The 57,537-nt window shown below is 41.9% G+C and overlaps 5 protein-coding genes across 6 annotated transcripts; 3 read left to right on the top strand and 2 right to left on the bottom strand.

The window, feature by feature from the left end:
* Nucleotides 1-872: 872 nt before the first annotated feature.
* LOC134226283 (uncharacterized) lies at nt 873-3,220 on the bottom strand. Its single transcript, XM_062706957.1, has 2 exons — nt 2,835-3,220; nt 873-1,080 (listed from the first exon to the last, which is right to left on the bottom strand). Exons 1-2 carry the CDS (start codon nt 3,058-3,060, stop codon nt 941-943), a joined length of 366 nt encoding a protein of 121 aa, XP_062562941.1. The 5' UTR covers nt 3,061-3,220; the 3' UTR covers nt 873-940.
* A 135-nt stretch (nt 3,221-3,355) lies between these two features.
* On the top strand, nt 3,356-5,306 carry LOC134226277 (G patch domain-containing protein 4). Its single transcript, XM_062706944.1, has 2 exons — nt 3,356-3,548; nt 3,799-5,306. The coding sequence occupies exons 1-2, from the start codon at nt 3,503-3,505 to the stop codon at nt 5,118-5,120; spliced, it is 1,368 nt and encodes a 455-aa protein (XP_062562928.1). The 5' UTR covers nt 3,356-3,502; the 3' UTR covers nt 5,121-5,306.
* A 2,533-nt stretch (nt 5,307-7,839) lies between these two features.
* On the bottom strand, nt 7,840-9,019 carry LOC134226269 (ER membrane protein complex subunit 7 homolog). Its single transcript, XM_062706931.1, has 3 exons — nt 8,366-9,019; nt 8,124-8,304; nt 7,840-7,971 (listed from the first exon to the last, which is right to left on the bottom strand). The coding sequence occupies exons 1-2, from the start codon at nt 8,939-8,941 to the stop codon at nt 8,167-8,169; spliced, it is 714 nt and encodes a 237-aa protein (XP_062562915.1). The 5' UTR covers nt 8,942-9,019; the 3' UTR covers nt 7,840-7,971; nt 8,124-8,166.
* Nucleotides 9,020-9,152: 133 nt separating this feature from the next.
* On the top strand, nt 9,153-41,297 carry LOC134226257 (src substrate cortactin). 2 transcript variants are annotated; one of them, XM_062706913.1, is made up of 7 exons: nt 9,153-9,367; nt 9,437-10,137; nt 39,432-39,542; nt 39,695-39,952; nt 40,012-40,146; nt 40,205-40,606; nt 40,669-41,297. In XM_062706913.1, exons 2-7 carry the CDS (start codon nt 9,454-9,456, stop codon nt 40,747-40,749), a joined length of 1,671 nt encoding a protein of 556 aa, XP_062562897.1. In that variant the 5' UTR covers nt 9,153-9,367; nt 9,437-9,453; the 3' UTR covers nt 40,750-41,297. The 2 variants fall into 2 exon arrangements, with proteins under 2 accessions (XP_062562897.1, XP_062562906.1); XM_062706922.1 differs by lacking the exon at nt 39,432-39,542.
* A 10,194-nt stretch (nt 41,298-51,491) lies between these two features.
* On the top strand, nt 51,492-52,548 carry LOC134206206 (uncharacterized protein K02A2.6-like). The gene has a single exon (XM_062681895.1). It carries the CDS (start codon nt 51,496-51,498, stop codon nt 52,546-52,548), a length of 1,053 nt encoding a protein of 350 aa, XP_062537879.1. The 5' UTR covers nt 51,492-51,495.
* The last annotated feature ends 4,989 nt before the right edge of the window (nt 52,549-57,537 follow it).

Genomic DNA, 57,537 nt, shown 5'->3' with positions numbered 1-57,537 from the left:
CCAGCCCCGTTTAAATTGCACGGGGACCAAAAACCTGGCGGAAAAATTTTCCTGAGGTGTAAGGCAGCCTAAGGTTGCCTCACACCTCGGGAATTTGATCCGCGGTTTTTTTTTCCCATGCATTTTTGCATATGCGATGTATTCGAGATTTGGACACGGAAAATCAAAATCCCGACCCCTTTAAAATACACGGGGACCAAATTCCGGCGGAAAATTGTCCCGAGGTGTAAGGTAGTCTTTAAGGCCACCTTACACCTCGGGAATTTGGTCCGCGGAATTTTTCCCCATGTATTTTTGCATATGCGATGTTTTCGGGATTTGGGCACGGAAAATCAAAATCCCGGCCCCATTTAAAATGCACGGGGACCAAAATCCGGCGGAAAATTTTCCCGAGGTGTAAGGTGGCCTTTAAGGTAGCCTTAAAATCAGAGGTATAGCAAAAGTCAAAATCACCGTAGCAAACATAAAATACATACCTAAATATGTTTACTCTTTTATTCTTTGACTTACACAGATTTATGACTTAAAAATGATTTATTAAAGGTAATGTATGGGTTCTTTGGAAAAGATTACCTTAAACATGCCAAAGAATCGATTGAGTAAAGCAAATATTTTTTTTTACGCGAAAGGTTATTTTTTTCGAGCTGTACAATACACTACTGCAAAGTCCATAGTTCAACATGGTTGCTTCCTTGACCTCACCTAAGCATTTAATGTAAAAGGTTCACGTGATTATTCTCAATAAACTAAACTAAACTAAAAAAAAACTAGGCCCGCAACGAAAATTATGTTGAGCTCAAAGAGCCTTTTAGTAGTCCCCCGAAATTCTTTGATATAGGGTCTTTTCGAATGATCAATAACATGAACTAGTGTACAATACTAAAACATTAATATTATTAACCTTGGTATTTAAATCATCTACCTATAACTTTCCTAGTATTCAGTCCGAAACATCTTTTGGTTGATCTCCGGCTCGAATGACTTCATTGTCCTTTAGCTCGTATTCATCCTTTTTTGTGATACCACTAAACTTCATCACCTGGGCGTTAGGTATGTTTAGCTGCTTAGCGAATCTTATGGCTGTACAAAAATTGTAAAAATAAAAACAAATCAATTTATTTACTTATAACATTATGTTCAGAATCTTTTTAACATTTATAAAGAACATGTTTATTGGAAACTTCAGTCACCTTCAGTTTTGTACGAGTTAGTTTAAATTACAATCTTAATTATAGATACTGATTCACGTCCCTTGTCATAATGTTAGTGCAGTAGTTTGTGCCAGAGTCTATTATATAGAGTTGCGCAAAGAGGATCTTCTTACTCTTATTCTGAATGATGCTCTTGTTATTATGTTGAAAACTTTCATTTTTGTTCAACCCTTCAAGTGACTTCACGGGAGTGATCACTTCTAAAGCTTTTTAATTCGATAACCAAAGTCATCTACAGAGTGCAAACACGTGAGTTTCTTGTTGCAACTTTATTGGGGGGTGTTTTGATGTTTTTTGAAGCTGTTTCTAGAACAAATCTAATACATTTCAATTCATGAGTTTTAATTCGCCATAATAATCATCAGGCGATAACAATACTTCCGCCTTACCAACAATCATTTGTTTACTTTGCTCGATAGGTAGACGATTTGACAGTTCAATAGGTAGATTTGGCTTCACTCTTTGCGTAACTCTATATAATAGACTCTGGTTTGTGCAACCAGGGGGAGAAGGCGGAGCACTGAATCCCTACCCCAACATGTGGGACATCTGTATTTGGTTCTAAACTGAGACGAGACCTGCAAAGACGCTGCTTCTTTTCTCTTGTTTTGACACTTGTTCTTCTTTTCATCACAGTTGACCATCGAGTTTCAACTGTTTACTTGACTGTTTCACCTAAGCCCCAGGTGAACCCTTCTGAGCACAATAAAAGTGTATTCAATTCACGAAATAGTTAATTCATTTTCATAAGGATTTTTATACCGGAAACAAAACACAGATTTATTACTGATTATTAACAAGCTAAACGGAAGGTTTGGAATACTCGTTAAAGTAAAAAAGTCTTGGTAAAACAAAAATGATGTGGAATATTTTATTTGGGATACCAATACTTTCACTCAAAAAGCTGCTGGTTGCACCTGACAGTTCGTGACAGCAGTTGACTGGCAGCAGCTGAAGTTACATTTTTTCCTCTTTGCAGGTCTCGTCTCAGGTTCTAAACTGTAAACAACAGTGTTAACTCTCTACCACTATTTTGTTATGGCGAGGCAATTTTTATGCACACTTTTGTTTTCGATATTTTATCAAAATTAAACACTCAATCATGCAGCAATATAACGATGAAATATGCTTGAGATACCTGCTTGATTATAGGGACTCGAAAAAGAATTTATTTGCAGTAACTAACCGAATATAAAAATGTTCACATTAACGATTGCGCCCTAACACCGGTTCTAAGCTTCGATGCAGAGTCACGGATAAAATGGAAAAAGCGTATTAGCTTATTATTCAAACCTTTTTGAGCTTTTTTAACTTTTAATCATTTAAACACTATTTAAACACAAAACGCTAAATGTGATCATAAAACTACTATTCTAATGCTGGTTTACCATTATAGCACTCAAATAAGTGCTGGAATATATTTTATGCAACCCATTCGAGTTGCATAATGTTCATTAAAGCACCCATTTCACTAGTATGCAAAAGTAGGCCGTTTTATTACTCAAACGCCAACTGTAAACTAGGCATTATGATCAGGAATTGCAAAAAATATTTTAGGCGACATTTTCCGTGGCAAAATGTTTAAAGTGTTACGTCTGTTTGTTTATGGTCAAAGTCTTTTACCTTGCGGCATCTTTGCTTCCTCTTCCGACTTAACGCCGTAATACAAGGCCCAGTCGTTCCGGCCGGTGAACACCATATAGCCAACCCATCCGATAGCGTTCCACGCCAGTACGGCGTACAGTACACTTAACCGACCCTTCCACTGGGCAGCCCGATCCACCGGTATGGGATTCATCCGCCGACGGATCCACCGCCTGAGCCATCGTGGCTGCTGGAACAGCGACATCACTCGGGAGGCTTTGCTAGATTCGGGGTGTATTTGATCAAATCGGTTACCCTGGTTTCAGATTATTTTTCGGGCTTGTCGAGTTATAATCCGCGGTGCTGTTGGTGCTGTTTGAGGATCCGGAGGATTCGGGACCAAACTACGACATCAAAACATTGCACTGCACTCGTATTTCGTACACGGAAACGCAAAAAATGAAAAAAATCTTGCATAATCAAAGATGTAAACCGATATTATTTCTTATTTGACATTTTTCTTTTGTTTCGAGACTCGTCACAATCGAGCAATCAAAACAATGGCTACGGACTGACAAAAACCACGCGTTCCTCAGAATTATCGCAAAATCTTTTTGTTCATTTCAAATTCCTATGAATATTCCTCCTTATATACAATCGTGGTACTACAGCAGAAGCAATAGCGGTGCCATTTCTGTTTTATCAAAATGGATTTTGCCAAAAATATACTGCACAAGTACGGCTGGAGGGAAGGTAAGTTTATGACTTTTTTTTTACATTTTTTTGCTTTTCTCGTACAACAAAGTTGTAGTTGTAGTTTTTATTTTTGAAATAATTTATTGGTTCATCCAGTACAAGTTAGTCACTTTTCAACAATGTAAGAATAAAATTTAATTTGGTGTTTGCGCCACTGCCAATTTGCATTGCTTTTGTATCTCAAAACCTGATCACTCGGCAAAAATAGAGTTAAGTGACTTACTAACATGAACCCTTTTTTGCACAGGCGACGGATTGGGCAAAAACTCCGATGGTATTGTGAAACCGATCAAGGCCAGTTTCAAATTCAATAGTTCCGGCCTTGGTTCGGACCAGGCCAAAGACCTCACCAACAACTGGTGGGATCGAGTGTTCAACGAGGCAGCCAACAATATCGAGGTCGGTCCGTCGGGCAAAATCTCCCAAAAAGAGAAAGATGCCGTGGAGATCTCCAACAAAAGCTACTCGGTCAAGAAGCTGAAACAGAAAACGGTCGATGGGAAGGCCAACTACGGTGGTTTCCTCAAGGCGTCCACTTTGTTGACGAATGTCGGCCGAGAGGAAGACATCGAAGGCCATGTGCATACCGAAGACATCGAGTTTAAGCCGGCAAGGGTTCTAACGGACGAGGAACTGTTTGCGGCTTGTGGAGGCCGGACTGCGCACAAAGGAGCGCGCCATGGATTAAACCTAACCGGGAAGTTGGCTCGCATCGAAGCACAGAACACCAAACTCCTGCAAGAGCTGGAGTCCAAATCGTTCGAGAAAGTCATCAAAAGCAACGACTGGCAGCAGGTGCAAAAACGTAAAAAATCTAAGAAGAAAAAGCGCAACGAGGAACGGTGGATAGAAACACATCAAGAAGAGGAGGAAGATAATCTGAAAGATATGATCCACAATGCCAATTACGTGGTGAAAAAGAACAAAAAGAAGGCTAAAGAGGAGCATCGGATGGAAAGCGAGCTGGTGGATGAGCTAAGCGAGTCGATGGGATTGTTTGATGCTTTGCCAGAGGACGATGGCCATGAACCAGATCCCGGGCCAAGCATTGAAGAAGAGTTGGATGTTCTGAGCGAAAAGATTCGAAAACTTGATCACAATTCGGTGGTCATAAAACGGAAAGATAAGAAAAAGAAGAAGAAAAGGGGAAAAGCCCATGAAGACGATGAGCAAGACCAATCGATGGATCCGTCGGCGAAGTACAGGAAGGACTACAAAAAGGAACAAAAACTCAACAATGAGCTGCTGCGCCAAATGGTGAGCCACGAAGTGCCACCGGAAAAACCCAAAAAGCCTAAGAAGCTATTGAAATCAGACTCGGAAGCGTCGGACAGCGAGGAGGACGTGGTCGCGCGGATTCAGGCCGATCGGGAAAAGATGCACTCCAAGATCCCGACCATCAAGGTTAGTGAGCTGACGGAGGAGGACCAGCAGACGGTGGCGGAGAAGTTCAAGGAGAAGCACTGGAACGGGGTCAAGCGCGTGGGGCGCCACAAGGCGCAGAGAAGGAAGAGCAAGAAAAAGGCCCGACAGTTGTCCAAGCTGGCCGACTGTTTGGAGAAACTGTAACTGGTGCTTCCGGATCGGGCATGAAGGGAGATTCAAATAAGCAATTGTAACTAGCCTTTTAGTTCGCTGAGGAGATTCTAAGATCTTTGAAATTTTGAATTCGTGTCGTCGAGTTAATGTTCGCTTTTGCTAAAATTGTATAATTTAATGAATTCAATAAATACTATTGAAATAATTTAAAGTTAATAGTTTAGTTCTCATGTTTACCCATAAATTCCGGTAAGCAATAAAAAAAATCGTTGTGGCCCCCAGAGTGTATGTAATTCGCTTTGGCGCAGCCGCGCTGCTGCCATCTAGCGGCGACGGACGTGTGCGTGAAATCACGTCTTCACTGTCACATGGTGAAGTATAGGAAGTATATTTTTAAATGCTTTTAAAATGTTATCAACAGTGATATGTTGAAAACTTTTTAATACATAGGGTTAGAATTTTTTTTAAACTACATGTTAAGCTCCTTATCTACACATGTTTTTTTAATCAAAATAATTCAACTTTCGTGTTACCTATATAAAAGTAAATTAAATTTCTAACCCAAAAAAAATGAACAATTTTCGTCTAAAATGTATTTTAACGCTTTAATAAGCATTTTAAAATTGACGTCCTACATCCACCGACGAACCGACGTGACACTTGCGCTCTCTGATTGTCTCACACTTTTTAACGGTCGTTCGCTTTTGCGGGCGATCGCTCCTGTCAAATGAGCTAAGACACAACTCCGCTGCAATGTTAATACAAATTAAGGTTGCTGGCTGAGCTATGAAAACTTCGCGAGCCATTATGGGGGTGGCGGTAGTGTTCGATGTTACTCGATGTCGAGAAGGCATTCGACAATGTATGGCATGATGGTCTGGTGAACAAAATACTTAGCTACAATCTTCCCAGCTACCTAGTGAAAATCATCCGCAACTATCTGTCGGCTTGGAGATTCCGGGTCTCAATCAGCGGTGCGAGTTCTAATGCGCACGACATCGTCGCAGGCGTCCCGCAAGGTAGTATCCTCGGGTCCCTGCTGTTCAACCTGTTCACCTCCGACATGCCAGAACCTCAAGAAGGCGGCACTTTGCAGGCACGTCTACAGGGGACGATTTATATGAGCTCTCGTGGCAAAACTCCAACGAGGCCTGGATGTCCTGACAGATTGTTTCACCAGCTGGAAGATTTGTATCAACGCGGCGAAGACCCAGACCATCATCTTCCCCCACTCAAAATCCCCCAGGCTTGTTTCGGCTGAGGACTGCAAAATCATCCTCAATGGCACGACAGTGGAATGGGCCAATGAGGTCAACTAGCTTGGCTTGACCCTCGACAGCAAGCTTATTTTCAGGCAACAGGTTGACAAGACGGTGACGAAGTGTAACGTTTTGCTGAAACTACTGTACTGCCGTTATACGCATAACTGCCCCATGTATATATAAAATCCCAGCAAACATGGGACAAATATACGTATGATGGCAGTGTACCCTTTGATCATTGCACTCCTAAGAGTGCAGAACAAATTCCTGAGGATGATCCTCAACACCCCTCCTTCTGAGGTCCACCGTCTGGCCTCCTAAAGGCCGTCATGATAAATTGAAATCATAATTTAAAAAAAAAATTGTCGATTAACACTGAAAATATTTAAAAATCGAAGTCTGGTGGACTGGTGGTGGTCATCGTGGACTGGTTTTCAATCGCAGACCAACGATTTAGAAGTCAATAGACTGCATCGTTTAAATGTTATACCAAATTGGTGCCTAGTGATATGATATTGATCTTAAGCAACACTACAGATTGCAACAATCTAAATATCTTTATATCGAATTATCAGCCTCGTGTATATGGGCTTATTCTACGAGTGGAGTGACGTGAGATTGCTCGAATGACGTGAGAAGAGTCGTATAGCCCCATTTGAATAACATGGTCACCTCACGTGAGAATTGTTAAAATCGACTCCCCTCACGTCACTCGACTCGTAGAATAAGCCCAATAGTCTCCCAGATGCGCCAAACCACAAAATCAATCTTCTGTGGTCTTGCAGATGCGCTTTATGATGTTCCAAACCACAAATCATTTTCCAGAGGCCTTCCAGACGCATTTTGTGATTTTCCAAACCACAAACCCTTTTCCAGAGGCCTTCCAAACACGCTTTGTGATTTTGCAAACCACAATCCGTTTTCCAGCGGTCTTCTAGACGCACTTTGTTATTTTCCAAACTATAATCCATTTTCCAGCGGTCTTCCAGACACGCTTCGTCATTTTATAAACCACAATCCATTTTCCAGCGGTCTTCCAGACACGCTTTGTGATTTGGCAAACCACAATCCGTTCTCCAGCGGTCCTCCAGCCAGACGCGCTTTGTAGCAATGCAAGCCAACTTACCATCAATTTTTTTAACACATTGGCACATTACCCACTTGAATTCAACTCACCTTTCGAAATCAGCGTCAGGATCCAAAAACAAAAACTGGCAAGATCGCCAAAATGTGTGGCCGCAAATGGCCGAAGCGAAATGCGATGACAGTACAGCTCTCCGTGGGTGCGTGTGCATGCCACAGAGATCTGGTGAGAAGAGGCCGAGTCATGGCTTGCTGCTCACCGATTGACAAAAGTGTTAATGTTTAATCACACGCTAATGGTAACTTACTCAAACCCCACATTAGAGACCATCTGAGCATCATTCATCAAGCTCAAACATTTTGGAAAAAATGGTATTTCGTTCATAAACAATTTATCAATGAAATAATTTTCTTGGTTTATTTTTCATTCACTCCCACAACTCACGGGCGTTATTTGCTTGTCGCCTAAATAAATAATAATTGAATGCAAATTAATTTCTAGGAGTTAGAAGAAAACATTCACCCTACCGCACTATAGACTAACGCGAAATGAACTCCCCCAAGAAATTATGACATTTGAGCGGGTCGCATAATGAACGCAAAATGAACTTTTGTTCGAGAAGACGACCCGCTCAAATGTCAAAATCCGTCGGGTGAGTGAATTCGATGAACCCCTGCATAAGTCTATTCTACTACCGAGGAAAGCAGAGGTCCCCTCTCCTATTCGATCTCTAGTTCTTCTTTTTGCCCTGCTTGTTAGTAGCGGATTTGGACTTCTCCCTGTCCTTAAGTGCCGCAGCTGCAGCCGGGGCTCCACCGGTGAAGAACGAGGTAATCACCTCGCTGATCTCCGGCATGTCGTTCGTCATCTGCAACCAAGCAATGATAAGAATCACAATCTGCAATATAAATCTTTCTAAAAACAATTACCTTCGACAGATTCAGATTCTCCATCTCCTTCTTCGTTTCCGGATCGCTCATCATCTTGGGCAGAATCAACATAATGAGCAGCGGCAGGATCATCATCAGCACCATCGGATTGAACAGGAAGTCGGTGATCTTCCACTGTTCGCGCTGCTGGAAGTACCGGAACCGCGTCAGCGCCTTCAGCTTCAGCGGGTACGGCACCTGGACCACCTGCGACGGCTGCACGTAGTTCAGCTTCCGGGCGCGGAATTTACCCTTGGGATTGATTTCCACCCGCACCGATTCGTAATAGTAGTCCGGGTTGAGAATTTCCACCACGTAGCTCCCGGACGGAACCGAACTGATCACGAACGAGCCGTCATCCTTGAGGAACCCTTTGTACTCACCCCCGTTGATGGAAATGTGCGTATCGATTTGCCAGGTAAGATCCGAACCACCGAAAAGTTCCGGCGGATATACACGCCCTTCGATGGTGTATCGTCCGGATTCGTCAAACTCGTCGATGGATGCGTCGCCCGCGGTCGTGTCAATTAACGCACCCAGGCCCAACAGCAAAAATATCAAGGTTTTTTCGAACATTTTCCTCGCAACTATAAAACTGAGAAGGTAAAAATAAATCCGCGACGACTAATCAGGCGATGTGAAAAAATAACATGACAAGCTGATTTTGACAGCAGACGCTGTCAAAAACTGGTATAATTATTCGGCATGGTAGTTGCTCACATCTCTAGTCTAACATTACGTTCTCTCAACGCCCGCACCGTGTCGCTCACCCACGAAAACATCCCAGATTGTCAACACGAAAGCCGAATTTGTTCCGATGAATCGCCTGCAAAAGCACCGAGAAGTGGAAATGTTTTGATTGTAAAAATTATATTTTAAAAGGTGGCAATAAATGTTTTTATATAAAAAGTGTGAAGTCACAAGCTGTGTTTAAAAGTGTCGTGTGTAAGTTCTCTGTGTTTTTCGTCGTCATCTGACTGCAGTATATTGCAAAGTTTGTTGGTGAGTCAGCAGCAGATAAGAAGACTCCTGAACCACTCCCATAATCGCTGATAAAAAAAATTATTACAGAGAAAATACCAAACGAAATGTGGAAATCGACGGCTGGTCGCGACATCGACGTGGGTCTCGCTCCCGAGGGCGATGACGACTGGGAGACCGATCCGGACTTTGTGAACGATGTGAACGAACAAGAGCAACGATGGGGATCAAAAACGGTGGAGGGTTCGGGCCGGAGTGCTGCGGCCATCGATATGCAGCAGCTGCGGGAGGAAACCGAGCGGGCGGATAAGGAAAAGAAGCAGAAGGAAGGGCCAAAATCATCCCACGGCTACGGCGGAAAATTTGGCGTGGAGAAAGATCGGATGGACAAGTCGGCGCTGGGGCACGACTACGTGGGGAAGGTGGAAAAACATGCCTCCCAGAAGGACTACTCGACCGGGTTCGGCGGGAAGTTCGGGGTGCAGTCGGACCGGGTGGACAAGTGCGCCGCGACCTGGGAGCACAAGGAGAAGGTGGAGAAGCACAGCTCCCAGAAGGACTATGTGACCGGATTCGGGGGGAAGTTCGGCGTACAGACAGATCGGGTGGACAAATCCGCCGTGGGGTGGGATCACGTTGAGAAGGTGGACAAGCACGAATCGCAGAAGGATTACAGCAAGGGATTCGGAGGCAAGTTCGGGGTGGAAGCGGATCGGCAGGATAAATCGGCGGTCGGTTGGGATCACATGGAAACGGTGCAGAAACATGAGAGTCAACTGGATCATAAAGTGGTAAGTTGGTACGCGAGCTTTTTGATGAATTATGTGTTATTTAGCGGTGGACTATTTTGCGACTTGTTTGCAAAGAGATAAGATCTTTAGGCAGCACTCTCATTCCCGTCTCCAACGTGTATTACTCAACAGCATTCCAGCTGAATAACTGTTACCTACGTCAACGCAGACTGGGCATCAGACGATCGAAAATCGTTGATCCTCTTCGTAAGGCTACCTACTGTGGCTACGGCGCACAGTGGCGAAAACCCGGACAAAACCTCAAACATTGCTTTGCTTATTAAGCGAAGCTCGTATTTTTTTTTCAATTCCGCACATTTCACAACTGCTCCGTTTTCCATCTCACTGAACATATATTTATCTCATCGCGAAACAAAAGAAATAGGCACGGCACCTATTTCGTCGTTTCTTTTTGCTCTCACTGCTGAAAACAATCACAAAAATAAGAAACAAATCAAATACCTTTTCGTTACCTTGTTTTTCGTGGGATGAACATCGGAGCTATGAGATGAAGTCCAAGAGCAGTAATCCTATATTAAACTGATTCCAAAAATTTGATGATTGAAACTTAAAAAAATAATTTTTGATGGCTTGTTGAAGCTAATGCTATAAAGTGTCTCCCTAACAAATAGGTATGGAAAATCAAAATCTGACTAACCTTTTTCGGGAAAGACTCGGAACGATCTGGCATCATGTATTGAAATCTATTTTTTGTCTGTTTCCGGTGGATGGTGTGGTGAATTGCACCAAAACTGGAAATTTGCTGTTTCAAGGTTAGAATGAGGACGTTGTTACTGCTTCAGACCTTAAGTCATGGGCTTCCGGAAGTACTTGAGTAGCAAAGTATATGTCGGATAACAAATCCAGGGCTGTTACAACAGTCGCGGATTTCGCGAATTTCGCGGATTTGTCGCGGATTTACCCTTTCAGTCGCGAAAATCGCGGTTCCTTCAAACATTGTCGCGAAAATCGCGGATTTATAACTACACTCTCGCGAAAATCGCGATTTTCGATAATTTTAGGATAAATTCAACATGTCGATTATTTGGGCGTTTGCAGAATAAGCAATCCGCCAAAGATCCAAACACATGGTATTCGAATAACCTTTCAATAGTCGTATGGATGTTGGTTTAAGTGGACTAATAGAAAGTCTGTCGAATTGCATTTATAGATTACTGAAATGCCGAGAATTATTTATTTTATTGCCTAGAACTTTTGTGCCACTAATTTCGGAATTACAATTATGATTACTTGCGCTGCATAGAGGGTCGACGATAAAGTTGGATCAAATGCATTAATACTTACACATGCAACTGACGGGACGGAACTGATAGCTGATCGAAGCTGTCTTTATTTATGTGTTTTTGATTTATAATATTCGGTTCAACACCAATTAGGAAAGGAATCAGAAGGATTCCTTTCGCAAGCCAACCTTGGGTCCCGCCAATGGCCAACCATTAATACTTACACATTAGACTGGTCCAGCTTAGTATGGGGAGAAAAAAATGTTGTCGAATTCCACGGGGCACCCCCCAGGATTGTGTCTTTGGGTGATAAAATGAATCTCTGAAAATTTCAGCTCAATCGCTTGTTGCATAAGCTGGCGCATTGGATTTGAAGTTTGTATGGAGATTTCAGCCAAAATGTATAGGAAAATACAACTCCGTCACTCATTCGATCTGGAAATTGGTTCTGATTGCTCGATTGACCTCAGAATTGCAAAAACGGCAGTTGGTATGCTACAGAACAATTTCACAGAACATTGTATGATGATTAAATGAACTTTTATATAGGTTTCGGCCCCGTGGAATTAGACAACTTTTTGTGCAACATGCAACTGACGGGACGGAACTGATAGCTGATCGAAGCTGTCTTTATTTATGTGTTTTTGATTTATAATATTCGGTTCAACACCAATTAGGAAAGAAATCAGAAGGATTCCTTTCGCAAGCCAACCTTGGGTCCCGCCAAATGTGAGCCAACCAAGGGCCTTCCTATTAATTTAGGAAGCGCCAGTTATTTTGAAATAAAATTGTCACATTAAAATTATTGTAAGGATAAAATTTGGTAGAGAAAAAACACAAAAACACTAATAAAATAGACCAAAAATTGGCATGATAGGGTTCCCGCTTCTCCCTGAGGACTAGAATCCTGGGGTTCCTGCCGCTTTGCATGACTCCTTATCCTAGGGTGGTGGGAACCTGATTAATCTGCATCCTCGAGTGTCTCTTGCTGCTGAAGGATTGAGGTCTAGGTTGGGAATGCCACGCTATGGTCATCCTCGGCAATATCAGCTGTCAAACAGAAAGTCCTTGTGGATTGTTCGACCTCTCTTTTTGTTGAGAAAGAATCAGATCGCATGTCAATGGTTGGGGCGATATTCAGAAATCCGAATATCGTCGGTGGAACGATAGATAAGGTTTTTTTCATTGCTCGACCATCAGTTGCATCAAGTTTTGTATCATGCTTAATGACTCCCACTATTGCACGCATCATTCAAACCATTTGATATTCGTCCTTTGTTTTATTATGTATTCCAATAACTTTATGTAGGCTAGTTTTTTTTTCAGTTCAATGTGTTTTTGTTCCATTACCTGTGCTTCAAAATTCATCGCTGTTCTTATATCCATTGAGAGTTTATTCGTGATTACTTAGTTGGAACAAACTGTCTGACTGAACTTGAGCCTTGAGACTCCAAAAGACTCCTACGATGGATAGCACATACGGCGTTGTAATGCTCACTATAGATGGCTAATCGCTAGATCCTGGCAAGTCCCTCCTTCGTTTGGGAGACTACTCACTTACGAACTAGTTTGCACATGTGGGGGCATAATCTAACTATTTCCGCTTACTAAGCTTCACTCCGATATAGATTCATTAACTCTTACGTACTCAGTTAATCCTGGGCCAACAGCTAAAAAGCGCACTGAAGTTTAGTACCCTCAGGTCCACTTCAATTGCAAAACACCATCCTGTACGCGACCTACTATGAAGCCTACCTACGGTCCCTTTTGGTACCTCTAGTGCATGTTATCTTTGCTTGATGCTCTTCCGGCAATTGAACAACGTGTCGAGTCTGCCGTGTTATTTCATCCATTATTTCATACGTAGTGGTAATCACATCATTTTTCAAGTCGTGAACATTATCCAAGTTTTTGAAAATTCGTAGGTCTTAGAACCGTTCCTGTCCGCCTCTGGTGTCATTTCGCCTGAGTGCTTTTAAATCAGATTTGTCAAGCTTTGTTCGGGCCTCTGCAGAGCTATGTCGCTTGCTTTTGAAGAAATTGTCTTATTTCCTAACTGGCGGATTGATGGAAGTGCAAAATCCAATGACTGATCAATAAATAGCCGGACGGATTATTGGTGCGTCCATATGCCCTTGTAAAACGATGGTAGATATTAGAAAAAAAAAACTAGCGTACTAAAAAATATAATTCAAATATAACCCTTGGTCTGACTGGTATTTACCTATGACAACAGACTGCCATCTGCCCAACCAACTTATAACTAAATGTATCTATACAACATCGATTAGAATGGAGGGTTTCCCGGAAACATTAAAAAATTAATTTCTTTCGGGCATAGTTCAACACTGCACACTGCACTTTTCTGTGGCTCGTGATATGGTTGAAGCGTTAACTATGCAGTTTTGGGTATTACATAAATTAGCGAAGGTTCTTTCATTTTCTTTTCTATCGACGAATATGACAATAGATTAGAAGCAAAAATATTGAAATTTCGCATTTATAAAACGTGTTTTGAAGTAAGAAACTATATTTTTGTTTGTCGCGGATTTGTTTCTACAGTCGCGGATTTCAATTTGCCAGTCGCGGATTTCGCGGATTGGAATTCGACTAATTTGTAACAGCCCTGCAAATCTAATCTCAAAATGAATTTAGCGTTCCAAAATTACTATTCGATGGAAAATTCGCGCGACATATTAGGTTTTGTCCAGCATTTGTATAGGGGCCCATCACTATGCGCCGTCTTCATTCATTTATTTTGTTTACATCTAAACGGATAACACTGAATCAACAATTTGACGCCACAATACCACCATTCGAGTGAAAGCCTTCAACGGCAACGGTTGTGCAAATTCGTCGTAGTGGAAAAATTCGACATACCATTGGCGAAAACTTTACCGTGAAATTCGATATTGAAAACTAACCTGATAAAGAACGTTATAAAAGTGTTAAATAGTAAAGCAAAGGAGATAATTCGTGGAGAAAGTAATAACCGAACACCGCCGGTTTGGGGTGACGCCATATTCAACCGGTGAAACGCGCTAGACGCCATTTTGTTTCTGGCAAAGTGAAAAAAGAGCACGTGCGAGGCAGTGAAAAAAAATGAGTGTCCAAGGCGATCCCCCGGATATACGGGGAGATAATGAAGTGGATATGGAAATGATGTCGGGTGCCCAAAGTCTGGAACTGCAAGCTACGCGTGGCCGCAAGGACACGGATAACCGAACGTCGGCGACAGATCAGCGAAAAAAACCTATCAACGTGCAATACACAATGGCCGACACAGGACCCTACAGGATTTACTTCGAACCGCTCACAAAGGAAGACCGCATCAATAAGTTCTCCGTAGGATCGGCACTGAGGAAAATGGAGCAATACCGGAAGCATATCGTGGATATGAAGCAGGTGGGCCGTAATAAGATTATGGTGTACTTGAACAGCTATGCAAAGGCCAACTCATTGGTTACGGATGTGCAAGCAGGCAAAATCGGAATGTACAAAGCATATGTACCGCTACACCTGGTCTGCGTTACGGGTGTCATCGCTGGGGTTCCGGCTGAAATCTCAGTCAATGACATTGCCGACGACATAGAATGCGACGTCCCAATTGTCAGCGTCAGGAGACTCAACAGATTTGTTGACGGAGCACCAGTGCCAACCAACCGAATAAGTGTCATGTTTCGATCGAATGTGCTGCCAGACAGAGTAAAGCTCTTTTGCTGCTCCAGCCGCATCACCCCATTTGAGCAAAAGCTTGTGATCTGCGGAAACTGTCTAAGGTTCAACCACCGGACGGCGCAATGCAAGGGAAAGAAGAGATGCGAAAAGTGCTCGCTACAACACGAAAACGCAGACCAAATTGGTAACTGCGCAAATGTTGCAAAATGTGCTTTCTGCAAATCTACAGCGCACACTGCGACATTTGACAAATGTCCAGAAAAGGTGCGACAGCTGAACATCAAGCGACTGATGGCCAAACGTACAATCACATATGCTGAAGCGAAGGAACAACTACCAACAACCAGCAACAGGTATGAACCACTATCAACACTGGAAGATTTTCCCAGTCTACCTGACTCCTTTGCGACAACAGCAGGGCAGTTTGTCACGAGCAACTTCAGGCAACAATGGGCACAAACTAACCAGGAACGAACAAAAATTACCCCAGCAGTCAAACTGTTCAAAGACAAGGACGATAAAAAGAAAGCAGGAGCGAAGAGACAACGAACAGACAACAAGAACAAGGAGGAAAGTCCGAAAAACGATAACACGAAGGAAGACAATGCAAACGGAACTGCTTTGAACAATCCGTTCAAAGTATCGGAAAAGGAACGATGGGAACACATCTCGAGAGAGGAAAAACGGAAAGCAGAGATGACGGCTAGCATAAACGCGAAGACGACAGTCATGTCGTTCTACACCGAATTTTTGAACCAGCTGGAGGACTCGGAAGAAATCAAACGTAAGTTCAAAACTTGTACTGAAAAATATTTCAACTTAGCTAACACTATCAAGGATAATAGAATGTAAACTCAAAACTCATAAATAAGTAGACATTTCAAATAATAATAGAACTCATTCAACACAATCAACTTTTGCAATGGATCTAGGGCTTAAAATTATGCAATGTAATGTTCAGAGTTTGACTCAACACAAATCTGAAATTCAAAGAGCATTAACAAGAGAAAACTACGAAATTGCGCTATTATCAGAAACATGGACCGACTACACACTTGTACAGACTAATAAGTACCAAATACCAAACTATCATCTAATCTGTCATTCGCGACACGATAATTACGGGGGAGCAGCCATACTGTTGCATAAAGATTTCAATTACAAGCAAATCCAAATGCCAGGATTGTCAGATTCTACACAAGCCTGTGGTATCCGGATATTGTCACTGGATTTGGTGGTACTATCAGTGTACATCAGTCCAACAATACCGGCCGAAAAATTCGGGGAAGACGTCGACAAAATTATGGACACAGTGCGCCATTACAAACGCGTCGTCCTTGGAGGCGATATAAACGCACATCATCAAATCTGGGGAAACGATTCCAATGATCGTAAGGGCGAAATATTCTTAAACGCAGTCAACGGTAGCGGTTTGATCGTTCTCAACAACGGGTCAAGTACGTATATACCAATCCAGCTGGGTAGGAAGGCATCTTCAATCGACATAACACTCTGTTCAGCAGACATCTATTTGAATGCGGAATGGGCGGTTTTAGATTTCAGTTTGGGTAGCCATCACATGACTATAGAAACAAAAATAGCAGCGCAGAATAAGGCAAAAGTGAAGTACGTATACAATAAGAAGCAAATAGGAGAACAAATAGCAAAGTTGAACGCACAGGCAATACAAACTGTAGAGGATCTTTCGAAACAGGTTAAAAGAATTTTCAAAGCCAATAAGAAAAAGGATAGGAGAGCACCTAAAATGTGGTGGTCAGAAGAAGTCGACGAAGCGTGGCAAAAGAAGACGGAAGCACGCAGAGAGTTTAATAGGAATTCGACACAGGACAATCTAATAGCATTCAAAAAAAAGGCAGCCACCTTCCAAAGAGCAAAAAGAAGCGAGGTTAAGAAGAAATTTGAACATTTTGCAGACGAAATCACACCGTTCACAAGCTCCAAGGAACTATGGTTAAGAATAGGTAGGATGACAGGAAAAAGGACATACAAAAAAGAGAACAATGTGCTTTTCGACGACAAAGAATTGGCAGAGGAATTTTTAGATACCCACTTCGGCCAGAACGACCCACAAGTAGACAATCCGTCGCTATGTGTTGCACAAAATCACATCATGGATAAGACAACATGGGATAGGATTCTTGCCAGCAAGAAGAACAGATCAGCACCAGGCGAAGATAGGATCAGCTACGAAACTCTGAAATGCTTACAACCCAGCGTCACCGAGTGCATAATACGTGACATAAACGATATGTGGATGAGAGGCGTCTTAAAGGATGAGCTAAAAGTTATACGAGTTGTTGCCATACCGAAACCAGGCAGGGATCAATCCTCGCCACAAGGAAAGCGACCAATCTCACTGATATCTACACTAACAAAACTCACGAATACAGCAGTACTTGAACTACTTCAGCATCATTTGGATAGTAACAGGATACTTAAGCCAACTTGTTTTGGCTTCAGGAAAAATCTGTCGACTACCACAGCACTGGCTTACGTGACGAACACCGTTCAACAAAACAAGAGGGAGAAATGGATAACAACGATGATTTGCGTTGACCTTAGTAACGCATTCAACGCAGTGAATACACAAAAACTTCTGGCCAAGATGGTAAATTTAAAAGTCCCAGCGGAAATATCCAATTGGGTTGCTTCATTTCTACAGAATAGAGTCATTACTTTCCAAATGAGGGACAGGATACTGAAAAGAACAATTAATAATGGGCTACCACAGGGAGACGTCTTATCACCGACTTTATTCAACATATATACGTCGAGCCTTCACGACATCGAAGAAGATGGAGTTGTTCTGGTGCAGTATGCAGATGATTTTGCCATTATGATCCGAGCAAAAACACTGGAACAGCTGGAGAATAAAGCACAGGGCTTCATGGACAAATTTGTAATGGCAGCTTCTGAACTCGACTTTCATATAAATCCAGAAAAAACAAAAGCTATAACCTTCTTGAACAGCAACAGAGAAATAAACATAAAAATCAACGACGTGAAGATCGAAATGGTTCGGACGCATCGATATCTTGGAGTCACTTTTGATCGCGGCCTAGGATTCGGAGTGCACAATAGAGAACTACAGGAGAAACTATCGCATCGACTGAACATGGTTAAGGTTATATCTGGAATAAAAAATGGTTCCCATCCACAAGTGATGAGCAGAATATATGAAGCACTAATAAGGAGCGTTATGGAATACGGGTGTGTAATACATAACAATGCTAGTCAAACTAATCGGAACAAATTAGCAGTCACGAACAATCAATGTCTGAGGAAAGTAACTGGATGCACTCGTACAACACCACTGAACGCCTTACTGGCAGTGGCCGGACAAGCGCCAGTAAGCATTCGACAGGAGTACGTCACTAACAGAGCAATAACCCGATACATGGAGCAAAATAATATCTTGGCGAAGGGGCTTCTTGAGCTTACCGTACACGATTCTGAATCCTCCAAATATACATACATGGAAAAAATCTACCTAAAACATAGAGAAATTTTTGACAATATCATGGTCAGTACGAGCTACCAAGCGTCATGTTTAGTTCATATTGAACCGAATATGGAGCAGGATATGGCAGCAAAACGTAACATCAACCCAATAAGGCTCAAACAAATAGCGTTATTTCTGCTGAACGGAAAGTACAAGGGGAGACCGAGGATCTACACGGACGCATCGAAAGAGAAATCAACATGCGCGGTCGGTATCTATGTGGAAAATCAAAAAAGAAGAACTTTTTTCAAACTGCGAGAGGAAACCAGTATCACGGGTGCCGAACTCACAGCAATAAGGATAGCCATGTCATTCATACAGGAGCAAAGGATACAAGATGTGGTGCTACTTACTGATTCGAAGTCATCCTGCTTAATGTTGGATACAGTACGGGAAATCAAAGCTGGTCCTTCTTTAATCGTCGAGATTCTCAACATCGCTCAGGAGTATGGAACATCCTTTCAGTGGATACCTAGTCATGTTGCTATTGAAGGAAACGAAGTCGCCGATGCACTCGCCAAGTTAGGCCTGGGAAATGATGCACCGGTGTTCAACAACAAGCTTTTTGTGAAGGATGCTTTCCTTCGGTTCAAATCCCTGAAAGACAAACAAGCTAATCAATGGTACCAAGAATATTCGGTAGAAAAGGGGAAACAATTTCATGATATCGAACCAGTATTCAGCAACATACCGTGGTACTCAAACAAGGACTTACCTGGGTCGGACGTCAGAGTTTTAAACAGGTTGATGACAGGACATGATTATTCAAAATCTTGGTTGGCGCGAATGAAAATACTGATTTCCGACGAATGTGAAATGTGTGGTGTTCCGGAAACCGCTGATCACCTCATAATGCATTGCCCACAACTAGGAATACTAAGATCCAAATTCGATTTCGAGTTACTATTTTATAGTCTACATGAGTTATTAAAATCAAAAAATATTGAGTTTTACAAAGAAATAGTTAAATTTATCCGACAAGCTAAGTTGAATCTGTGAGAAACAGAAACAGTACACATGACGAATAAACCAAAAGGACGTAACGAACATCAAAAGCTAGCCGTCACCTGCCGTAACACGTCAGCTGGCGCTAATAACAACTGGTCATATGGTCGTAGTCACCGGACCACAAACAGAAACTGTCATTATGAACGGTTTCGATTAGAGAGAAGAAGAAGAAGAAGAAGACGCCACAATACACGGTTCGAGGCTGCATCTCTCCATCTTTGAATGCGCCCCACGCTCGCCAAGTCGTTTTGCACCATGGTCTGCCCACCTCGGGGCTACCCCGTTTGGCATAAAGTCATTTGGCATACAGCCGTTTGGCATAATGGTCATTTGGCATAATAGTCGTTTGGCATAACGCAATGAAAATGATCCTGTTTTCTATAATCATATTCTTTACGCGACTTAAAGCGGGACTTCAACATAGACTTCTTGATATAAACAATAAAGAAGGCGCGTGCCTTTAAAGAAGGCATCATCAACTATTTTTCATTATCCCGAACAATCGCGTAATTTAAAAAAAAGGAATGATCTCCACTATTTTATTGTTTCGAACAAACGTATGCTTTAAAAGAAGGCATCATCAACTCTTTTGCATTATCGTGAGCAATCGCGTAATTTAAAAGAAGAAATCAATACCAAATTTTTAAAACGACTTATTTTGCTTTTGTGGCTGCTTTTGCAAAGATTCAAACGTCGATTTGACGAATCTGATAACACTCCCACGCAAACCAGCACCACCAACAGATAGTAGAAGCCTTCACCTATGTGTTGATGTTGTTAGTTTGCGTGGGACTGCTATCAGTTTCGCCAAAACGTCGTCTTTGTTTACAAAAGCAGATAAGTCGTTTTGAAAATATGGTATTGAAATGATCTTCTTTTTTGCATTGCTCCGAACAAACGCGTGCTTTAAAAGAAGGCATCATCAGCTCTAATATTATCCTGTATTATCCCGAGCTATTGCGTGATTTAAAAGTCTCCCTTTTCGCATTGCACCGAGCAAACGGGTGATTTAAAAGAAAGGCCACATTACGTGTTTCGTCTTATCTTGAGCAACCGTTTGATTTAAAAAATGATATGAACAAAAATTCAATACAATAGAATTATTTGTACTTTCACTTTTTGGGGAATAATCATTAGCGTAAATAAGGGGGGCTAGGGAGGGCTTAGCACTCGCTAGATAAAAATTAGCCCCCTAGGATTTTAAAAGTTAGTTAGCAGTGATATCAGTTTTCAACATATAGTATAATGAATTACTGAAAAAGTTGGAAGACAAAAAGGGTATCTCCCATATTTACCCTATCATTATGTTGTACCGCGCCTAAAAAATCTACTTATCAAGGCGACTATCTGCCCAAGAAAAACATACCTGCAGCAAAAAAGCTACTTTGATAATTTTGAAAATTTGACCGCCACGAAGTGGTTTGTAGCGGTAAATGCTTCGATGGCACGTGTTATTTGTACTTCGTATAAATTGTTCAGATCTGTGGAAGCCTTGAAAAATGATCATGGCGACAAATGCGCTTGGTTTTCATTTCTGAGAAAGATTCCTGTGTGGCAGGAAATTGCACTAAGTGGTAATTATGAAAAGGAAAAATTAATTTGAAAGCATCAAAGTAAGCTTGATATGAACAACAACGGAGAGCAACAAAAATATCAATCAAAGCAATCGTTTGCGAAGTACCAAGCAGTCAAAAACAATGTAGTCATGTAGTCAATCATCATGGACTGGAGTAATATTTTATCAGACTTCCGCTTGCCTAGCAGCATGATAATCTCCACAGGATAATAAGGATTCTCATCAAAATCAGGGAGGAAGTCCCTTTAGAATTCGAAAGGTTGAAATATCCAAATAATTCTTTTCAGAATCATCGAAGTATTCCAACCGGAATCCAGAAGAACAGATGCCCTAAAATTGCATTTAGTAAGTGCAACTAATAGATACACCGGCGTGTATTACACAATGTGCGCACGCCCGCGTAGCTTCGGCGTGTATTATTTTGACCAGGGTTTGCAGAAATCGCTCTCAATAGATAACGAACAACGATAAAAGAGAGGCAAAAACTGTTCCGAATCATAACAAGCCATGATAACAAATTTATCAAACTTGTATACTGCCGTTCTACGCATAAATGTCCCATGTTACCTTTGATGAAAAAATCCAAACTCGAGTCAATTTGTCCCACCGGTCCCACCAGTTCAAAAATTGATTCGATCATGAAATTTAACAAATAATTTTGGGATGTTATGAGCGTCCCAACTAACAATTTTGGTGCTAAAAGCTTCAACTTCTAGCCTTTCGCTGTATAATATTTAAATAAAAGCAGCCAATGCTGAATAAAAGAAAAGTCTCCGCAAATAATCCCTTAAACTTCAACTCGACTATTACCCAAATATCTATCAGCTAGTCAGTTTGTGCCGAATATATTTCATCTTTTATCGTTTATGCAGCTTTCATATAGTCATATAACAGCTCTGTTTGAATTAGCAACAAAGCTTATCGGTTAAGAGCTCATGTATGTAATTAAGTTGCTTGTTAGCAACTTCCTATATTACGGTGAGTAGCATTCACAATGAAAATGCTTTCGCTGTTGTTATAGCACTAACAATATAGCGTAATGGCGCTATAAATGAACTAACGAAGCTTTTAGGCAACTTCTGTATCTTTGAAGATTACACAACGTTTAACTAAACCTTATACTGCTCCTTTTAATAGCTTATCAGTATGGAACGTCAAAACCGCAATGTTTACATTTGATTTTTGTTGCCGGAGCTGAGTATTAGCTATTGATTTCTGTAACGCAGCTACAGAGGTATTCACCTGCTTTTATAGCAACTGACAAAAGCGCTGTCATTAATGCTAGCAGATAGTGTTAGAAAATAAGCCATTTAGAAGCGATATTGCTGATGACGGCTACTGTTAAACGATTAACAGCAGAGTAACATCTATACAGATCGAGAAAATGTTGCCTAAAAACAATTTCAGCGATTGATGATGCATAAAAGTTAGCCCACAGAACATGCTAACAGATGTTTGAATAATGGTTGAAATAATGCTGAAAGCATACTTTTTAAGCTTATGTGCTGAAAGCAGCATGTATGCCTCTTTCTAACGTTTATACAGCATGAATCTGAAAATTGCGTTCACACTTAAATCATTTCACAGATTTCGGTGAATTTTGCTTCAATTCACCGAAATCTCAACAGCAGATTTGTTCGGTAATTATTTCACCAAATTTTCGGCGATTTTTCCTTTGTTCAACTGTCAAAACCACCGAAAATCTGTAAAATTATTCACCGAACAGTTCTGCTGTTGAGATTTCGGTGAAATTTCACAGAAATCTGCGATTTATTTTAAGTGTGTTAGTAAACCAACCTATAGGGTATGCGAAGAAGCACATCCATAATTTTCTTTGTTATTTACATATGTCAAAGTGACGGTGATGACAGAGCAGCGGCCATTGAATCAGGAGATCAGGAGTTCGAATCTAGGTAGCATCAAAATTGATATTTGAGTTTTCACAAAAAAAAAACATTGAATAAACTCCGAAATTTACTCTCCTCTCAAATAATATTTAATCAAAATGAATTCAGTGGCTGTATAAAACTTATTTAACAGATTTAAAAAATCTGAATAAGCGCTATTGAAGCGAATTATATTACTAAATGGTTTAATAAAGATTGAGAAAAAATTGTGTAACATGCTGTAAAGTAGTTGTGCAGGCACGCCAAAAACAGCTGAATAGATTCGCCAGATTTGCTGAATAGAAGCATTGAATAGAAGTTCTTGATCATATGTATAGCACACATATTCAGCTTGAAGCCGTATAGACGAGTTGAAATAACATTTACATTGACATTAAATGTTAGTTGGGGTAGGCTACACTTTTCCAGGACATTAAACGAGTCCCTACTTATTTGAACGGTTTTTAGCCTCTATTATCATCAGACAACAACTTCATTTTTTCAGTGGGACAAATTGACTCGAGTTTGAGATTTTTCATCAAGCGTAACATGGGACAATTATGCGTAGAAGGGCAGTATACAGTTGCGAAAAAACAGAATCGGATAGGCACCCCCCGCCCCCACAGAAAAATGGTGATTTCCGTTTTGTTTTCGCTCCTTTCGTGTTGGTTACTGCACAGCTGTGTAGAACAAGTTGAGCCAGTGCTCCTCACATTTGGAGCTTTCTAAAAGAAATTTATCATGGGGTATAACATCCCGAATCAGTCCTCTATCATGACAGCTTGCGAAAAAAGTCTCTCGCGGTATGCTACATATCGTATATATATATACAGAGATGATAAGTGAGAGACTTGCTCTTTCTCTTTGAGATTCAATCCCTGATTTTGACACATCGAATTGACTGCAGAAGAATTCACACTTTCGGTATCGTTGAGGGATACCCTTTGGAATCTGTGGAGAATACCATCCATAGATTCATGGAGAATCGCTTCAGAATCTCTCGTTGATTTGCTTCGGAATTCCTCCGGAGTTGTTCTACGATTTGTTTTGGAATCGTCCGGATATTTGCTTCGAAATTCCTTGATGATCTGTTTCAGAATTCAACGATTTGCTTCAGAATCCCTTTAATATTCAATTCGGAGTCTCGCGACGTTTTTTCTTGGAATCCCTCAATAATTTGCTTTGAAATCCCTCGAAGATTTGCTTCAACATCCCTTCATAATCACTGGAGGAGTCTTTACGGAATCCCTGGAGGATTAATTCGGAGTCCATCAACAATTTGCTTCGGGATCCCTCGACAGATTGCTTCGCAATTCTTCGACGATTTGCTACCACATCCCTGGAACATTGCCTACGAGATTATTAAAGTTAGCTTGAGCTTGAGCTTGAGCTTGATTGACTGCTCGTAGTTGCTACTCCATTATGACCAGATCAGCTGTTCTTGCACAGGGAACCAACAGATGTTTGCTTGGGACTAGCACACATCTTCAATGTACAAGTACTGGTGATCTCATTTGTTAAGTCATACTGGCGCCTGCCACGTCAGAATGCAAGTCAATGTAGGGAAGGGGGAGGAAATGATGATGCAATCACTCGCCCACTGCAAGCCGAATATACCTCTGCACTTGCCACGAGTTCATGCGGAATTTGTTGGAATTTCTGGGTTAGGTTGGAGAGGCAGAGGTCCGTCTTGGTTAACGAGCTGCCAATGTGATAGATAGGAGAAGGTAACTGATGGAATTTCTAATTGGATGTAGGAAACGAGCTCTATAGTTCATTTCCAATTCTAGCAGATTACTGTTAGAATACTCAAGTTGAAGGTATAGGAATAGTAATGGAAACGGTATGGAAGTCCATTTCCAGTTATAGCGATTGCTAGAACATGAGAAATAAAGAGAAAGATACAAAGCAGGAGAATGGAACGGACCTGGGATTGATCCCACGACCTCCTGCGTATGAGGCAGAAGCAGTAGCCATATGACTACCAAGCCCGCTTCGAAACAAGAGAGATCACGCACTGAACTGATTAATTTTATTACCGGCCGCGCAATGCAGAACACAATAATTCGTCCGACCACGCGATCGTTCTGCTGTCCAAAACAAGAGAGATCACGCACTGAACTGATTAATTTTATTATCGGCCGCGCAATGCAGAACACAATAATTCGTCCGACCACGCGATCGTTCTGCTGTCCGAAACAAGAGAGATCACGCACTGAACTGATTAATTTTATTACCGGCCGCACAATGCAGAACACAATAATTCGTCCGACCGCGCGATCGTTCTGCTGTCCGAAACAAGAGAGATCATGCACTGAACTGATTATTTTTATCACCGGCCGCGCAATGCAGAACACAATAATTCGGCCGACCGCGCGATCGTTCTGCTGTCCGAAACATGAGAGATCACGCACTGAACTGATTATTTTTATTACCGGCCGCGCAATGCAGAACACAATAATTCGGCCGACCGCGCGATCGTTCTACTGTCCGAAACACGAGAGATCACGCACTGAACTGATTATTTTTATTACCGGCCGCGCAATGCAGAACACAATAATTCGGCCGACCGCGCGATCGTTCTGCTGTCCGAAACATGAGAGATCACGCACTGAACTCATCTTTCTCTGAATGATTTGATAATGAAAATTGGCCTCTTCGAAGTAATTTAATACATGTTATATGAAATTTGTTTCAATGGAACAGTTATGCTTGGAAATTCTACAATGGGACAAAATGACCCGATATTTTTTCGCCAAGTTTTCGAACAAACTATATGTATTTATTAATTCACAATAAAATATACATTAGAACGTTTGGTGCATAAAACTCAAAAATGATAAAAATCGACATGGGACAGATATGCTTGGGACGGCAGCGTAGTAGGCCCGACTTCCACAGATGATGCGCCTTCGTATTTCACGACTAACGTTGTTGTCAGCCGTTAGCAAGGATCCGAGGTAGACGAATTCCTCGACCACCTCGAAGGTATCCCCATCTATCGTAACACTGCTTCCCAGGCGGGCCCTGTCGCGCTCGGTTCCGCCCACAAGCATGTACTTTGTCTTTGACGCATTCACCACCAGTCCAGCTTTTGTTGCTTCACGTTTCAGGCGGGTGTACAGTTCTGCCACCTTTGCAAATGTTCGGCCGACAATGTCCATGTCATCCGCGAAGCAAATAAATTGACTGGATCTGTTGAAAATCGTACCCCGGCTGTTACACCCGGCTCTCCGCATGACACCTTCTAGCGCAATGTTGAACAACAGGCACGAAAGTCCATCACCTTGTCTTAGTCCCCGGCGCGATTCGAACGAACTGGAGTGTTCGCCCGAAATCTTCACACAGTTTTGCACACCATCCAACGTTACTTTGATCAGTCTGGTAAGCTTCCCAGGGAAGCTGTTCTCGTCCATAATTTTCCATAGCTCTACGCGGTCTATACTGTCGTATGCCGCCTTGAAATCAACGAACAGATGGTGCGTTGGGACCTGGTATTCACGGCATTTTTGAAGGATTTTCCGTACAGTAAAGATCTGGTCCGTTGTCGAGCGGCCGTCAACGAAGCCGGCTTGATAACTTCCCACGAACTCGTTCACTAATGGTGACAGACGACGGAAGATGATCTGGGATATCACTTTGTAGGCGGCATTAAGGATGGTGATCGCTCGAAAGTTCTCACACTCCAGTTTGTCGCCTTTCTTGTAGATGGGGCATATAACCCCTTCCTTCCACTCCTCCGGTAGCTGTTCGGTTTCCCAGATTCTGACTATCAGTTTGTGCAGGCAAGTGGCCAGCTTTTCCGGGCCCATCTTGATGAGCTCAGCGCCGATACCATCCTTAGCAGCTGCTTTATTGGTCTTTAGCTGTTGAATGGCATCCTTAACTTCCCTCAAGGTGGGGGCTGGTTGGCTTCCATCGTCCGCTGAACTGACGTAGTCATCTCCTCCGCTGCCTTGACTGTCACTGCCTGTACTCTCAGCGCCGTTCAAATGTTCCTCGTAGTGCTGCTTCCACCTTTCGATCACCACACGTTCGTCCGTCAAAATGCTCCCATCCTAATCCCGGCACATTACGGCTCGCGGCACGAAGCCTTTGCGGGATGCGTTTAGCTTCTGGTAGAATTTGCGTGTTTCTTGAGAACGGCATAGCTGTTCCATCTCCTCGCATTCCGCTTCTTCCAGGCGGTGTTTCTTCTCCTGAAAAAGGCGGGTCTGCTGTCTCCGCTCCTGCTGCCGGGTATCTTGCTGCAGCGTGACCGCCCGCACTGCGTCCTTCTCCTCCAGAATCTGTCTGCACTCTTCGTCGAACCAATCGTTCCGTCGACTTCGTCCCATATACCCGACGTTGTTCTCCGCTGCGTCATTAATGGCTGTTTTGACTGTATTCCAGCAGTCCTCAAGAGGGGCCCCATCGAGCTCACCCTCTTCCGGCAACGCTTTAACCATCACCAGATAGTGGTCAGAGTCGATGTTAGCGCCACGATATGTCCTGACGTCGATAATGTCGGAGAAGTGCCGTCCATCAATCATCAATGGTCGATTTGTGATTCTGTCTGCAGTGGTGATCTCCAGGTGTACCGATACGGGAGGCTGTGTTAGAAGTAGGTGCTGCGAATGGCCATATTCTTGGAGGCGGCGAAATCAATTAGTCGTAGGCCGTTTTCGTTCGTCAGCCGGTGAGCGCTGAACTTTCCAATAGTCGGTCTAAACTCCTCCTCTTGGCCAACCTGAGCGTTCAAATCTCCTATGATGATTTTGACGTCGTGGCTTGGGCAGCTGTCGTACTCACGTTCCAGCTGCGCGTAGAATGCGTCCTTATCATCATCAGTGCTTCCGGAGTGTGGGCTATGGACGTTGATTATGCTGAAGTTGAAGAACCGGCCTTTGATCCTCAACCTGCACATTCTTTCATTGATCGGCCACCACCCGATCACGCGCCTTTGCATATTGCCCATCTTTTTGAATGCTGTTCCCAGCTCGTGTATATTGTCGCAGCTTTGGTAGATGGTATGATTACCTGTAAATGTTCGCACCATTGATCCCTTCCAACAAACCTCTGGCAGCGGTTCGATGCCGTATCTATGGTCCTTGAACACATCGGCGAGTATGCGTGTGCTCCCGATGAAGTTGTGAGATTCCACGAATCGAGTTTCCAATCGATTGTTCCGGTCCGTACTCTCTGTCGTGACTCAGCATTTCGCTGCCTTGGGCCGACATCGGAAGGTTCGTAGCCGGAACCGACTGAGTGAACTGAGTGGTACTGTTGTCAAACGAAAGAATATGACGCGCTTCTGCGGTTTCTAGGCTCCTATGGCACGGCAACTAGGTGTTAGATACACCCGTCGAGACCAATCGCTCGGTTCGCTGATTGTCCGAGGCTTATCACTCGGTGCGCTGATCGTCGGTCCGAGGCCTATCGCTCGGTGCGCTGATCGTCGGTCCGAGGCCTTAGCATTCAAGCTGCTGCCGAACTCGCTACCACTTCTGCTGAACTGCTTCTAGTGGGTGGTGTTTGCTGGGCTGGCTGATGACTGCTGAGCTGGCTGCTGGGCTGGCTGATGACTGCTGGGCTGGCTGCTGGGCTGCTGGTCTGCTCGCTCCGAAAATCGTCAATGGAATGACACGGTCTTCGATGTTGCATCCTTTTATAACCGCGAGAAATGTTGCAACATGTATAGGTGTTGCATCAATAAACGAATTGATGTCGCAGCGAATTCGTATGCAACGACGCTCTAGTAGCATACAGAAGAAGGGTACGTACGCCTAACGGTAAATGATGAGGGAGAAAGTTTGCGCCTAAACAAGATCAAGAGTGGAACGTACGAGGTGTAGAAAAGTAGACTAACAATCGAAAAGGTCCGATTTTCCAATAATAAAAGTCTATAGGAGATAGATATATTTTTCTTTAATTCAAGCTCTGTCTGGAATAAGGGTGAATGTCGCAAGAGAGGATTCTCTTCGCCGACTTCCCCTCTTTTAAATAAAAGTGACAAGCAACGGATTTCTTTACAGTTTATCACCTCAGCACGATAGAAAACAATGCAAACTTGCATTCTGAAGTGATAAACTGCAAAAAATCCTCTGCTTGTCACTTTTATTTAAAAGAGGGGAAGTCGACGAAGAGAACTCTCTCTTGCGACATTCGCCCTTTTACCAGATAGAGCTTGAATTTATTTATTATTCTTTTTGTTATTTGTATAATCCACTACACTCTCTTGTTGATTATTCGTTGGGTAAGTTTTTAAGGCTGGCTTGCAGAGCCTGACACCAAACCCCCAAATTTCCGGAGGACCATTCCTCCTTATTTCCGGTGGGTCATGGTGCACAGTTTCATTTAGAGTCCCTCGCTGGCACTCGGATGATGATCAGCCGCCCCTAACATGGAGAACAAACGCTCAGTAAGATTTGCATCTCCGGAAAGGAGCAAACCCCTTTTTCCCTGTCAGCATACGACCATAGTTCGACCATAGTTGGGTAAGAGGCTAAGGACCGCGAGAGGTACTAAGGACCAATAGTACGCTTTACCCAGCATTTGCTATCGACAGCCACTGCTCGAAACGAAACTGAAGCCCCGATACCGCAACCAACGCCAAGCGATTATGTTTGTTACTTTAAAGAAAGTTCGTGTTGGGTAAATTTTGTATTTACAATCCTCCCAATAATGCGTATATTAAATCACTAACAACCAATAACGGAGCTCAGAGTATTGCCTAAATTAAATTGGACGCCAAGAGTTTGCCGATCACTAGCATCGACACTTTGGAAAATACTCTCAGCCTAATTTTCTTCCCAAAATATTGGTGGTCCTGAAAAGAACCGGTTTATTTTCAATGTCTCAAATTACTATCAGCAACCACCGCCGCTTTACCATCGATGACGCCACCAACGCGATCGCAGCGGCAGCCGTTGCCGCTGGGATCGCTACCCGACGCTATGGTCTGCTCTCCGCCCGACGATCGCCTCCGCGATGCAGGCTCACCGCTACCGTCGGAGCGTGGTTTCCACTCTACGCAAATGACACGCGTGCCCGGAGCGAGAATCTTTTTATGCATAGAGAAAATGAAAGCTGTAGCCCCGCCCCTTTGGTGAATGTTATGTTTGCACATAATATTTGCACCATACCGATTAACAAAGAGGAGGGGCTAATGGTCCTTCTTATTTGACTACAAGAAAGCTGTTTTCCAGCGCGCGTGAGCTACTTGGTTCGAGATATCACGGACTGCGGTCCCAGAATCAGTTGATAGTTTTCGGCGGTAACAGAATCACAAGCGCGCGTCGAAGAGAGCCGCTGTAAAAATGTATTCACATGATTGGCGTCTTTAGCATTTCCGTGGCAGTTTATTGAGTGACTGATGCTGACGTCAGTAGCAATCAAGTTGTTGCTGTTTGTGATTGAATCGGACATTACTGGAAATAAATCGGGTGGTTTGTCATCAGCAGATAGTTGCCGTCGATAGCTAAATCACGAGTGCGCGTCAGAGGGTGACGCTGCAGAAATTTATTGTATGGCATGTCAAAATCTCTCGAAAAAATTTTACTTTTCGCCGAAGACAGCCAATTTGATAATTAATAGCTGAAGCGCTACAGACGCAATCCGTGCCAACCGAAAATTTATTGCAGCGTCTCCTTCCGACGTGCGCTTTTGATTTTGCTACCAACGGCATTGTTAAGATTGAACTATCTGTCGTTGCCAAGCGATTATCTTGGACTATGAAGAAAATTCATCTTGGATAAATAATGCTGTTGATCATACAAATATTTGTTTCCGTGTCAATGAAACTCTATGTAACGCATTATTTTCTACCCCTATTAACCTAAATATGTTGAGTGTGTAAAAAGCGGAAATACATCAGTTCAAATTCAGAAGCTCACGTTTGCGGTTGCGTTTTTATTTAGCTTACGCTGAGCCCTTCGGTTTATACAGTCCACTTGACTCTTGGAGCTACATTTTTTGGTCCATACGAGCCGAATGTGTGGTTGAATTCAAAAATTCGTATTGATCGCATTTCCTAGCGTGGAAATTGCGAAATCGGGAAGTGAAACGGTAAAACGTTTACGGAAATAGAACGATATCGAATCGGCGTATACGGAACATGTTTGAACGTGTCGCGAGTGGAGTGCAAACGTGAAAAACAAAATGGCGCCGACTACGCATACTCCGAAAAGTAATAAGAAGAACCAGAAAAATATGGCGGACGCCACGAATACCGGAAATGTAAATGAAACAGATCCGCCGCGTGTTCTCACTGTGAGTGAGCAACTGTACCAGCAAAATCAGAGGGAAATGGTTCGACAGAATAAAGTTGATTTCGATGTGTTGGTACAGAAGAAGGAAACGGTGGCGAGAAAATTGACAAGGATTCAAATTGCGGTGCAGAGGCCTGAGTCGGCAGACAAGCATTATCTGCAACTCCAATTGAAAATGTTGGAAAGTGCCTACAGTGAGTACAGTGACCTTCAAAATCGCGTTTACGACCTTAACACTAGCGAAGAGGTGAGGTGCGCGGAAGAAATGCGGTTCATTGAAGTGGAAGAAATGTACAGTGTGCTGTATGTGCAAATTACGAAGAAAATTGATGCGGCAGTGAAAAGTGAAGCGACACCTGCGGTGGTGCAAGAACAGCCTGTTCACAATCACCCATACGTTCCTCCGTTGAAGGCTCCATTGCCAACCTTCGACGGAAATTTCGAGAACTGGTTCGCGTTCAAAAATATGTTTGAAAACGTGATGGCTCGTTACGATAACGAACCTCCGGCGATAAAGTTGTACCATTTGCGCAACTCTCTGATAGGTGCAGCTGCTGGCGTGATAGACCAGGACATCATAAACAATAACGATTATGATGCTGCCTGGGAGACGCTGCGTGAACGTTTCGAAGACAAACAGATTATCGTAGACAAGCATATCGACGCGGTATTCAACATTCCGTCTATGACGAAGGAAAGTGCGATTGGATTGCGGAGGCTGATTGATACGGTTGCGAAAAATATCGACGCTTTGAAAAATCTGGAGTTACCGGTGGAAGGTTTGGGTGAAATGATGCTGCTAAACGTGCTAGCAAAGAAGTTCGATCTGGAGACCCGTAAGGCATGGGAGTTACACCAGAAGGATAACGATTTGGCGGATTATCGATCGACGATGGAATTCCTCAAGGAAAGGTGCAAAGTGTTTGAGAAGATAAGTCGTAGTAGCAAGGCGACAGCAGAAGCAGTGAAGCAAGTGCGCTCCGTTGGAAAACCAGACTCTAAAGTACATAGTCTGGTTACTACGAGCGAAAAGTGTACGCATTGCAAAGGAGAACATGAACTCTGGAAGTGTGAAGCGTTTAAGAAAGTGACCTTGAGTGAGAAATATAACTCGTTACGGAAAAGTGGTTCCTGCTTCAATTGTTTGGAAAGGGGACACATCACGGGAAAATGCAAGTCTGAGCGGTCGTGCAAACAATGTGGCAAACGTCATCATACGTCACTGCATCCCACTAATACGCGTTCAGATGAACCAGTAGTGCAGCAGTACAGCGGTGCATCAAAGGCGAACGCGCCGAGGCCACCAGCAGATGCCGTTGAGAATACAGAGACGACAGGTAATGACGGATCGGTTCTATGCTCGAACGTAGAAGCTGATCAAGATACGTTGTTGGCTACAGCGATTATTTCGGTCCACGGTGCTGGGAAGCGGATGATGGAGTGCCGGGCTGTGTTGGATTCTGCTTCACACAAGCACTTCATTACGGAAGCGATGGTTGCCAAGCTTGGGCTGAAACGGCGAAAGGCAAACTATACAATCGTCGGTATTGGTGGTAACCAGATGAGCATTCAGTTCAAAGTGCACGCACGAATCAAGTCAACAGGAAGTAATTATGAGTCACCGTGTTTAGAGTTCCTTGTTGTAAAGAAAATCACAAGTGAACTTCCCATGCAGCGTTTCGAGACCTCCCAGTTGGACATACCGAAATACATCAAGTTGGCTGATCCTGGATTCAACGTACCCGGGCCTGTGGATGTTCTGATTGGTTCAGGACTTTTCTTTAAGCTAATCAAGCATGGACAGCTGCAGTTGGCAGACCATTTGCCTGCTGTTCAAGAGACTTCCCTTGGTTGGATTGTGAGCGGTTTGATTCCAACTAGCCAATTGAGTGTAGGTGGTACGCTCTGTACGATGGTAACTGACGACGACATTGGTAAGTTACTTGAACGATTTTGGTATTTTGATGCTTACGACGAAGCAACTGTGCACAAGCAATCATCCGATGATGCATGCGTTGTGCATTTTCTTGAAACGTATCGGCGTGACGAAAACGGTCGATTTTTCGTGCGACTACCCTTCAACGAGGCGAAGGGTCAGTTGGGCGATTCCGAAACCATGGCTAGGAAAAGGTTTTTGGCCGTTGAGAAGAGGCTGGATAAGGATCCCGATTTGAAACGGCAATACGTTGAATTTATGCACGAGTATGAAGAGTTGGGGCATATGGTCGAAATGAATTCGAAACATTGTGAAGATCCGACTAAAGCATTTTATTTGCCTCATCATTGCGTGCTAAAGCCAACCAGCTCAACTACAAAACTTCGTGTAGTATTTGATGGTTCGGCAGAATCGTCGACTGGAGTATCTGTCAACCAAACACAAATGGTTGGTCCTACGGTGCAGAACGATTTGGTGTCCATTCACTTGAAATTCCGAACGTTCATGTTTGCAATCAGCGCAGATATTCCGAAAATGTACCGGCAGGTGCAGATGGATGACGACTTTCTACGGATTTTCTGGAGAAGTAACCGTGACGAACCACTGAAGGTATATTCTTTGAGAACGGTCACGTACGGACTTGCGTCTTCGCCATTTTTGGCTACGATGGCATTGAGGCAACTCGCTGAAGAAGAAGAAGAACGTTATCCACTTGCTGCTAAAGCTGTGAAGAAATCCTTCTACATCGACGATATGCTTGCGGGAGCAGCAACTTTGGATGAAGCATTGGAACTACTGCGACAGATAACCGGTATGCTTACTGCCGGTGGCTTCGGCATACACAAAGTGTGTTCGAATTCGAATGAATTGCTGGAGCTGGTACCAGTTGAAAAGCGAGAAAGGCTGGTTACGATCGATGATGCGGCTATCAACTGTTTGATGAAAACGCTTGGAATCGCATGGAATCCTACCACTGATGTGTTCATGTTTCGACTTGCCGAACCATCACCGTCTTCATGCTTGACAAAGCGACAGATTTTTGAGTGAAATTTCAAGAATCTTCGACCCGCTGGGGTTTCTTGGTCCCGTGCTAACAGCAGCGAAATTGTTTATTAGGAATTATGGCTTCTTGAACTACATTGGGATGATGCTTTGCAGTAGGACTTGATAGATCTTTGAAAGGATTTCCGAGCACGACTACAACAGACATTAAACGGATTAAAGATTCCTCGTTGCGTGCTGAGTCAGGATTGCATTGGTGTCGAATTGCACGGATTCGCTGACGCGTCCGATTTGGCATATGGTGCTTGTTTCTATACTCGATCTATGTTACGTGATGGTAGTGCTGAAATGAAATTAGTCTGTAGTAAATCAAGAATATTACCGAAGAAGCAAGGAACTAAAAAGGAAATTACAACTCCACGTGGGGAGCTACAGGCGGCTCTTCTGTTATCTCGTCTTGTTGTTAAGTTGGTCGACGCAATGGAAATACAGTTCGAATCTGTTGTACTGTGGAGCGATTCTCAGATAGTACTCTGTTGGATCAACAAGTCGCCAGATGAGTTGAAGCTTTACGTTGGGAATCGAGTGAAGGAGATCCAGATGCTGACCAACCGGTTTGAGTGGCGATATATTCCAACGAAGATGAACCCTGCCGATCTTATTTCTAGAGGCGTTCAACCGAATCAACTGCAAGGACATCGAATTTGGTGGAACGGTCCTGAAATCTTGAAGCGAAGGAATTTCCAAATTGATACACCATCACCGGTTTCGGAGGTAGGTCTTCCAGAATTACGAGTAGTTACTCTTTTCACATCGACCGAAAGCCAACGACTGAAATTGTTTGACAACATAAGCCGATTTTCCATCATGCAACGATCCATGGCCTACGTGGTTCGTTTCACTGACTACATTCGGAACGGAAGAAGACAAATTGCGAAGGGATTTCCTACTGCGGACGAAATGAAACGTGCACTGTTACTGATTGTGAGACTGATCCAGAAAGAGTGCTTCAAAAACGAAATTCGAGCCTTGACGGAAGAAGGGAACTTCAAGTATCCGCTGAAATGCTTGAACCCTTTCATCGACGAAAGAGATGACACATTGCGTGTGGGAGGAAGAATTCGACACGCTCAAATTCCGTATGGCAGTAAACATCAGCTTTTGATGCCTGCCAAACACCCTGTGACCGTTGCAATTATTCGTCACTTGCATAAGACCAACATGCACATCGGTCAGCGAGCGTTGCTGGCTGTTGTAAGACAACAATTTTGGCCTCTCCAAGCAAAGAATCTGATTCGAAACGTGGTACACAAATGTACACCATGTTACCGTTCTAATCCGAAAAAAGCGACGCAACTGATGGGAGACCTGCCGGAATACAGAGTGCAAGCTGCGTATCCATTCTCCAACGTAGGGATTGATTTCGCCGGACCATTTTTGTTAAAATCAGCGGTCTCTGTGCGAAAATGTGTAATGACCAAAGGATATGTGTGCGTTTTTGTTTGCATGGCTACACGGGCTATGCATTTGGAAGCAGTGTCAAATTTATCGACAGACGCATTTTGGCTACTCTTCAGCGGTTTGTGAGTCGGCGCGGTCTACCCAAGAAAATATTTTCGGACAACGCCACCAACTTTGTCGGTGCGAACAATGAGCTAGCGAAATTGGCCGATCTTTTTGAAACTGAGATGCATAAGAAAAAGCTTAATGTATTTTGCGTCGAGCGAAACATCGAGTGGTCCTTCATCCCTCCACGTAGTCCGCACTTCGGAGGAATATGGGAGGCTGGGGTGAAGTCGGCTAAATTTCATCTGCGACCAATTTTGGCGGATCATAAACTCTCGTACGAAGAATTGACGACAGTGTTGGCACAAATTGAGGCTACGTTGAACTCTCGTCCTTTGGTGCCATCATCAGACGATCCAAATGACTTGACTGCAATCACGCCTGCTCATTTTTTGATAGGCAGAGAGTTTCAAGCAATATCCGAACCATCGTATGAAGCCATGAAGCACGGCAGACTGTCTAGATGGCAGGTGTTGCAGGACCTGAAGCAGAAGTATTGGCGAACCTGGTCAAAAGTTTATATTCAAAAAATTCAGCGAAGACAACGTGACTCTTCGACAACTAGTATCAAGGTGGGCGCATTGGTGTTTATCGTAGATGCCCATCTTCCACCACTTCAGTGGAATCTTGCACGTATCTTAGAATTGCATCCAGGGAAGGACGGCCACGTGCGAGTGGTTACTCTGAAGACCAAGGACACGATCATCAAACGAGCGGTGAAGTATTTGTGCTTGTTGCCGCTGGACGAGGAGGAGAGAACCACATCTGAAATTTGAAATTAAGTCATTTCAACGGCCGGGAAGATGTTGATCATACAAATATTTGTTTCCGTGTCAATGAAACTCTATGTAACGCATTATTTTCTACCCCTATTAACCTAAATATGTTGAGTGTGTAAAAAGCGGAAATACATCAGTTCAAATTCAGAAGCTCACGTTTGCGGTTGCGTTTTTATTTAGCTTACGCTGAGCCCTTCGGTTTATACAGTCCACTTGACTCTTGGAGCTACAAATGCGCATTTTGAATCTCTCATAGCTACAAACCTGAAGTCAAAATCTTGTAGGAAAATTTCACTGAACGCCTCATACACTAGCGGTTGCACTTTGGAAAATTCCACTCAGCTTTATTTTCTTCCCAATATAATGGTGGTTCTGAAAAGAACCAATTTATTTTCTATGTCTCCAATCACTATCAGCAACCACCGCTGCACCACCATCGATGAAGCCACCGACGCCATCGATGTGACAGCCGTTGTCACTGGGATCGCTATTCGAGACACCTATAGTCTGCTCTCCGTTCGACAATCGGCTTCGATGGTGACACACTGCTACCGACGGAGCGCGCCCGAAACTAGGGCCTTTTATGCATAGAGAAAATAAGCCGGTTGACCAATAGTACCGTAACTTACATCAAACTGATGTCCGTGTTGGGGATGCATGGACGGGATTAATTGGTTCCGTAATTTTGACTGGGTTTGGTGAGAATTGAAACTTTCAATAGTTTAACGTTAATAATCAAAAGTTTGATCAAAATTAGAAAATTGGTGGAGAGTATTCGAGTCGTTTGATATATAAATCTAGAAAATCCATCGAAAGATAAAGGCGCTATTAGCGTTCGAAATCTCACATGATTTAATTTTTCACAAATTTTCATTTTCCACCCTGTATCCGAGCTTTCTCCGTAGTTTACGTCAAAAAATATCCGGCACAGACGTTACGCTAGAGGATGTAAAACGTAGTCTTAAAACCGGAGACTGTGAAACTCAACAAGTTAAATCTTTCACTCCCTTCAAACATGAACTAGGACTTATCGGAGATTTAGTTGAGGGAATAAACTAGTTATATCCGATTGTCTGAAAACACGTATGCTGGAACTTGCACAGGAAGGTCACCCGGGTGAATCGGTGATGAAACGACGACTGCGTGACCGGGTTTGGTGGCCTGGAATGGAGATACCCATGGAGATACCCGTCGTGAGATACCCTCCAAGCCGTTGGTGGAGGTGGCCATAAATTTTCTCGGACCCATGCTATTTGTAACCTGTTTGCTTGTTGTTATCGACTATTATTATAGTCGATATAAGGAAGTGGAAATAATGACAAGAATAACAGCAAAAGAAACTGTAGAAAGACTAGAAGAAATATTCAGCCGCCCTGGTTATCCACTATCAATTACTTTGAACAACGCGAAGCAGTTCGTGGTATAGATTTTGATAAATACAGCAAAATAAAAATAATTTTTCTTAGACATTTAACCCCACATTGGCCGCAAGAGAACGCATTAGTAGAGTGCTTAAACCGGTCCCTACTGACATGCCTTCAGATCAGCAACGCACTCGGAAGAAACTGGCGGCAGGATCTTCGCTACTACTTGCTGATGTACTACACTACGCTTCATTCAATCACCGGTAAAACCCCCACGAAATAACTGTACGGTAGAACGATTCGATTTGAAATTCCTGCACTTGAAGGCCAAGCTACAGGTAAATCATATGACCGGAACGTAGCTAACCTCAAAAGGTGCTTGAGCCTGCCACAGAGACTGTTCCAAATGAAGAATTTAGCATTAATGAAGATAATCAGCCGCCGGTACCTACCAATGACACCGATGATGAACTATACGGATTTGACCTTGGAACGGATTGCAGCGCGGAGTCTAAATCGGATCCATCAAGACGTCAGCGACGTGCAATTAAGCCAACTATATATGCAAATTACCTACCATAATACCACAGCTTCTACTGTACCAGCCAAGGTATTCGACACCTCTGCATCGCTCCATATCATCCACAATCAAATGAACTAGTCGAAAGATTTGTGGACACACTGAAAAGTAGCCTTCATAAAATTATACCGGGAAGAGAAACATTTGTGGAAGCCGTACTACGCCAACCAGCGACCTAGGCAGCAAATCTGTAGCAGAGCAGAGATGATGTTCGGGAGACCATTTCGTACCATATCAGGAAGGACAGGAACAAGCAGAACAACGCCTTCAACAAGAAGTACGGAGCAGTTCAGAGGAGATTACGGCACAGCGATTTTGTGTATGCAAAAGTGCATCGAGCGAACTCTTGGCGGTGGTAGCCATCAACAGTTATCGAAAAGATTAGCACAGTAAACTAGAATGTATTCCTTGAAGACCAACATTGTCCGATACGATCGCATGCTAATCAGCTCAAGACTCGTGTTCACAAACGATGCTCCTGTTGAAAATCTAGAACCACAGTTTGAAAAGATGGATTCGGGGACGAAGCTGATGGGTGATTCTTCGGACAATGAAGAGGTAGATAATGAAGAACCCGAAACAATACGAGAACCAACTCCAGTTGAAATTGAAGAATCCGTTCAACCGATTATCCCAATCCTAGAACGAGGATTCTAAATTTGTCTCCTAAATATACAGCAACTAGTTAGAAGTTATCAAACCTAGTCTCTTATTCCGGCAGTGTTCCGAATATAACACTTCTTTATATCTTCTTGTTCCCTTTTCCAACCCGTAACATTCAAGTGCAAAATAGTATTGATCTCTAAAAAAGTGAAGATAATTGTTAAACCACGCGCATTTAGGTTCATTGCAAAATCTAAACTATATTACACGGCGTTCGAGTAAATTGATAATTGATTCAAGGGTTTCGGCGGCAAATTTGGTGTCCAAAGCGATAGGAAAGACAAGTCGGCTCTCGGCTGGGACCACGTCGAGAAACCAGAAATGCACGAGAGTCAGGTCGATCATAAGATTGTGAGTATTCGGAACTGGTTTTTCAATTGGTATTCGGGTACCTTTCCGGGCGCTTAAGGTGGTGGTTACTTGACCTGCAGATCTTCTACATAAAATAAAAAAAAATCTGATGGCAGATTTAGAGTAATAACAATATTTTGCAATCATTTTAGGGCTTTGGCGGAAAGTTTGGAGTGCAAAGCGATCGAATGGACAAATCGGCCCTCGGTTTCCAGGAACAGGACAAAATTGGCACTAACTATACCAAAACTAAGCCGGATATTGGTTCGGCAAAACCGTCAAACATTCGAGCACGGTTCGAGAACTTCGCTGTGGCAGCCGAAGAGGAAACACGAAAAAAGGCAGAAGAGCAAAAGCGATTGCGCTTGGAAAAGGATAAGAAGGATCGAGATGAAGCGGCTAAACGAGCAGTAATTACCACTACTTGGTTCTAAGTCAATCTCAACTAATTATAATAAACAAATTTTAGAACAACGTGAACGAAAATGTGGAGCCTAAAAAACCGGAACGAAAGGGTCCCATCAATACGGGTCGAGAGCAAGGCGTTGGAAACGCCATCAGCAACTTCAATAAACAACCCGACACAACAGCAGACAGCGCTAGGGTATGGGTCTATGATACTTAGAAATTGAATCACCAAATTAATCTCATTATCCGAACAGAAGGAACAGATCGTACTGCCAAAGGAGGAATCCCGTCCGGTAGTCCAACCGGATGTAATCCCAACAAATGCAGTTCCTGCAGCTCAACGAGTGGAGCAACCTCCACCAACATCACCACCTCCAGCAACGGCAGTGGTTGTGGAAGAGCCAGCACCCTCTCAGGCTGCGGTTGCCAGGAGTCAATCGGTTACAATCGAACCGGAACCAACGCCAGAACCCGCTCCCATAGAATCGCCAGTAGCCTCAACAGAAGTGGCTCCCACCGAGCAGGGAGAACCGGAGGAGTTTATTCTGTCGGCGGACGATCCGGGCGTACAGGCGGTCGCTCTGTACGATTACCAAGCCGCCGCGGATGACGAGATTTCGTTCGACCCGGATGATCGGATCACCCACATCGAAATGGTAAGTACCAAAAAGACAACATTTTTTTTTTTCGATAATTTTCCTGACCAATGCGATTTTAGATTGATGAAGGTTGGTGGCGAGGATTGTGCAACAATCAGTACGGATTGTTCCCAGCGAATTACGTCCTACTGATTCAGTAAGAAAAACATTTAGATAAGGCAACCGCTCAAAGCATTTGACATTATTTTTGTTGTATTTTATCATTCAACTTTCTTTAAAAATATTTTGATTGTTGCAAGCATTGAAAAAAAAGCATTTATTGGTATTTACAACCCACATTAATACGCAGAGGAACATTCCTTGAAGATGATTATTTTTAGTTTGTTCAGCTTATGTTCAGCTTAGTTTGTAGCTTATTTTATTTTACGATAATGCAACAATACACGGTTTGAATCACCATATCTTCCTACCCATTTCGTTGAACGAATTTATACTAGTGCTATTATACCGAAATTCGGTCACTAGGCGTTCTTTTATTTTAATCTCCATTAATGTGAATTTTGGCACTTAGCCAGTTTTTCACCGTCTAGGAGTGTTGACAGAGAACTTTTTTACTTAACACCTTAATACCACGTCCGAACAATGCCTGAAGGACTATAGAAAAAGAACAATTTGCCGATTAATTAAAACATTAGTGTAATTCGTTGAAATCAATCTATATAACCACGATTAGTTATAACATTGACAATTTTGTATGGTCTACTTTTGCTAAAGCATACCGAACAAATCCCTGGAAAAAAGATAAGATGGTAGATACAGTACACCTGTTTCTAGAGGGAGAACCATGCGACAATAGGTGTTGATATTGACCATCATTAAGATGGTTCAGTTGAAGTTCGAATTGTCTTATAATTTATAAGACAATTCGAACTTCAACTGAACCATCTTAATGATGGTCAATATTACAAGAACAAGTGAGGTTGTCAAAGTGCGTTTTTCAGTTGTAAAGCCCTTTTATATTATTACTAGCTTTATGTACCCGGAATTGCCAGTATAATTCGCAGTTTTTTCACAATCGGAAAATGATAAAACCAATTGGTCCACAGGGTAATTTACTCATTGATACTTGATCATTTGATTAAAGGAAGGCTTTTGGAAACATTGACTTATTTTGAAGAAGGGATCGTGGGTTTGAATAGCCTTTTTCCGGGCAAACGTCTATTTCTAAAGAAGGAAAAACATCTACCGATGCCTTATTCCGGGCAAACGTATATTTTTAAAGAAGGGATCACACATACCATTGCCTTATTCCGGGCAAATGCCTACTTTTAAAGAAGCAATCATACCCACCATCCAGAAGGAAACACATTAATCACTGCTTTTAACTGGGCAAACCATGATTTCGATAAAAGGTTACAATTGTCATTGTTTTATACCCAGCAAATGCATGCTTTCTATGAAAGATTTTTCTAATGCTGTTCATAATTATCCCAAATGCCCTTCATGCCGAATGATCTCATTCACGGATATGTCATTTTCAGGGAAATATCATATTCTGGGATATGTGTATCGGGAAGTATCATTTTCGGGAAATATAATTTTTGTTAAAGTCATTATTGGGGAAATGTTATAACCGGGAAAATATTATTGTCGAGGATTTGCTAGTTTTGAGGAATTTGGGCAATTTGTTTTCGGAGCATTGTACAATGTCAAAGAACCTCGAATGAACTAAATAAGAGGGATTTTTAATTAAGTCGGTTTCTAAAAAATACCCAACCCCAATAACCTCCCGAATTCCAAAAGTCCCTCCCAGGCTCTCTATAATAATTTCCTTGGTTTGAATTGACCCATGCGATAAAAAGTATACTAAACTGTTCGTTTAATAAATATACCCTCTCTCTCATTCAGCTATGACACTCCTACCCAGTCTGATATAGACTTCTTAAACAGAGAATATGGGTTCCAAATTTGGTGGACATCGGTAAATAGGTTCAGAAGTTATTCTGAATTGAGCAGGATGAGCATGAGCAGGATAACCGTACAATTCGTAGTTGCTACTCCGTGATTGCCTAGAACTTGCGAAATTGCACAGGGAACCAATTGAATGGAGCTTGGGTTTAGCTATCATTCTCAATGTGTAAATTTCGGAAATTCAATGCATTTTACTAAGTCAATTACGGCGCCGGCCACGTCCTTACGGTCATCAAGGGAAGGAAGGATTATTAGTTCAACTCTCGTTGCTACTAGAGACCGAGTATACCTCTGCATCTCCACGATAGTTTTAGGATAGGATATTGTGTTAGTATGAAGGGATATATTATCTGGATTCACTTTGGTAAGTGATGCGATCTATGGGATAGGAATATATGAATGAGAATTAGAAGTACTAGAGTAATGAGAAAGTATTAAAGTGAATTCTAATGGGATTCATTTTTACAATTAGAATTTGAATGCTATTGGATTCTGATACCACGCACACGTCTACCACACCATCGCTACCCGCACATTAACCTCACACATTCTTACTTGTATGAGGCCTGCACGAGCATAGCGACCGTATATAGCATTCGTATGCGGGTACAAATGAATACCAATCTATTTTTACATTTTATTTACTGCTACTAAGTAACAGGCAGCTTTTATAACAATTCTATATTTAGAATCATACTTGCTAGCAATGAGAATTTGATTTGCAAAGAGATTGAGTTATATGATTAACGAAATTATCTAATAGGAAATTGGAAAGGGCCAGGGATCAAACCCTTAATCTCCTGCTTATGAGGCAGAAGCAGTGACACAAGGCCACCAAGCACCCTATAGGTTCAAAAGTTATGCTGAATTGATCGATAACTAAACAATACCCTTTTCTCACACTAAAATTGTTTTCTTAGGACAGACATCATTTTATACAAATTTGGTTCAAATCGGTCATTGGGTTCAAGACTTACATTGAGTTGATCGATTGCTAAACAATATCTCTCCCCCCACACCTTTCCCTTTTTTTCCAAAAAGCATCCCTAACCCCCCTATCATCGTCTCCCTAAGATGTGTGTTCAAAATTTAGTTGAAATCGACCAAGGCGTTCAAAACTGAGTTGATAAATTTCTAAGCAATACACCCCTCAACACACCCTCCCCCTTTTTCCAAAAAAGCATATCTAACCTCCCTATCATCGTCTCCTTAAGATAAAGAATGTGTGTTCCAAATTTGGTTGAAATCGGCCAAGGGGTTCAGAAGTTACACTGAGTTGATCAATAACTAAACAATACTCCTCCCCCCACACCCTCCCCCTTTTTTAAAAAAAGCCTCCCTAGCCCCCCTATCGTCGTCTCAAGATACAGAAGGTGTGTTCCAAATTTGATTGAAATCGGCCAAGGGGTTCAAAATGTACACTGAGTTGATTGATAACTTAGCAATACCCCTCCCCCTACACCCTCCCCCTTTTCCAAAGAGTATTCCTAACCCTCCTATCTTCGTCACCTAAAGATAAAGAATGTGTGTTCCAAATTTGGTTGAAATCGGCCAAGGGGTTCAAAAAGTACACTGAGTTGATCAATAACTAAGCAATACCCCTGCCCCCCACACCCTCCTTCTTTTCCAAAGAGCATCCCTAGCCCCCTATCGTCGTCTTCTTAAGATAAAGAATGTGTGTTTAAAATTTGGTTGAAATCGGCCAAGAGGTTCAGAAGTAACCTTGAGTTGATCGATAACTAAACAATACCCCTCCCCCCACACCCTCCCCCTTTTACGAAGAGCATCCATAACGTCGTCTCCTTAAGATAAAGAACTTGTGTTCCAAATTTTGATTAAATCGGTCAATGGGATCAGAAGTTATGCTGGAACATACATTCAAACATACATACAAACATACAAACATTGAGTTTTCTATATATATATATATGGATTAACGATTGTATGTCATACCCCAGAAACCCATTGCCCAGAAAGTGATTCCCCAGAAATTAATTCCCCTGAATGCACTATTCCCCAGAAAGCCATTCCCCAGAATACCACAATCCCCAGAAAGACATTTCCCAGAATGCCCCCATCCCCCGAAAGACATTCCCCAGCATACCATACCCCAGAATGCACCATTTTCTAGATTTGACTAAATACCACTAAAAAAATATTAATACTAATTAATACTATATTAATACGTATAATACTAAATATATACTAAATACTCGTTTGACATAATGCCGTTTGGCATAAGTCCGTTTGGTATAAGTGCGTTTGGCATAATGACATTCGGCATAAAGATCATTTGACATAACGATCGTTTGACAAGAAAAATAGTCATAATGATTTTAGGGACATTTAGCATAACGACCATTTGGTATAATGACAATTTGGCATACAAATTGAAAAATTCATAAAAACTCTAGGATTTCTTCCAATCAAATGCGTGCATGCTTCCTCGTTATAAGGAGAAATCGTGAGCTTTAAAGATGGAATCATCAGGTCATTTATCTTATTCGGTTCGTATGCGTTGAAAAGAAATCATATACATTTCGACTTTTGCGATCTTTTAAAAATGGATCATCTAGTCTTCTGCCTTCTTTCGGAAAAAGGCGTACTTTTGAAGCGGTCATTTACTCTTTTGCCCTTTTCAGGGCAAATGCATGCTTTTAAAGAAGTCATCTACTCTTTTGCCTTTTTAGGGTAAATGCATACTTTTAAAGAAGGAGTAATCTACTCTTTTGCTTCATCCCGGGCAAATGCGTACTTTTAGAGAAGGAGTCATCTACTATTTGCCTTATTCCGGGCGAATGTATACTTTTAAAGAAGGAGTTATCTACTCTTTTGCATTATCCCGGGCAAATGCGTACTTTAAAAAAAATGAGTCATTTACTCTTTTGCCTATTTCCGGGCAAATGCATACTTTTGAAGAAGTAATTATCTACTCGTTTGCCTTTTTTCCGGGCAAACGCATACTTTTAAAGAAGGAGTCATCTACTTCTAAGAATGGAAATCATATATTCTTATGGTTGTAGGTCAATGCCCAGAATACCAATCCCCAGAATCAGTTCCCCAGAATGGTATTTCCCAGAATTCCATTTACCAGAACGACCAATTCTCTAGAATGATATTCCCCAGAATGTACTATTTCCCCGAAAAGAAATCCCCAGAATGACCCATTCCCCAGAAACCAAAAACCCAGAATGATCCGTTCCCCAGAAAAAAGTATCAGTCTAAAAAACTATGTCTTTCGCTGTCATTTCTATAAATTATAAATACCAGATACTATATTTCTATTCAAAAATACTTATATTGAAGCACGCATTTGCCCGGAATAAGGCAAAACGACATATGCTGTATTCTTTTGAAGCACGCATTTGCCCGAAATGGAGCCCATTTGATTTGTTTGTTAAGGTTCACATATAATACGAAGGAGCAGATAATTCATTATGTTCATTGTTCATATTGGGGGAAGACCATATGGCATAAAACCGTTTGGCATAACGACTTAAATGTCTAAAGGCCGTTTGACATAATTTGTTGGGTACCTCGAGGTCATTTGGCATAATGAACATTTGGCATAATCGTTGAAAAAAGTATCAAATGCAATGGGTCATAAGAATATATGATTTCCATTCTTAGAAGTAGATGACTCCTTCTTTAAAAGTATGCGTTTGCCCGGAAAAAAAGGCAAACGAGTAGATAATTACTTTAAAAGTATACATTCGCCCGGAATAAGGCAAAAGAGTAAATGACTCATTTTTTTAAAGTACGCTTTTGCCCGGATAATGCAAAAGAGTAGATAACTCCTTCTTCAAAAGTATGCATTTGCCCAGAATAAGGCTAAATAGTAGATGACTCCTTCTTTAAAAAGTACGCATTTGTCCGGGATGAAGCAAAAGAGTAGATTACTCCTTCTTTAAAAGTATGCATTTGCCCTAAAAAAGGCAAAAGAGTAGATGACTTCTTTAAAAGCATGCATTTGCCCTGAAAAGGGCAAAAGAGTAAATTACCGCTTCAAAAGTACGCCTTTTTCCGAAAGAAGGCAGAAGACTAGATGATCCATTTTTCAAAAGATCGCAAAAGTGGAAATGTATATGATTTCTTTTCAACGCATACGAACCGAATAAGATAAATGACCTGATGATTCCATCTTTTAAAGCTCACGATTTCTCCTTATAACGAGGAAGCATGCACGCATTTGATTGGAAGAAATCCTAGAGTTTTTATGAATTTTTCAATTTGTATGCCAAATTGTCATTATACCAAATGGTCGTTATGCTAAATGTCCCTAAAATCATTATGACTATTTTTCTTGTCAAACGATCGTTATGTCAAATGGTCTTTATGCCGAATGTCATTATGCCAAACGCACTTATACCAAACGGACTTATGCCAAACGGCATTATGTCAAACGAGTATTTAGTATATATTTAGTATTATACGTATTAATATAGTATTAATTAGTATTAATATTTTTTTAGTGGTATTTAGTCAAATCTAGAAAATGGTGCATTCTGGGGTATGGTATGCTGGGGAATGTCTTTCGGGGGATGGGGGCATTCTGGGAAATGTCTTTCTGGGGATTGTGGTATTCTGGGGAATGGCTTTCTGGGGAATAGTGCATTCAGGGGAATTAATTTCTGGGGAATCACTTTCTGGGCAATGGGTTTCTGGGGTATGACATACAATCATTCTTATGACCCATTGCATTTGATACTTTTTTCAACGATTATGCCAAATGTTCATTATGCCAAATGACCTCGAGGTACCCAACAAATTATGTCAAACGGCCTTTAGACATTTAAGTCGTTATGCCAAACGGTTTTATGCCATATGGTCTTCCCCCAATATGAACAATGAACATAATGAATTATCTGCTCCTTCGTATTATATGTGAACCTTAACAAACAAATCAAATGGGCTCCATTTCGGGCAAATGCGTGCTTCAAAAGAATACAGCATATGTCGTTTTGCCTTATTCCGGGCAAATGCGTGCTTCAATATAAGTATTTTTGAATAGAAATATAGTATCTGGTATTTATAATTTATAGAAATGACAGCGAAAGACATAGTTTTTTAGACTGATACTTTTTTCTGGGGAACGGATCATTCTGGGTTTTTGGTTTCTGGGGAATGGGTCATTCTGGGGATTTCTTTTCGGGGAAATAGTACATTCTGGGGAATATCATTCTAGAGAATTGGTCGTTCTGGTAAATGGAATTCTGGGAAATACCATTCTGGGGAACTGATTCTGGGGATTGGTATTCTGGGCATTGACCTACAACCGGATTAACCATCCCTCGCAATAATAATGTGAATGTAATGCTCACTAAAGCTCACACTTAAGTCATAATCCTCCTGATCTCGGAGACATGGTCTAGAACTGAAATCGATGAGTTTATGTCACTTCAAAATTATAAGTGTTATTTCGCTTCGCGATCATCCAGACGCGGAGGAGGAGCTGCAATATTTGTCCACAAAACCATTAATGCGAAACCTATAGAATCGTATTGTGATGAATACAACAGCATCATCGCCGTAGAAGTAGGTTACCCACAGAAAATCGTTTTGTCTTGTATATATAGACCACCACAAACATTATCTACAGCTGTGGACAAATTTCTAGAGCTGTTGGATGATTTTCTGGTTCGGCACGGATCTAACACCACGATCATATGCGGGGACTTCAACATTAATTTACTGCAAGCAAACACCGCAGTGCAGAAATACACAAATACGGTTCTTTCTAACGGTTTTAACTTCTGCGAAATCACTCCGACCCGGTATGAAGCGTGCCTGGACCACATTATTGTGTATCCGGAATAAATTTATACCGCTTTTTATACCGAAGTTGGATTTTTCTCCAGATACAGGCAACTTTCCCAACTTCGGAAGTAGTGCGCTGGATTCCCCTAAAGATGCGCTAAACAACGCATCCATTAGTTTGACAGATAAAACTTCGGAAGAAAGTTCGGTTCGGAAGTCCGGACTTCCGAATTCTAAATTGGTGCTACGCCGACAATATAACTAATGACTCAACGATCGAAAATACGATTCGACACCGAAAAGTGACAAATTTGAAGCGAAGCAAAATGAAACAGTATTACGCCGTTAAATTCGAGCAAAGCAAGCAAAGTGTATCGAAGACTTGGGACACTATTAAGCTAGTCTTCTTCTTCTTATCGGCATTACATCCCCACACTGGGACAGAGCCGCCTCGCAGCTTAGTGTTCATTAAGCACATCCACAGTTATTAACTGCGAGGTTTCTAACCCAAGTTACCATTTTTGCATTCGTATATCATGAGGCTAACACGATGATACTTTTTCTGCCCTGGGAAGTCGAGACAATTTCCAAACCGAAAATTGCCTAGACCGGCACCGGGAATCGAACCCAGCCACCCTCAGCATGGTCTTGCTTTGTAGCCGCGCGTCTTACCGCACGGCTAAGGAGGGCCCAGTAAAGGGAGTAAAAAGAGTGACTGTTCAATTACGGGAATGTGTGATAGTTTTGATGCCAAGCTAGGTGCAATTGAAGAAGCCAACAACTATTTTGCTAAGAAAATTATTTTGAGCTTTTTAGTGGAATGTTTTCACCTGTCATAAGACGAGTTTGAACAATCCCATTGAATTCCACCACTTAATTGTATCCTGACAGATACGTATTTCGACCTCAACAGTAAGGCCGTCTTCAGTGTCTTGTACTTGACTCGACTGAGTCGAGTCAAGTACAAGACACTGAAGACGGCCTTACTGTTGAGGTCGAAATACGTATCTGTCAGGATACAATTAAGTGGTGGAATTCAATGGGATTGTTCAAACTCGTCTTATGACAGGTGAACTATTTTGCGACAGTTGGCGAAAATTTAGCAATTCGTATACCTCGGTACCTTATGAAGGATTGGGACCATTCCACGAACAAATTAGCGCCACCCTCAATCTCAAGATCGTGAACCCAACGAAAGTTAAGAAGATCATCAAAGCACTCCCAACAACAGCATCTACCGGCTACGACGAGATAAAAGTTAAAATTTTCAAGGAATTCAACGAAGAATTGTCAGAAAACATATGCGACATCATCAATGCTTCGATTCGTCAATCTCGAATACCAAGTGTTCTAAAAATGTCAAAAGTAGTTGCAATTCCGAAAGGTACTATGTCAACTGAGTTCTCGGACTTTAGACCCATTTCTATTCCTTGCGTAGTCGACAAAATTTTGCAACGAATCGTCAATGAACAGCTCATGGAACATCTCGACCATCATCGTTTGCTTTCACCATACCAATACGGATTTCGTCCTAAGTCTAACACTCAAGCAGCTTTGTTCGATGTCGTTTCAACAATTCAAACATTATGTGACCAAAAGCAGAAGGTTGCTGCCGTTTTTTAGACCTTAGTAAAGCTTTCGATACATGTGACAGAAAAATACTGCTCCGTCGTTTGAATGAACTTGGGGTAAGAGGAAATAGTTGCAAGTGGTTTAGAGATTTCCTTTGTCACCGCAAACAGTACCTCTCCGATAAATGCATCAATAGTACAGAACGTATCATTGACATTGGAGTTGTTCAAGGTAGCACGCTAGCCCCAACGTTGTTTAACTGCTACGTTAATAACTTGAAGGATCTACATCTGAACGGAATGCTATTTATGTACGCCGATGATATAGTGCTTATATATAATGAAACACTCTGTGAAAAACTTCAGCAGTTAATCAACCAAGATCTGGAAGTTTTGCGTAAGTGGATGAATCAGCACAAGCTCACGGTCAACATCCTCAAAACAAAATACATGTTGTTCAATGTACCACGAACAAGCAATATCGTTGTTTCATATGGAAATAACACAATTGAAAGAGTATACTCTTTCCAATATTTGGGAGTACTTCTAGATGAACAGCTTAAATGGAATGCACACATCAACAAGCTGAGCTCTAAGCTTGCCCAGATTACTGGTGTTTTCAGGAAAATTTCAGATCTTGTGCCATTAGCAATGAAACGAAATCTGTACTTCTCTCTATTTCATAGTGTTAGCAGGCCAAACTTAAGGCCTATTACATCATAGCAATCTATGTTACTTTGACACTAAAAATGAAAAGCATTCTTGTTTTCACCTCAGTCCAATCAAGACGTTATTTGTCCAGATCTCTGACTGTCCCATATATAACAGTTTTGGCGACGAGGATTACGGAAATTCAAAGATTTTTAATTTCAAGATGAATCCAGAGTTTCAAAAATCGCTTCTGGATATTATTCAGAATCAACAACGGATTCTCGATAAACTGATGGAAAATCAATCATCCGCTGGTCAAGACAATGGAAGTTCATCAAGCCAACAATCCACGTTTTCGACCCAGAGGAACAACAATCAGGAGTTTATTATCGAGTCTCTGTCCAGTGGAATCACAGAGTTCATGTACGATCCTGAGAACGGCGTAACATTTGCAGCGTGGTTCTCAAGGTATGAAGACTTTTCATGAAGATGCAAAAAACCTGGATGAAGCCGCAAAAGTTAGACTTTTGCTTCGGAACATTGGTACGGTGGCACATCAAAAGTACATTAGCTATATCCTTCCGAAGAAGCCCAAAGATCAAAATTTCGATCAAACCGTATCAATTCTGAAGACCATTTTCGGACGACAGATTTCAGTGTTTAACGCAAGATACCAGTGTCTACAGCTGGATACAGTCAAGGCGAGAAAGAGGCATTGGCGCTAATTTTTGCCGTTACCAAATTTCATTGAATGTTGTTTGGACGTCCATTTACATTGCAGACAGATCATAAGCCTTTGGTTTCCATTTTCGGATCGAAGAAAGGAATTCCGGTTCACACCGCTAATCGGCTACAACGGTGGGCGCTAACTATGTTGTTGTATAATTTCAAAATCGAATTCAAATCAACGGAAAGCTTTGGATACGCCGACTTTTATCAAAACTCATAAATCAGCATGCTAAACCTGAAGAGGAATATGTTATCGCAAGTACTCGAATGGAGACCAGCATTAGAATAATCCAAACCGAATCACTTTCTTCGCTTCCAATCACACACGAAATGGTTGTAGCTGCTACTAAGGAAGATAAAACACTTCTGAATGTACTTCAACAAATCAAAACTGGATGGTCAACAACCAATATGGCACCTGATGTGAAATCGTATCGTGCACGACAAGAATCGTTATACAGTTCAGGGGATTGTGTCATGTTATCGGATAGAGTGGTCATTCCAGATGTTCTTCGTACACCAGTTTTAAAGCAGCTACATGCTGGACATCCTGGGATGGAGCGAATGAAAGCTATAGCACGCAGCTACGTATATTGGCCAAACATCGATGCGGACATAGAAGATTACGTTCGACGATGCTCCCGTTGTGCAGCAGTAGCCAAGTCTCCCACAAAGACAACACTTTCATCTTGGCCAATTCCTACACAACCATGGTCTCGTATCCATGTGGACTATGCCGGGCCATACAAGGGCAATTTTTTTCTGGTTATCGTCGACGCTCTCACCAAGTGGTCAGAAATATATTGCACGAACTCCATGACATCATCCGTCACTATAAACAAGCTTTTAGAAACCATAGCAAGGTTTGGATTACCAGATGTTATCGTGACTGACAACGGGACACAGTTTGATTCAAATTCCTTCGCAAAGTTTTGTGAAAAGAATGGAATAGAACATATTAAAATTCCACCATTTCATCCTCAGTCGAACGAACAAGCAGAACGGTTCGTCGATACATTGAAAAGGGCGATAACAAAAATGGAATGTGATGCATTTGAAAAGGCACTTCAAACGTTTCTGTTCACGTACAGATACACTCCAAACGAATATATTGAAAATTCAAAATCACCTGCCGAAGCGATGCTTGGAAGAAAAATCAAAATGAATTTGGACCATCTAAAAAAACAACAACCCAAGTCGTTACAGGTTAATCAAAAGCAAAATTACCAATTTAATAGATCTCATAGAGCCAAAGAAAGGATGTTTGCTGCCGGTGATGAAGTATACGCAGAAATTCATATACGCAATAAACGATACTGAGCTGCTGGAAAGATAATCGAAAAAAAGGAAGTGTGACATACAACGTTTTTCTTGACGACGTGAGAAGAAGAGGACTAATCAGATCGCATACAAACCAACTAAGGCACAGACATGTTAGCAACACAATTATGGCGGAGGAAGAACAGTTACCAATATTAACGCTTTTGAATGAATTCGGAGTGTTTGAAAATGAAGTCGAAATCAGTCAACAGAATCTAGAAAATGAACCGCTGCTTTCTGGACTCAGTGTATATCCAATGGAACAATTATTGACAGCTCCCGAAGTACGAGTCAACCAATCAACTGGACTTGAAAATGTTGATGCATTAGAAGCCTCTGATGTTCCCCCGAATACTCCGGATGGACCACGAGAAACTGCCCAAATTAATTCAAACATTCCAGACACACCAACTCCAGTTTCCATTGTAAGGGAATCAGGAACACGAAGGTTTCCAGCATTGTTTGAGGATTACAATCTTTTCTAAGGGGGAGATGTTAGCAGGTCAAACTTAAGGCCTATTTCATCATAGCAATCTATGTTACTTTGACACTAAAAATAAAAAGCATTCTTGTTTTCACCTCAGTCCAATCAAGACGTTATTTGTCCAGATCTCTGACTGTCCCATATATAACACATAGTCATCTTACCTACGGAATACTAGTGTGGGGCACTGCAAGCAAAACTTCACTGAAAGCATTACAAACTATCCAGAATAAGGCAATAAAGAATTTGTTTGGCTATCATCGGAGAACATCTACGGCATTCATCCACTCACAGCACAACATATTGACCGTTAACAGCGTGCATTCCAGCGCAGCTTGCACACATGTCCACCGAATCCTAAATAGTGATATTTATACAAATACAACAATTAATCGATTCCACGAGCAACACAATCATCGCACCAGAGGAAGAGACCGCCTAATATCAACCAGACAGAACACGACAACATTTGGTCAAAACTCTGCCTTGAATAAAGCAATTAGTTTGTACAACGATCTTCAGCAAGATTTAAAAGTTCTCCCACCAAATAGTTTTAAATTTAAATTGAAAGCAATGCTTTTAAATAACCAGTTCCACGAATAATCCTGTTCTTGTTTTGTTATATTTATTATACAGTAATGTAATTAGTTTGTTCACATACAATGATGATATTCGAAGATGTAATGTTTTTTCTTGCACATCAATGTAATTCTTAAGCGTATGTCTCTAATTATTTTTATTTTTTAGTAAGTCACCGCGATCCCAAGGCTCATCGACAAATAAAACATTTAAATAAATAAATAAATAAATAAAAATAATTAACGTTGGCTGTCTTGCCCCATATGACGATTTTGCCCCACTTTCCTTCAAGGGTACAACAAACAGAAAATTTCAGACAAGAAGACACCCGCCACATCTGCTTCCAATGCAAAAAAAAGACAATGAATTATTCCACGAGAATAAAACCGAAACGTGGGAATAATGATGCAGACAAACCAAAACCCTTTGCGCCAAACGAACCAAGGCTAACGAACATCCGATGTATATCTCCGATACGGAAGCACTTGAAAAAGACATTAGCTTAGCTTAGCTTAGACTGACTGTACATATCAATGGTTGCTACTCCGTGATTGATCAGAACTGGTGCAAATTGCACTACGATCCAAGTGAATAGTGGTTGGGATTTACCAACTATTCTCGAAGTGCACGTTTCAGCAGCTCGAAAATGTTGATCAATAACGGCGCCGGCCAAGTCCTTACAGTCAGTTGGGAAAGGGAGGGAATGTGAGTGTGTGGTAATTGTTGCTACTAGAGACCGAGAATACCTCTGCATCTCCACAATTACCACGGGAAGGAAGTAGTGTTAGTTGGGTGGGGTAATCAGTAACATAGATCGGGATTCACCATGGAAAGTGATGTGACCTATGCAACCTACACAGCAGTATTAGCGTTTCCCTAACTTATTCAATTGTTCATTTTTCGCGAAAATAAACAATCAATCGCTCAAAGTGAATTTCGGATTAGGCGCCCACGTCATCATTTTTTTAACGTAAGAAAAAGAAAAAAAGAAACAGGATTAAAAATGAAAATAATTGATAGTAATCGGAAAGCTAATGTCATTCAGCAACCCTTATTTTATCTCTATTTGAGGTTAAATAAGAATGTAAATTTACGTTCATTTTACATGCCGTTTATTTTGCATTACTTTCGCGCGCGTGTGTGTGTCGCTTGCCGTGACCAGTATACCGTAATCAGGATCTCACTGGTATTAATCCTGATGTGCCGGTTGGCACTCGTGTTGGGCTTGTGTGCTTTGAGCGGCACACGATCGCTTCCCAGTCTACATAAAATCGCACATGGTGCAATACAGGATGCTAAATTGGAGACGATATATAAATGTGGAGAAGTACTCCTATTGCCTGCACTTCAGCATCCTACACGACACCATATACGTTCATGTGTTGACTGGGTTTGATAGGGCCTGCTTATAGACAAATGCAGCTTTTTGTAGAGGTTTAACAGAGCCCACTGTCAAACCCCACCATATCCTAGGCAGGCCCCCTAACTCGCAGTGGCCATGGGGAGGGGTCGTCTGGAAGCACTTGAAAAAGACATTTGCAACAAACCAGAGTTTATAGAACACAACATCTCATCCTCTCGTCTGACAAAATAATGGATGAGAACAAGACAGAAGGAACATTTGCATAGTTTCTGTTTCTAGATTATGCCCTTATCAATCACTAATACAAATGGCTCCTCTACCGAAAAAAAACACCCTTACCTCGATGAAAACAATACACCGGCTAAAACAAAACCTGGAATTGCAATCTGCAACGCAGAATTAAAGTCCGTCTCTGCCGTGAAAACTTACTCGCTGCCTGTGCTAAAACGTATTGAATCTCATGGGTCGTGTATACCTCATTACCTCAGTATACCTCATCAGGACATAAACGGAACCTATAAGGCGAAAAGAAAGAATAAGGCCTCGGGCAGTTGGAGTGCACTGGTGGAAGACTTTGGAGGACCGGAAATGGTGGACAACCTTCGGCGTCCGTTGGCAAACTCCTTAACCCGTAAAGGCGCAAGGCTTTTTTTTTTAGAAATCGGCGAAAATATGTTTAACATAAATAACTATTGAATTATGGAAAGACGAGGAAATGCCTGCTAGCTGGTTGGACGGCCTCATTTCCCTCTCTTTAAGAAAGGGCACAGACTGGAGTGCGCCCATTACCGAGGAATAACCCTCCTTAATTCGGCGTACAAAATTATGTCCCGTATTCTGTTAACAGAATGAGACCGTTTGAAGAGTCCTTTGTCGGCGAATACCAAGCAGATTTTCGTGAGGGCTGATCAATGACGGATCAAATGTTTACCCTGCGACAAATCCTTGATAAATTCCGGGAGTACAACTTGCAGCCACATCATCTGTTTATTGATTTCAAGGCGGCGTACGATTCAGTGAAACGGAATGAATGAATTACCTTAGATGGAAAAAAGCAGGGTGATGCACTCTCGAATCTACTGTTCAATATAGCGCTCGAAGGAGCGATTAGGAGAGCTGGTGTGCAAAGAAGCGGTACCATTATCACAAGATCGCATATGCTCCTGGAATTTGCGGACGATATTGATATTATCGAGATTGATCGCCGTGCCGTGGAAGAGGCTTTTGCGCCTTTTAAGAGGGAGACAGCGAGGACGAGGGCTCACGATCAATACCAGCAAAACGAAGTACATGGTCGCTGGCAATCAACGTGGGTTCATTAGTGGTGGTGGTAGCGAAATGGTGCTGGATGGTGAAAAATTTGAAGTGATAGAAGAATTTGTGTATCTTGGAACATTAGTGACGTGCGATAATGATGTTACCCGCGAGGTGAAAAGACGTATTGCAGCTGCAAATAGGGCTTATTACGGACTTCGTAACCAGCTTAAGTCCCGTAGTCTGCAAACGAAAACAAAACTCGCGCTGTATACTACTCTGATTCTTCCGGTGGTATATAAGGGCTGGATATTATTAAGCTTATACAACACGGCAGACTACGGTGGGCTGGTCACGTTGTTCGTATGCCGGAAGAACGTCAATCGAAGATAATATTTAGTAGAGAACCCGGAAGAGGCCGCAGGCTTCGTGGAAAGCCGCGTACACGATGGCTTTTTGCAGTTGAAGAGGACCTGACGGCGCTCAATGTTCAGGGCGACTGGAAGCGATTGGCCCAGGATCGAGTCCAGTGGAGAAGGATACTCCATTCGGCGTAGGTTCATCGAAGAGCTGTAGCCCATCAAGTCAGTCAGTATCCAGTATGTCAGATCACCATTTTAACCTCAAAATGAATTCAACGTTTCCCAAGTAACACCAAAAACATCTATTTTTTAGAAAAATAAAAAACTTGTTTTATTTAGGTTATAATGGTGACAAGCAAAAACTTTTTTGTTATAGGAAAGGTTTAAAAGTGTTTGAAAACCCATTTTTAAGGAAAATTATTCCGTGTTGTATTTTTGTCAATAAGAATGATATGTGACTTCATTATAACATTCACCACAACAAATAATGTGAATGTTTTATTTATGTCATGTAAATACAACGGCACACTTGATATGTATTCGTTGACAAATATATAACAAGTTTATTTTCACTTTCATTTCTGCAAGAGTATGAAGACGAAAAAAAAACAACTGAAAATGTTGTCAGAAAAATTGTGTAAGAGACTCTACGCCATGAAACTGTGCGTGCACAAGATAAATGCTCTAATGTTTTTCAAATGATTAAGCAAATAGAGCAAAATATAAATATTAAAATAAATAAAATTAATTATATAATTGTTTTACCTGATTCGTTTCAAAATAAGTGTGAGATTCGTGATGGGGCATAGACTAGAATATGTCAATTACAGAGGGATTACCCTTCCGAACTTCTGAAAATCTGTCGCGTTCTATATTTAACAGATTGAGACCGTTTTAGCCGCCCTTCGTTGACGAATGCCAGGTAACATTGATAGCATATTCTAAAT

Source organism: Armigeres subalbatus, chromosome 1, assembly GCF_024139115.2.
Source record: "Armigeres subalbatus isolate Guangzhou_Male chromosome 1, GZ_Asu_2, whole genome shotgun sequence".
In the NCBI taxonomy this organism is placed as follows: domain Eukaryota; kingdom Metazoa; phylum Arthropoda; class Insecta; order Diptera; family Culicidae; genus Armigeres; species Armigeres subalbatus.
This window is presented reverse-complemented; position numbering and strand designations above follow the sequence as displayed.

Coding starts and splice junctions, on each gene's coding strand:
- LOC134226283 (XM_062706957.1), bottom strand. CDS start 3,060: ATGTCGCTGTTCCAGCAGCCACGATGGCTCAGGCGGTGGATCCGTCGG. Junction 1,081..2,834: donor GGAAGCAAAGATGCCGCAAG/GTAAAAGACTTT, acceptor ATTTTTGTACAG/CCATAAGATTCGCTAAGCAG.
- LOC134226277 (XM_062706944.1), top strand. CDS start 3,503: ATGGATTTTGCCAAAAATATACTGCACAAGTACGGCTGGAGGGAAG. Junction 3,549..3,798: donor CAAGTACGGCTGGAGGGAAG/GTAAGTTTATGA, acceptor TTTTTTGCACAG/GCGACGGATTGGGCAAAAAC.
- LOC134226269 (XM_062706931.1), bottom strand. CDS start 8,941: ATGTTCGAAAAAACCTTGATATTTTTGCTGTTGGGCCTGGGTGCGTTA. Junction 8,305..8,365: donor AGAATCTGAATCTGTCGAAG/GTAATTGTTTTT, acceptor GCTTGGTTGCAG/ATGACGAACGACATGCCGGA.
- LOC134226257 (XM_062706913.1), top strand. CDS start 9,454: ATGTGGAAATCGACGGCTGGTCGCGACATCGACGTGGGTCTCGCTCCC. Junction 10,138..39,431: donor GTCAACTGGATCATAAAGTG/GTAAGTTGGTAC, acceptor AATTGATTCAAG/GGTTTCGGCGGCAAATTTGG. Junction 40,607..40,668: donor GGATCACCCACATCGAAATG/GTAAGTACCAAA, acceptor ATGCGATTTTAG/ATTGATGAAGGTTGGTGGCG.
- LOC134206206 (XM_062681895.1), top strand. CDS start 51,496: ATGGAGACCAGCATTAGAATAATCCAAACCGAATCACTTTCTTCGCTT.